Source organism: Pleurodeles waltl, chromosome 4_1, assembly GCF_031143425.1.
Source record: "Pleurodeles waltl isolate 20211129_DDA chromosome 4_1, aPleWal1.hap1.20221129, whole genome shotgun sequence".
Classification (NCBI taxonomy): Eukaryota; Metazoa; Chordata; class Amphibia; order Caudata; family Salamandridae; genus Pleurodeles; species Pleurodeles waltl.
In genome coordinates this window covers 105,681,676-105,753,764 of record NC_090442.1, presented here as the reverse complement: position 1 = coordinate 105,753,764, position 72,089 = coordinate 105,681,676, and the positions used below count along the sequence as shown (strand labels likewise).

Sequence of the window (72,089 nt, the reverse complement as noted above, 5' to 3'; positions counted from 1 at the left end):
CACAACGGCCAAACCTCCAAAAATCCGACCTCCACTGCAGGCCGCCACATCAGCGGGCAGCGATAAACTGGAGATGACCAAACCTCCACCGTCACGCCAACAGAAATACGCCCATGCCATTACGACCCACGAATCCACGCGGCGGTCATTCAAACGCGGTATTCCATTGGCGCTACACACCGCCGCGGTCAGAATACACACACAGCACCAAAACACAGCCACATTGGACAATTCGAAATACACACACCTGATACACATACACACACCACACCCACACAATCAACCAACTATAAAACACACACCCACATCACCCACAAACCCCTACGACCATAATTACTGAGAGAAGGAGAGAGAGACACAGCAGACAATCCATAGCAAGACACACTGAGGCACACTAGACCATCACACACACCACATAGTAGCACAAAGCACCACACCCCAACATACTTATCATCACATACACCACCCCACACCTCACCCACACCACCCCATGGCACCCCAAAGGCACCCACGGTTTTCGGACCAAGAACTCCGGGTCATGGTGGAGGAAATCCTAAGAGTGGAACCCCAGCTCTTCGGCTCGCAGGTGCAGCACACCAGTATAGCTAGGAAGGCGGAGCTATGGCAGCGGATCGTGGACAGGGTCAACGCGGTGGGACAGCATCCCAGGAATAGGGAGGACATACGCAAAAGATGGAACGACCTACGGGGGAAGGTCCGATCGATGGTCTCCAGGCACAACATCGCGGTCCAGAAGACTGGCGGCGGACCCCCACCCACCCCTCCCGAATTTACATCGTGGGAGCAAGACGTCTTGAACATCCTGCATCCTCAGGGCCTCGCTGGAGTAGCCGGAGGAATGGACTCTGGTAAGTCCAATCTCAACTACTATATCCCCCCCCACCCCACCAGCATGCCAACCCACACCCCCACCCTCACCCCCAACCCCCCAGCACACATCCTCCCTGACAATGTCTCACCAGCACAACCCACCCATCCCAACACCAACTCCTGCATGTCAACACAAATCATGGGCACCCATCACCTAAGCATGACCACTGCACTAACCCCCCCCCCCCCACTAACTACCCTCACAACACCTCCCTCAAGGGAATGCCTGTACTGGGGGACAAGGGCACCCATAACACGCACGCTATTGCACACACAGAAACAATAACCAAACTCTCTTACCCCATGCAGGACCCGAACGCCAACACACCAGCCAGGAGGGTCCAGAAATGTCCATCCCACCACCGGAACAGGCCCACACTGAGGATAGCAGCTCTGTTGACAGTGAACCTGATGACCAGCCCGGACCATCGGGGACCTCTGGGCAGTCGGTTCCCCTCAGGCAGCCACAGGCCACACCAGACCCGACCCCCTCTGCCAACACCAGCACAGCTCCCACCCAGCGGGCCCATGCCTCTGTCTCTAGGACAGCTCAATCAGCGGTGTGTCTGCCACTACAGGGCACCCAGGCTAACCCAACACCCCAACAACAACAGGGACGTGGGGGCAGTGGTAGCGGGCACACCGTCCAGGGGACAGAGGCCGGGGGAAACCGGGCAGCTCGGAGGGCTGCTGTGCGACAGGGGGGGGGAGGAGAGGCCCAGGGAACCCACTCTCCAAGAGGCCCTCACCACCCTCATGGGGGCCTACCACCACTCCCAAGAAACGATGGCGACGGTACTGGCCAGGTTCACTGAGATCCAGGCACAGCAGGAGGAACGCTACATGGGGTTCAGGGAGGAGCTGAGAATCATCGGGACCGCAATGGGGACCATCGTCCTGGCCCTCAACAGGATAGAAGACGCGTTGCGGGACCCTGGTGCACCACACAGGGCCCCTGTCACTAGCCCGGACCAGGAACAGCCTACCACCTCCGCCGGCGCTAGTGGACAGGAGGCCCCAACACCACGACAGCTCACCAGAACCCCACCTCCTGCTGAAGAACAACCACCCCGTAAGAGGAGCCTGAGATCCAAAAAACAGACAGAGTAGGATGTCAAGACCCCCGCCAGCAGGACATACCCCCTCAAGTCTTCCCACTGTCCCACATTGCCACCCTGTCCAACCATGAACTGCCTCTGCTCCATCCTTCCACAGGCAAAAGGACAATGCACCTGTGAGACTGAGAACTGGACTCTGCCATGGATATTCCTCCACCCCCACCCATCACCCTTAGAAACACATGTACCGATATCTAGCACTGTAAATAAATCACATTTTGCACACAAATCAGTTTTGAGTCATGCTGTATTATTAACAAATGTATTACATATTACTGTTAAATATCTGTTCTGTCATGACAACATACCAATGTCAATACGCTGTAGTTCATGGGCAAACCAAGCAGAAGTCAGGCACTGAGTCATACAGCACTGAGAAGGGAAGGGAAAGGGAAAAATTAATGAAAAATATCTGGGGGGAACCACAGAAAGTACAGATGCAGGAGGCGATAAGCAATAGTGAAATGGCGTGGGTGATTCTTACCTGTGTGTTACTGGAAATACTGTAGTATCACTCTGTCCCTATTGTCTGTGTCGTCCTCTGAGTCTTCCTCCTCTTCACTCTCCACAGGCCCCACGGCTTCTACAACACCACCATCTGGGCCATCCTCCTGCAGGAAAGGCACCTGGCGTCGCAAAGCCAGGTTGTGAAGCATGCAGCACGCCACGATGATATGGCACACCTTCTTTGGTGAGTACATTAGGGATCCACCAGTCATATGCCGGCACCTAAATCTGGCCTTCAGGAGCCCAAAGGTTCGCTCAATCACCCTCCTAGTACGCCCATGGGCCTCATTGTACCGTTCCTCTGCCCTGGTCCTGGGATTCCTCACTGGGGTCAGTAGCCACGGCAGGTTGGGGTAACCAGAGTCACCAATTAGCCACACACGTTGTCTCTGTAGCTGTTCCATCACATAGGGAATGCTGCTATTTCGCATAACATACGCGTCATGCACTGACCCAGGGAACTTGGCATTTACATGGGAGATGTACTGGTCAGCCAAACAGACCACCTGGATATTCATAGAATGGTAATTCTTCCTGTTCCTGTACACCTGTTCATCGTCATTTGGGGGGACTAAAGCCACATGGGTCCCATCAATTGCACCAATGATGTTGGGGATGTGTCCAAGGGCATAGAAATCAGCTTTCACTGTAGGCAAATCACCCTCCTCTGGGAAAATGATGTAGCTCCGCATGAGTTTCATCAGGGCAGACAACACTCTGGATAAGATCTTGGAAAACATAGGCTGAGACATCCCAGATGACATGGCCACTGTTGTCTGGAATGAGCCAGTTGCAAAGAAATGGAGGACAGACAGAACCTGCACTAGAGGGGGAATTCCTGTGGGTTGGCGGATGGGGGACATCAGGGCTGGCTCCAGCTGGGCACACAGTTCATGGATGGTGGCTCGGTCAAGTCGGTATCGTAGTATTATATGGCGTTCTTCCATTGTCGACAGGTCCACCAGCGGCCGGTACACGTGAGGATTCCTCCTTCTCATCGCTAGTCCCAGCGGACGGTGCCTAGGAAGGACAATATGGAGTACAGAGTCAATCCACTCACAGGTACGTACGACACAGCTTGCACAGTACAGGTAAATGTATGGTTTGATATGTTTGAATGTGTGCCATAGCAAGGCCTAGGCCTGTGTGACGCATTAGAAATTAAGCCATGTGGGCCCTTGAAATGGCGGATGCCTGACCTGTGAAGTGGGACAATGGGATGTAAGGTCACTGCGCTGGCGGTGCACACCGTGGCGGTAGGCGGTCGAAGACCGCTGTGCGAAGACGCATTGGTTAACATTGAAGCCTATGGGTTTCAGGAGCCAATGACGATGTGCGCCGGCGGTCGCGGGACGCACCGCCGCGGTACGCACCGCCGCGGGCGTGACCGCCATTTTCTATCTGCTTAATCACTCGAGACCTGATCATCCACAGGAGAGGACCTATACTGCAAGTGCTGCTGTGAACTCGGTCTGGAAGTGACAATGGCTGCTGCTACTGGTGAAAGGGCCCCCGCCTTCAGTTCAGAAGAGTTGGAGAAGCTCGTGGACGGGGTCCTCCCCCAGTATGCGCTACTCTACGGTCCTCCAGACCAACAGGTGAGTACACTGAGTGCACATTGAATGGGTTATGCCTGTGTGGAGTGGGGGGGATGTAAGTTGGTGGGGTGTGGAGGGAATGAGGAGTGCAACGCACGACAGATGAGAGAATGGGAACCATGGCAAGGTTGGGGAGGGGGGGGCATGTACTCCAAACATGCAGATATGTGACGTTTTCTCTTTCCCACCCTGTACATGTCAAACAGGTGAGCGCCCATCAGAAAATCGATATTTGGCGTGCCATCGCCAAGGAAGTCCGGAACTTGGGGGTCTACAACAGACGGGGCACCCACTGCCGCAAGAGGTGGGAGGACATCTGCCGCGGAACGAGGAAGACCGCAGAAACACTGCTGGGGATGGCCTGCCGACCTAGGAGGGGTGCCAGTCGCACCATGACCCCCCTGATGTCCCGGATCCTGGCGGTGGCCTACCCTAATTTGGATGGGCGCTTGAGGACAGCACAGCAGACACAAGGGGGTGAGTATCTGCACATTCTCCTATCTGTATGCGCATTGGAGGCGTCTGGGTGGGGGAGGAGGGCTGTGGGTGACATTAGGCCAGGGCGCTCTCTGTAGTGTAGTCCTCTCCCTTAGGCATGGCCCTGTGCCCCCGCCCCCCACCTCTGTAGGGTGCCAAGTGCAGCTACCCATGCTCCAGCATCACACATGTGCGCGTCTGTTGTCCCTAGACCTGTTTGCCTAGTCAGAAGTACTGAGTAGTGTACCCCAAGTTCACGACTTAGTGCACGAGGCACCTGTGTCTGTCCTCTCCGCAAAGGGTAATGATAAGGCATGCACTCAACTTTGTTTAATTTCTCCCCCCACCCTAAATCTTTGTCTTCTTGTGTTTTAGCATCATCAGGCGAAGGAGATTTGGCGTCGGAGCAGGAGGGAGCTGCAGGTCACCAGTCCCCGGTGGGCACTGACACAGACACCGAGGGCACCAGTGATCCGGAGGGCGAGGGGAGCACCACAACGGGGGCCGGTGGAGACACCAGCGACACGGACACGTCCTCGTTTGGGAGCTCCCCAACATCTGTGCCCCCCGCAACAACAGGTACAGCCGCCACCCAGCGCACCAGCACCGCCCTCCCAGCAGCCCCTCAGTCTTCGCTCCGTAGCCGCTCGGCCAGGAAGGCGCGCGTCTCCTTCGCCCCAGGCACCTCAGCCCCTGCCTCTGTTACCCCTGCTGCCCTCAGTGCGGAGCTCATTGACCTGGTGAGGACGGTCATTGTTGGGCAGACTACCCTTCTGAATGCCATCCAGGGGGTGGAAAGGGAGGTGCATCGGAGCAATGCCTACCTGGAGGGCATTCATTCGGGTCAGGCTGCCCATCAACGAGCGTTCACTTCTCTGGCCTCAGCACTGACGGCAGCCATTGTCCCTGTCTCCAGTCTCCCTCTTCTATCTGCCTCCACCCTTTCTCTGTCTCCTGTACCTCAACCTATCCCATCCACACCATCAGACCAGCCTGCACACACCTCAACACCCAAGGCCAGCTCATCCAAACATAAGCACCACAGAAAACACAAGCATTCACCCAAGCAACAGCCAGATGCAGACATACCAACAGTCACTACCACCTCTGTGTCCCCGTCCTCCTCGTCTCCCTCCTCCCTCCCTGTGACGTCTCCACTCACACCTGCATGCACACCACCATCAGCCAGTTCTTCCATCACCAGCACACCCTCCACTACAGTCCGCACACCTGCAGTCACCACCCCCACTGGCATTTACACGTCCCCTGTGTCCTCTCCCACTGTGTCTGTCACCCCCTCTTCCAAGACACATAAACGCAGGCAGACACCCAAACAACAGCCAACCACCTCACGACAGCCTACGTCCCAGTCACCTGCACCCAAGGACAGCACACCTGACTCTCATACAACCACATCCTCTTCCTCCACTTCTCTCACCACTACTCCTACCCCTTACCTTGGTCCCAAGAAATATTACCTCTCCAATTTTGACCTCTTTCCCTCCCCCGACCCACCCCCTCCAACTGGGAAAAGTCCCAAGGGCACCTCAGCCACCACCAGCCCAGCTTCTAAAGTGCAAGTGGTGCATGGCACGTGGAGTCCACCCTTTGGCGGCAGTGACACTTCAGTGAGCAGCAAGGGGACAGCCAGCCCCCCCCCAGGCAAGAGGACCCGGAAATTTAAGGGCTGCCGTGAGCGGACAGAGACGGCTGCCCCCAAGGAGGTGACTCCGGCCACTTCACCGGCCACAGCAGCCAGGGGAGGCAAGGGCCCGAGAGCCCCATCTAAGGAGCGGAAGGACAGCAGGGCGGAGAGGACAACCACCAGGAGCGCGGAGCAGGAGGGCCCCACAAGCCCCATCCCGGCTGCAAGGGACGACACCAAAGGGCCCAGGACTCCGTCCCCGAAGGGGCCTGACACTGCACGTTCGGAGGGCGAGTGAGCAGGGTGTCCAGGCCAGGTCTGACTCCCTTGACATACTGCAAGAGCACCGCTGAACAGGGCCCGCCGTGAAGACAGGCACCGCTGAACAGGGCCCCGCCGTGAAGACAGGTACCGCTGAACAGGGCCCGCCGTGCAGAAGAGCACCGCTGAACAGGGCCCCGCCGTGCAGAAGAGCACCGCTGAACAGGGCCCCGCCGTGAAGACAGGTACCGCTGAACAGGGCCCGCCGTGCAGAAGAGCACCGCTGAACAGGGCCCCGCCGTGCAGAAGAGCACCGCTGAACAGGGCCCGCCGTGAAGACAGGTACCGCTGAACAGGGCCCCGCCGTGCAGAAGAGCACCGCTGAACAGGGCCCCGCCGTGAAGACAGGCACCGCTGAACAGGGCCCCGCCGTGAAGACAGGTACCGCTGAACAGGGCCCCGCCGTGAAGACAGGTACCGCTGAACAGGGCCCGCCGTGCAGAAGAGCACCGCTGAACAGGGCCCCGCCGTGCAGAAGAGCACCGCTGAACAAGGCCCCGCCGTGAAGACAGGTACCGCTGAACAGGGCCCCGCCGTGCAGAAGAGCACCGCTGAACAGGGCCCCGCCGTGCAGAAGAGCACCGCTGAACAGGGCCCCGCCGTGAAGACAGGCACCGCTGAACAGGGCCCCGCCGTGAAGACAGGTACCGCTGAACAGGGCCCGCCGTGCAGAAGAGCACCGCTGAACAGGGCCCCGCCGCGCAGAAGAGCACCGCTGAACAGGGCCCCGCCGTGAAGACAGGCACCGCTGAACAGGGCCCCGCCGTGAAGACAGGTACCGCTGAACAGGGCCCCGCTGTGAAGACAGGTACCGCTGAACAGGGCCCCGCCGTGTCAAGCACCGCTCCGCTGGGACCTTCATCTCAAGCACCGCTCCGCTGGGCCCTTCATCTCAAGCACCGCTCCGCTGGGCCCTTCATCTCAAGCACCACTCCGCTGGGCCCTTCCTCTCAAGCACCGCTCCGCTGGGCCCTTCCTCTCAAGCACCGCTCCGCTGGGACCTTCATCTCAAGCACTGCTCCGCTGGGCCCTTCATCTCAAGCACCGCTCCGCTGGGCCCTTCCTGCAAGCACCGCTCCGCTGGGCCCTTCATCTCAAGCACCGCTCCGCTGGGCCCTTCATCTCAAGCACCGCTCCGCTGGGCCCTTCCTCTCAAGCACCGCTCCGCTGGGCCCTTCATCTCAAGCACCGCTCCGCTGGGCCCTTCATCTCAAGCACCGCTCCGCTGGGCCCTTCCTCTCAAGCACCGCTCTGCTGGGCCCTTCATCTCAAGTACCGCTCCGCTGGGCCCTTCCTCTCAAGCACCGCTCCGCTGGGCCCTTCCTGTAAAGCACCGCTCCGCTGGGCCCTTCATCTCAAGCACCGCTCCGCTGGGCCCTTCCTGTCAAGTGCCGCTCCGCTGGGCCCTTCCTGTCAAGCACCGCTCCGCTGGGCCCTTCATCTCAAGCACCGCTCCGCTGGGCCCTTCCTCTCAAGCACCGCTCCGCTGGGCCCTTCCTCTCAAGCACCGCTCCGCTGGGCCCTTCATCTCAAGCACCGCTCCGCTGGGCCCTTCCTGTCAAGCACCGCTCCGCTGGGCCCTTCATCTCAAGCACCGCTCCGCTGGGCCCTTCCTGCAAGCACCGCTCCGCTGGACATCGCCATGTCATGCACCGCTGCGCTGGGTACCGCCGTCTCAGGCACTGTTTATGGTTCACTGTGCCCACCATGCCTCCTCCTTGACCAGTGGAGACTGTCATCCACCGGATGGACTGTGCCCACTGTAGAGACATTGAGAGACTGTGGCTTTGCACTCCCCAGGATGGTACAGTGGGCAATCCGCCCACTGTAGAGACATTGAGAGACTGTGGCTTTGCACTCCCCAGGATGGTACAGTGGGCAGCTCACCCACTGTAGAGACATTGAGAGACTGTGGCTTTGCACTCCCCAGGATGGTCCAGTGGGCACCCCACCCACTGTAGAAACATTGAGAGACTGTGGCTTTGCACTCCCCAGGATGGTGCAGTGGGCATGGTGGCTCCTCGTGGATCTGGCGTCGTGTACTCATGTGGCTGTGATAGCCCACCCTTCCCTTCCCCCTGAGGTGCCTGTAGTTTTAACATCAGATGCCCCTGCAGTGTTCTCTCCAAAGGACTCAGGTCTCGTGTGTGGGCTTTGCCCTTGTTTCGCAGAACATTGGCCCACGGACATGTTAGATTCGTAGGATGTGCAGGACTTGTTACTTCAGTGATACACTGATGTGTATATATTTTTTATTTTTGTAAATATTTATCACGGTTGCTCAATAATTTCCAGGTGCTTTTTTTGTACATAAATATTTATTCCAAATTTGGTTGTGTCATTGTATTTTTAACGGGTGTTTGGGTGGTGTCACTGTGACTTGTTGCTCTGCATTGGTGTGTACATATTGGGGGGGTCGCATATGTGTGTGCCCGTAACCTTTCGTCCTCCCCCCTCCCGTGTGTCGTAGGTGCAGTACTCACCGTTGACGTCTGCGCCGGAGTTCGTACTCGTGGTAGATGAGCAGGTAGACGAGAGCAGGTATGATGTTCAATTCGGGTTCCATGCTGTCCTCCTTCCGCGTGGAGTGTCTCGAGGTGAGCGTTTTCCATTGAAAATGTCTGTTTCCGCCGTGTTTTTATCGGCGGGGCTCCCGCCCCGGAAAAGGTGGCGGATTGGTGGGTCGTGATAGGGTGGGCGGTACATTGTCTGCCGCCTGTCTGTTGGCGGTGACCGCTGCGCTGTTTGTTTGTTCCGCCGTGGTGGTCGGAGTGTTAATGCGGCGGCCTGTGTTGGCGGTTCCCGCCAGGGTCAGAATTTCATTTTTTGGACCGCCGGCCTGTTGGCGGGTTGGCCGCCGCTTTATCACCGACCGCCAGGGTTTTATCAGCCCCTAAGTCTCTCAATTCGGAGTATAGTGAAAGTAGTCACATGATACAGAAATATGCCAACTTCAGCCCTGCAGTGTTTTTGCCGCTTTGCTCTGATTGGCCAGCCTCTGGCAGCCTGGCCAGGCTGCCTTGATGAGGTGTGAAGTGGTCTGGCCCAACACGAAGAGATGTGCCTGGGGGAGGAGATCTTCCCTCGGCAGATGGAGAGGCAGGAAGGGGGAGGGCTGCCAAACTGGTCTTCAAAGGCAGGGAAGGACATTTGGAGCAACCCAGTGCCTCCCTCACGTCCTGCAGACCCAGACAATTAGGTGCCCCCCTGGTTTGATTAGGAGAGGGCAGGAGAAGGGTGTGTTTAAGATTTTTAGCCACACCAGTGGGTGGGCTCAGCCAGATGTAACCTCCAAAAATCACTTTCAGCTATGCTGGATTTTTGAAATATGTTTCTCCCTGGGATTGATTTTTGCCATACTTCCCAGGAAGTGGTCATCACAGGGGGAAGGACCCTGCACCTGATTGGAGAACTAGGACCCCCCTCTTTTTCACCAGGAGAAAGGATCAAACTGGCAGACCTGCACCCACACCTCAGTTCCCTACCAGATCCCCACCAGGAAGAACTACAGAAGAAGAAGGACTGCCCTGCTGGACCCCTGACCTGCACCTGGACACTGCTCTCTGGAGGACTGCACCAGCTGCACACTTGGGCTTCACCATAAGAAGGACTTTGCCTGGCTTCAACTGGTTCAAGAAGGGACTCCCTGTTTGTTACAGGTGAAAGCTTGCTAACCAGAGTCTCCTGCACCAACTCCTGAGGAAACTGACCACTGTCCAGTGGCTAAAAAGGAATTTGCGCCAGGTGCATTCTGGGAGCTGTAGTCCGCACCTTCAAGGAGCATCTCAGAGTTTCTGGGACCTTGGGGTGAGCTGTGGACATCAAAAGAACCTTAAAGGAACATTTGGAAGAAGATCCAGAAGTTTGGAGAAGTTTGGAGAACTTTTGGAAAAAAGCTCCATAAAGGGACTGACCTGCTGTGGCATTCTAACCGAATTACCTCAACTGTGACCCAGCCTGACTTGCAGGTTCGTCCCTGTGAAGACAATCTCTGAAAAAGTGACTAAGTCAGAACGTAAAATGTTGACCGGGGCCTCCCAGGCAGTGTATCCAAAGAGGGCTCAAGGGACATCGGATCAAGATTCAGGTTTGCCCAGGTCAAAAGATTTTCATCTAAAAAAACGACTAATCCCGAAGGTAAAAATCTCCACCGAGGGCTACCGCAATGCGTATCAGAGGAAGAGTTTCAGGAGGTCGGATTGGACTGGCGACTTGGTCCCGCTGAAGAAAATATCCAGAAAAAACGGCTAGGTCCGAAGGTAAACTTTTGACGAGGCATCCCACGAGCTGTAGCCAAGCAGGGTTCCATTGCGGTGGGCCTCAAACTTTGACTTTGACCCGATCGAGGTGCAACCAGATGACCAGGTATCGCTATTAGTTTCTAAGTGCTAAAAAGCATTAATTCTTTAAAAATGTATATCTCCGGTTCACCTTATCTGACTTTATTCGTTTTGGTGTCATTTTAAAGATAAAAATATAAGTTATGTGTATTAATTGGTGTTTTGGACTTTTATTGGGTTTTGTGTTTTACTTTACACATAAGTCTCCTAAGTTAAGCCTTGTCGCTCATTGCCAAGCTACCAAGGGTTGAGTTGGGGTTAATTTATTGAGACCAAACTGGACCTAAGTGGTGGTCAGTTGCCGATCGCTAAGTGTAGGTACTTACCTGCCCTTACCAATAACCCATTTTCTAACACTTAACATAACACCGACAATGCCAGTAATGAGCCAATGAAGCCCAAGAATATTCGAGAGTCACCATTGTGTCAATGCTGAACATTATAATTTCCAGAATGTCCAGAAATCAAATAGCCATTTTTAAGAATAACTGCCCCCCAACATCTCCAGGATAGATAGAAATAGCACAATCATGCTCCTGATATGTTGATGTTGGCTAGCAGGAATTCACAACCAGACCATCAATGCCCCAAATATGTGAAAGCCAGCATTATACCACTATTATGTGAGAAATGGCCACAATAGTGTACGAGATTTCCCCCTTATATTGAAGGGCAGACTATACTTTTGATTGCCCTTCACACCACGTATAACTTACAGGAAGATACACAATTCCAGCAACATGGACATGTGAAAAAAGTGCATAAATATATATATATATATATATATATATATATATATATATATATATATATATATATATATTTCGAAACTATAACATCCCTGTACCCTTTGTTTTTTCAGTGAAAATATCTATTATATATATTTTCATTGAAAAAATCAAAGGGTACAGCGATTTTATAGTTACATAGTTAGGACTCATGACATCTATATATATATATATATATATATAAATATTTATATATATATATATATATATATATATATATATATAGTTAGGTAATAGATTTTTTTTTAAACAGAAATTCACTGAAAAAACTCAAAGGTTAGAGGGACGTTATAGTTAGGCTCACATTTCAGGTGTACAAAACCATAGCATTTCAACAGTTATAGTTAGAGTTGCCTCGGCCGACCGCCAAACTCTTAATAAGGCCCTCAGTCTATGGAAGGGTGTAACTAGAAGGCTAGTATTTTTAATATGAACTGTAACACTGATCTTTATTGGCTCAATTTTTCAGGAGTTCATGTTTGATTTCCTATTTTTATGCACTATTATTTATGTCTATTTTCAGCATTTGTGTATAGCTTGTGGATGTATATTTTACCCTTTCCTCCCTTTTTAACTCAGCAAGGTTTTACAATTTTATTGGTCAGGTGAGATTTATCCACGTGAGATATAAAATGTCTGTGATAAAGAAATGTACATACTTCGCATCCCCTTGTCTATAACACAATAAGACTACTCTACAAAACAAACTACACTCTTCATGTCTCTCTCAGCCACCAAGTCCACCACCAACATACACAGACCCAACAAAATGCCTCCTGAGCCTGCTTGAAAAACAGGACTATTGTGACCCTCACACAGTTATCACAACTAACAACATACCTGCTATAAGCTCAAAATATACTGCTCACACTTCTCCAAAACAAAACAACAGCACCATAAACTCACATTTTCTAAACTGTTGTCTCATAAATGCTTGATCACTCTAAAAAAACAAGCACCACATCTACGACCTGCTCACGGACACACTATTTGTAACAGAATCATGGTTGGGAGATGACATGGCCCCAGTGTTCCATGAAGCCGTTCCTCCGGGCTATCAAACCATCACAAAAAAATGTATAGGCAAGAGAGGAGGTGGTCTAGCTATTATATTCAAACAAGCAATAAATCTAAGTAAAACAACATTTCCATACAAGATTGTGAGGCCTTCCTCGCCAGATGCAACCCTACACCAACTTCCTCCTGTAACTTTCTCCTCCTTTGCAGACCTCTAGCTAACAACTCAACATTCCTAGATACTTTTCTAGATACAGCCTCAAAGCTTATGACATTATACTAAAACCTTTACATTTTTGGGGAGCTAAACATTTGGTTTGACAAACCCAATATGCCCCATCCAAAAGCTATCACCACTGACCTAGTCACATTGAACCTACATCAGATTGTACACAATCTCACCCACATTTCTGGACACATCCTAGTTGTCAGTTTTGCAAACCCTGAACTAGTTACCATTCAAAGCATCACACCAAACACATGGTCAGACCACCATTTGATAGCCTTCCAACATAAAACACCACAAACTTACATACATGCATCTATCAACCATGGAGCAAACTCAATTTTGAAGACTTAGAAACACAACTAACAGCCAACACACATCTAGATACAATTAATTCTGTTCCAAAACTTTATGAGCGGCTACAGGAAGTGTTTGATATCCTAATACCACTCAGAAAAACTAAACAGGACAAAAGAAAACCAACACCTTGGAGAGACACAGAACTTAAAAAGATAAAGCAGTAAATCAGAAAGTTGTAGCGGACCTGGCTCAAAACAAACAACAGTCAAGACAAACTTCAGCTACACAAACATAACAGAATATGCAAATCATCAATCAAAAAAGCTATAAAAGGTGCTACTCAGACAGCATTCTAAATGCTAAATCTGCAACTTAAGAATGTTATAAAATTCTAACAAATTTTGAAAACTTAAATGCATGAAAGGAAGTCATCACACTACTCAAGACTTCACAAACAAACTAGCACCTCATTGCACAACCAATGCAGACACAAGGGACTCCTATTTGAAACAGAAGAAAACCATCAGCACCAACCCCTTTCCTAAAGTCCCGTCCAAGAATAAACCAACCCAGCCTCGGCACTACTTCAAACAAGTATCACAAGTGAATTTATTGATTTAGTCAAAGTAAGCAGGCCTTTTGGTTGCCCTTCTGACCCTTGTCTACCACACAGCTTCAACAACATTCTTTTATCTCCTTCTGCTGCCACACCTGTAAGAAGGATCATCAATAACTCTTTAACTACAGGAACTTTTCCTGAAGACCTGAAAAAGGAATACATACGTCTGTTATTAGAGAAAACAAACCTAGACCCGCAGGACCCCAACAACTACAGACCAAATAGACCTTTCCTGGGCAAACTGATAGAAAGAGCAGCATTCACCCATATGTCACAATTCATTGAAGACAATTCCATACTTTCACTGGATTCCACCCAGGAAGAGGCACTGGATCGGCTATCATAGCAATCTGGGATGATCTTAAAAACACAGTCGACCGCAATGGAGTCGCTGTACTACTTCTCTTGGACCTCTCAGCTAGCTGCCTTTGATACTGTTGACCATGACACCCTAATCCAAAGACTCCACGAAGCCGGCATAGAAGGGACCGCTCTAGACTGGATTACATCCTATCTTCAAAACAGAACTAATATTATCTATTCTCTCCACTTCTCATCCAAACCCTACCTCACAAAAGCAGGGGTCCCCCAAGGATCAATCATCTCACCTTTGCATTTCAACGTCTACATGATATCATTACCAGAACTGATCAATGATTTTCAACTCACATGCTACAACTATGCAGATGACACACAAATACTACCTAAATTGGAATGCCCCAAAGATATTGAAAACTCATCTTCAGTTGCCTCAGAGCCCTTGATCAGTGGATGGCTTGGAGCCATCTCAAATTGAATGCTTCCAAAACGGAAATACTCACATGTGGCGACTGGAAAAATTATGACCCAAAGTACTCCTGGCCTGACGATCCCGGACCACCTCCTCAAGTATTCAAGGAAGTCAAAAACCTTGGAATTACCATGGACTCCAAGTTAACAATGAATGCCCAAGTACACAAATTCGCATGATCAAGCTTTATCACCTTGAAGACTCTGCAACACATCTTCCCCCACCTTGGAATTCCACACACGGTGCAGGCTACTATTTCTCTTGTACTATCCAACCTGGATTTTGCCAATGGCCTCCACCAAGAATCATCTTTAGCTATCACCAGAGTAGGGTTCCCCAAAGAGGTAATATCCAGCAAAAGCACAAACTTCCTGTATGCGTACTTGAAGGTTATGGGATGGGTAGGATGAGTGTGGGGTAACCTAAAATCTCACAATTCCTTATCACCCACAAACAAATGGTCTTGTAGAGACATTCAAAAAAACTTTGAAAGACATGATTATTGGTTGTCTGAGAAATTCAATAGGAAGTACAATGTCCTTTTCCCAGGCCATTTCTTTCAATATGGAGGTACCACAAAAGGGAGTGTGCTTCAGTCCCCTTGAGCTTTTGTATGAGCACCCTGTTAGAGGTCCTTTCAGTACTGATCTTCAGCAGACACACCTCCCTTTGGAACAACCATCGGAACTTAGACCCATTACCACTCCAAAAGACCATACCCGCAACCTCACATCATCTTAGACTGTGAACTCTTCATGAAATGCTAGATCAACACGGTTCCTTCATCCTGCTTCCACACCCTCAACTTGCACTGCAAAGTCTTTGAGTGGCTCCAATTCGACACCAGGAAAACAGTGATGCAAGCTCTCATCACCAACAGACTGTACCACGGTAATGCACTCTATGCTGGCACTACCACCGAACTCATGAGAAGACCGAAAATGTTCCAGAACACAGCAGCCATACTTATCCTCAACTGCCAAAGAGGACACATCTTGTGAAAGACCTCCACTGCCTCCACATCCAAAAAAGATGTAAATTCAAGCTCCTGATTCACACCTACAAAGCACTCCACAACCAAAGATCCACCTACATAAACCACCGCCTGAGCTTCCACCTACCTCTCAGGAACCTTCGCTCTGCCCACCAAGCTCTTGCTCAGATACCACGTGTCAGAAATTGGGTCTGGCAGAGGTATACACCCTTGTCCAAGTAGGGACCACAATCCTAGTCAGGGTAACTCCCTCTGGCAGCTTGGCACAGAGCCGGCAGGCTTAACTTAAAAGGCAATGTGGAAATTAGTTGTGCAATAACTCATAGAGGAACACAATGAAAACACCACAAAAAGTATTCCACACCAGTTTAGGAAAATAGATAATATGTATCTGAATAAAATAAGACCAAAACAAAACAAATCCTATATGCACAAGTCAAGATATCACTTTAAAAGTTTATAGGAGTGTCAATTCTTAAGAATCAGTGGTTGTATCCTTTTACCACACAGTTCTGGGAAGCTACAAAAATAATTTCACAAACGGGCCGCAGGGCAGAAGATGCATTGAAAAGTAAGGCGATGTGTGGTATTTTCTGGAGCAGTAAAGACGATGCATCATTGCTTTTCATGTTACAAGGTCTTGCATCGATTTCCAGGAGTGCAGCCTTGGTTCCTCACTGTGATATGGTGATATTTTGATGCCCAGGGTCGATATGTTGAAAATCTAGGATACACTGGCAGGAAGGAGCCGATGCTGTATCGATCCGGTAGGCGATGGTGCAATTTATCAGCCGTGAGGCAGGTGCTGCGTTGATTTTTACGGGTGTTGCCTCAATCCAGTAGATGAGGCAGCGATTATCCAGCTGTGAGGCAGGTGCTGCATTGATTTCTTCAGGTGTTGCGTTGATTTTTAGACGCACAGGGATTGGTTTCTTGTTGGTGAGTTTTTTGCAGTACTGAGATTTCAGAACAGGAGGTAAGCTCAATCCAAGCCCTAGAAAATCACTTGTAGAGGAAGGCAGAGCCCTTCCAGAATGGTCAGGGGCCAGCAGGTAGCAAGGCAACAAGCAAGGGAGCAGTCCATTCCGCAAAGCAGTCCAGACAGATTCCAGTTGCAGGTTCAGGAGTGTCTGATTTGGTGGGGTCACCGACCCAGTTTAAAAACCCCAAAGTGCATTTGAAATAGAGGAAACTTCAAAGAGTGGTTTTGAAGTTTACAAGTTCCCCTTTCAACCCAGCCACATCTGCCAAGAGTCCTGTGGGAGGTTATCAGTCATTTGTGTGACGGCAGGCCACTGGCTTTTCAAGTAAGAGAGAGATCCCTTCTTCCCTTCCTGCCCAGAGAAACCCATCTGTATGCAGATGCAGCTGAGTGTCCTGTGTTTATGGCTGTCTGGGTGGAATGCACAAGGAGAGCTGTCAACCATCGCCAACCAGACGTGAATTGGAGACAGCATGTAAGGCACAGATGGAAGTCAGTACAGGAAAATGTCTACTCTCTAAAGGTGGCATTTCTGAAATAGTAATGTGAAAACCAACTTTACCAGTAAGTAGGATTTCTTACTACCATTACAACCATACCACATATGACAAGTCTATTCCTCTCAGATCAGAATATACCACTTAAAAGCATATAATGGGATCTCTAATTCTGGTCTATGAGAGGAGTAGGCTTCACAGTAGTGAAAAATGGCTTTGGGAGTTTTTCACTATCAGGACATGTAAAACTGAGACATGCATGTTCTGCCTTTTACTTACATAGCACCCTGGCCCATGGTTGGCTTAGCAAGTAGTTTTGAATGCCAAGTCGAAATGGCAGTGAAACTGCACACACAGGTCTAGCAATGGCAGACCTGAGACATGGTTAGGGGGCTACTTATGTTGGTGACACAATCAATGTTCCAGGCCCACTAGTAGCAGTTAAATTAAAAGCCCTGGGCACATCTAGAGTACTTTGCAAGGTAAATCAAATATGCCATTTGAGTATGAGCCAATGTTACCATGTTTAGGGGAGAGAACACAGGCATTTTAGCACTGGTCAGCAGTGATGAAGTATGCAGAGCCCTAAAACCAGCACAAATGAGATCAGAAAATTGGAGGGAGGCAGGCAAAAAGTTGGGAGAAGACCACCCTAAGGCTGTCAGGTCTAACACCATCAGATGTTGCAGCACCGAAAGTCGCTCCTTCTCCTACGTTGCCTCTAAGCCCTGGAAGGCCCTCCACCTCCGCACCTCACCCTCGTTGACCCACTTCAGGAAGAGGCTCAAAACATGTTTTTTTACTGACACTGCAGCACAGCTCCTGGATACCCACTCGAGTGGGAAGCGGTGCTATACAAATATGGATTGATTGATTAACCAGATTGGCAGATGAACCCTCCCATAAGACCATATAAATTGTACATTCAACTTGAGAATGAAATAATGAACACCATTAAAGTGATTTTATATCAACATACAGTTATGAGATTCTTCTGGTTGAGGTAGATTGGTTGGTTGCCTGAGTTTGTTAGGAAAGCTCCACAAGGAGAAGATGTACTAATACCTTCCTTCTCATTTATTGCTCCTGAGGCAATTAAACACACGTATGCTGAAGACTGAGCAATTGCACAAGCTCTGGCACTATACCACAATATTGAAGGTTGGGATAAGGGTTCCCACCTACCATAAAATTCCCATATGCTCAAGTCCACAAGTGCAAGCTCAATACCCTATTAAACATGATGCAAAATCTTAAGTGAGGGACATGCTCTCACAACTTGAATATCAGGGAATAATTGAACCCTGTGTCTCTCCTATGAATGATTCTCTTTTTCCTGTCAGGAACACCCTGTACCAAGCGACATTTTGCCTCTTGAACTCTATGATTTCATAATCTATTATGATGGTCCAGGAGCAAAAAGTGATTGGCTCTAAGTAACAATACTCGGCTGCTTATGCAGCAGTATGTGCTGACATGAAAAATTCCAGCCAGTAAAAATAGTCCCTGGGGGATTGAACAGCCCATTGGGCTGAATTAAAAGCACTGATTCTGGCTCTAGAAATTATCGATCCTGAGGGCCAGATGTATCAAGCTCCCGGTTTGCATTTCTTAAATAGCGAATTGTAAGAAATCGCTTTTTTAGAAATGCAAAATGGGATGTATGAAAATTGTGAGTCGGTAATAGCGATTTCTTAAAATTCGCAATCGCTATTTGCGAGTTGCAAATACCGAATCGCAAAAAATAGTGAATCAGTATTTGCAAATCGCAAATTGCGAAAATGACAACCCGGAAAAGCCTGATGACATCACAACCAGGAAGTGAGTCAGCTCATGCTGTTTCCAGAGACCCCACCCACAGGAGCAGGCAGAGAGACACAGCCAAGCACCAAAGAGGCAGCCTTGAGAGCCAGCCAGGACCAAACAGGATTATGTCTACTGATGGGAATGTGAAGGAGAAAGGAAGTGCAAGCTCAAATTCAGTGAGCAGGAATTGGAGGTGCTCACCAAGGAGGTGTTCAGGAACCACGACAAACTCTTTGGGAAAAACTCACTACAGGTACCTGAAAGTGTGAAGAGGAAACTGTGGTCAGACATCCAGACCAAAATATGCCCAGTGGGTGTTGCACAGCGCTCTGTCGAGGAGATACACAAGCGCTGGTATGACTTGCGTTCACATGCCAAAGAGAGGGTAGCCAGCAGGCGAAAGGAGGCAAGAAGCACCGGAGGAGGACCACCCACCCACACACTGTTCACACCAATGGAGGACATGGTAGAGTCTACACTGCCTCCTGAAGCTGTCAGTGGTATCACTGACATTGACACCTCAGGCACACCCAGCACCAGCAAAGGTAAGGGAGGTAATGATGTGTTTCCACATATGTGCATGTACAAATGCCCCTCAGAAAATAGCTATTGGCACTATGCAGTGTGATAAGTAGTCTATGCCACATCGTGCATACAACACAACAACGCCTTATGGGAGTATTAGTCCACACCCCTAAAGTGCAAATACCACATAAATATCAGGATAGTGTTAAACCAAATAGAGAAACAACACAAAAGACTCTCAATGATACTATGCCAGTGTACATTTAATACTATTACACAACTATTTGAGTACTAATCAAAAATGACATGCTGCACATTGTTGTTGCAGAGGTTCCGGGCCCTGACGCAGCAGAAGGTGGAAATGTGGGGGATAGTGAAACTCAGCCACAGTCTGACTCAAACACCAGTGAGTCCTTTATACATGCACCAACTGGACACAGGGCAGAAGTGCTACCTCTCCCTGAGTATAACCTGGACTCTGATGAAAAGGCCAGATGAAGTACCCACACCACACCCGGAGGCTAGAAGCACTGACAGACAGCAGTTCCTGCCCCAGTGTCAGTCCACTCCCCTCAGGAGGCGTTGTGAAGCAGGCAGACAGTGCACAGAGGAAGGTGAGGGCCCATCACTCTTTGGCAGCCTTGAGGCTTCCATGCTGAAAGTGCAGCACCTACAATGTAAACACATGAGATCAATGCACAGGCAGTTGGTGTCAATCGATCATAACATGGGCGCAATGCACAGACACTTTGGGTCTCACAGTGACAACCTGGGATCAATGCACAAGCAGTTCGAGTCTCTCAATGAAAAGATGGGATTAATGCACAAGCAGTTTGAGTCTCTCAGTGAAAACATTGGATCAATGTACAAGCAGTTTGAGTCTCTTAATGAAAACATGTGCAAGCTGCATGAGGGACAGCAAACAGCAGCAGAAAATGCAAAGGAAATGACAAACGCCATTAGGGAACTCTGCACTGTGATGCAGCAGGAGCATGTCAGCCACCGTAGGCGCCATTACCAATTGATGGGCTGGTAAGATGGGTTCTGCAGATCTGCCAATTGGCTCACTACCACAACTGCCTTGGTATCACGACGTGCTGCCGGCATACAAGTGGAGATGGCACATTGCAGTCAGGACGTTGCACAAGGATTGGTGCAAATAACCAATGTTTTGGAGACAATGCAGACAGCTGGAGTACTACAAACAGCAAGCTTGGTGGTGGAGATGGTGAGGAGCTCTCTAGCTTCAGCAGTCTCACAGCCCCTGTGATGGATCCTAGGCGTCAGAATACCAGACACAGTACTGTCTTTGAACCCACTACGAGAGGTGCCACTGAGGCCACTGAGCACTGAAGTGGAGTGCATGGACGTAGGAAGTAATGTTGAGGGGTACAGGGGACTTGCATTAAATGTAGCAAAGCAGTTACACTATGATGCTAATAGTGTGACACTGTTACTCACACCTGTTTGTGTATAGTGCATAGCTATATCTTAATCACACATATGTTACCTGAAGTCAAGGCAATAGAGATGCTACCTACAGCAATACGTGAAATAGATGTGGTATTGTCATTACATACATCATAAATAGTTGCGCGTGATCTCAGCACGTCTTTGTCTGCCCTCTGCTGCATGCTTCTGTCTGCTGGGTGAAGGGGTGGCAAGGGATCATCATCCTCTTCTGAGTCCAGCTCAGTGGGTCCCACAGGTATGCCCCTCGTTGCTGCAATGTTGTGCAACATGGCACAAGTAGCCACGATTTTGCATGTTGTTTCAAGGATGTATAGTAGTGCAGCAGCACTCTTGTGTAGGCATCTGAAGCAGCTCTTCAGCAGGCCAAAGGTCCTCTCAACAACGCTGTGGGCTGTCCTGTGAGCAGCATTATACCTCCTTTCTGCTGACGTTGCAGGATGCAGATAGGGCATCAGTAGGAATGACCGTACGGAATAGGCACCGTCTTCTAGAATGACAGGAGAGTAAAATGAGCAATTGTTATCCATGACATCACATATACATCAAGGCAACATTGTGAACTATAACATTACCAAGTAGGTATCCTTCGCCAAACTCCCCAGCAAGTAGTCTTGTGTATATTCCACTGTGCTGAAAGATGTAGGAGTCATGTGTGCTACCTGGGTATCTGGCCACGCGATCCGTTATAATGTTGGAGGCATTCCTAATTACTTGTATGTTCATGGAATGTGTACTTTTACGGTTCCGATGAACATACTCTGTGGCCGATGGTGGAAAGATAGCTACATGTGTCCCATCGATGGCGCCTAATACATGTGGGAATTGGGCAATATGGTAGAAATCGAATTTTGTCTGTAGTAATTCCTGTGGGGTGTTGGGGAATGTTACGTTCTGTTGAATTTTGCTCAGCATGGCATCGAGAAATGCATTGAAAAATCGTGAGAGAGCTCTCTGCGAGACCCCTCTAGCTGCTGCTATGACCCCTTGATAGCTCCCATAATACCTGCACATGGGTGGGTATGTTATTGGTCCTGTATGTGTTTCTATGCTGTAGGGGTTGTAGATTAGCTATCAGGTCAAGTATCATGGCTGATCTTAACCTGTACTTATCATATAGCTCCTCCTCTGGTCAAAATGGGTAATGCGCACTCTAAAATTGCGCTCCTGTCTCCTTCTCCCTCTCCTCAAACCTGCCAGGATCCTCATCCTCCTCGCCATCACGTAGAGTGCAGCCATTGCGGAAAAGAGGCTGAGTTATTATGGGCCTCTTCATATAGGTTGCACCTGTTCACCACCTGATTTCACTTTGTGGTAAATTGCACGTGCAAAAGGACATTCTGCGAATATTCACTATTTGTGATTTGTTGATGCATTGCATTATGAGACGGAATTCGCGATTTGCATTCTGCGATTCGCAAATTCAATACGCAATTTGCGATTCACAGAATGCAATTCGCAAATTCAGAACGCAATTTGCGATTCGCAAATTCATGTTGCAGTTGCAAGGAATTGCTATTTTAGTAATTCCTTATATTTGCTCTGTGAATGCCTTTCATACATCGTGAAAGGCAATTTTGCATTTGCAAATGGTGAGATTTACCGATTCGCACCGTTTGCGAATGCAAAATCATTTGATACATCTGGCCCCGAATTCCTCATGCTGATACTGTGCGATTCGTATTACTGTGTTCAGTCTCACAATGAAAACTTGCACCTGGCATCCCCACATGGCAACACACTTGAAGACACACACCCCCACTTGCCCACACACATGCTGACAAACACCCCCACTTGCCCACACACTTGCAAACACACACCCCTACTTGCCCAGACACTTCTTGACACCCCCCCCACTCGACTGCATGCATACATCCAAACACCCCCACTAGACCGCATGCATACATCCAACCACCCCCACTTGGCCATGCGTAATCATCCTATCACCTCCACTCGACCTCATACATCCAAACACCCCCACTCAACCGCACGCATACATCCAAACACCCCACCTAACTGCATGCATACATCTAAACACCCCCACCCAACCGGACGCATACATCCAGACATTGCCCCACAACTGCATGCATACAGCCAAACACACCCACTAGATCGCACACAGACACGCACCCTCACTTGTTCACACAGAAACAGACACGCACCCGCACTCACTCGCAAGCATACACCCCCTGCGCATCCATGCACACATACACCCCTACCCTCTGCATATATTCACCCCCCCCACCCTATGCATTCACACACACACACCCCACCCTCCGCATTCATACACACACCACCCCCACCCTCTGCGTTCATACACACACACCCACCCTCTGCATACATTCACCCACCCACCACCACGCAGCATAAATTCACACCCCCACCACCACGCACGTATACAGTCACACACGCGCACTCACACCCATTCCAACAAACATCCGCTTGCACACATACACGCACACACCACACACATGTAGCTACCACACACACACCATGCTCACCCTTTCCGATCAGTCCACCTATCTGTCTGGGCCGCACAGCAGCCCACACCAAGGAGATCATCCAGGAGGGGGTGGGTTTCGGCGGTTCCACTGCCAATGCAGCACCACCGTGCAAGGACTTCTGTGCCATATTGCTGCTTGTAAGATGGCGGGCGGAGTCCTTCCGGTGTGACAGTGCTGGTAGTGGAACCTCCTCTCACCCACCGTCTGTCAGGCTGACGGTGGCGGAAATCCGTAGGTGCCTTGTAATACGGCGGTCTTTTGGTGCCTCACTTTGACAGCAGTCTTCGCAAAAGACCGACAAATTCGGAAAGGGGCCTGAGTCACCAGTGTAGGAATTCAAGTTGTAGGAAATTCACTGGCTGATGAAGCTACAAAAGCAGCCGTTTGGACTGATGTAGTACCTGCGATTACTCATTATCACACAAGGGTGGATGGCTGCAGTCACCGTTTCATGCAGTAGCACCCCATTACCTAAAATATCCAGCAACATATTTCTATCTGTTTAGTTGACATGGTCTGTGCAAGCAGATGAAACAATGTGTCGTCAGCTGTGACATTGGCCAACAAATTAAAAGTTCCACCAGTGTACCCCAACACAGACACCTCTCAAACAAACCGCTCCAATGTGTTTATTCAGAATATTACTGACCTATGATTTCTGACGGTGCGTTTAAATACATTCTACTTGTTGTAGAATCATGTTCTATATTCCTATGGGTGTGGTCACAGAGATTGGCGGATTATCAAACTGTTATTAAAGATTTGGACATTTTTGTGTGGATATATGAAGTAGCAACATTCCAATTGGACCATGGAGTTATGTTTGCCTCTAAGGGGAACAGCTAGAATATTAGGTTTGGGTCGTGGTTGGATCCATCACTCGCATGGAGTCCACAGAGCTTCAAATAATCTGCAGAGAAGACCTATGGCAGGCCAGACTCCCTATGAGGTATTTATCAGAATCCAGATGTACTTTCCAGATCATGATAATCCTGGCACAGTGGCAGCAGACACACCTTTTTGACATAAATGAATGTTTTGTTATCCTACAGGAGTTATGAGCCGTCAATTGAAAATACCAAACATTTTTCCACTGATGAAGAAGGAACCAGCATCTTCCAGCTAGATTCCCAAGGTTGGGAATTAGTTCAAGAGGAGATTGTCAACATGAAAAAGTTGACCTATCATACCGAGTACAAGTACCAGTTCCAGGAATTCAAGGTACAAGAACTGTGATTTTGCCTCTGCTTGCTAGTAGTAAAACTAAATCACGTTTTATCAATAGATCTGATAAAGCTACACCATTTGGCCAGTCCTACACAGTAGGCCACAAGGGCTTCTGAGTGGTTACCTGCCTTTCCTCACTACTTTTTTGATATCCCTTTACAAGAATTAAATAAAACAAGTAATGCTGCTCCCGGCAGGAGAATACAAATGCTTAAATTTACATAAGTTCCTGTTGCTACTGCCAGTACCGGTATTGCTCCAGATGTGAGTTAACAATCTTTGCAGGGAATGCGTGCCTTTCTTGCCTGGCTAATAAAGACTTATATGATTCCTCTGTGGTCCTACATTTGGATTGCCATTTGACTGTTTTCCCTCTTCATTTGGACTAGATTTATCATAGTTTTCCTCTTGATTTTAAGTGGATATTATCTTCCAGAATGTACGGCACCAGGTCTGGTAGCCGAGGTGTTAAAGTCTCATTGTTCCCCACATAGGATGAAAAGACACCTGCCCCTGCCCCTTGTGAACATTTCTGTATTTCCTGTCTCTGCCTGAATTGTCTGGGATGAGGTCCTGTTTGATATTTTTTATATTTTTGGTCCTACAGAAACCCTGCAGATACCATGGGCCAGATGTACGAAAGCTTTTTCCCATAGACACAGAATGGGTAAAAAGCTTTCGTACATATGGCCCCATATGTCTTCAAGATATCTATGGACAATATAATTGCCCTGCGTGCTATCTCCGATAAATGGGATGTGACCACAGTGAGAAGTATGCTTTCTGAATTGGAAAGCTGCTCTGTATTTGAAACTGATGATTTGTATTTGAATTCTGCTAATGATGGTGAAATGTTTTGTTATCTTCGTTATGGTCATCACTATTTACACACAAGTAGTTCTCCCCGTGCAATTGTTAGTCACACACAATGGGAACTTTGCTGACACCACCAATAGATAGTTCTAAAACATACATGAGAAAGTTTGCATATTTCTCAATACCAACACCTTAAACCTGACTTCCTATTATAGCAAAGAAAAACATGCTTACACAAACCACATTTGTTTAGTCATATTCATTAACATCTGAACTGATCAAGCAGGGTTGAGCATAGTGGAAAAATTACATTGATTTAAAGTCAATTTGGGGTACATACTATTGGCAAGTACAGGGTACAGATATCTTAGCTTGATTATTATGGCAAGTGATTTTCCTCTACCTACAGTGCAACAAACGCAAATCTGGCTAAAATTAAAGATCTGAATAAACCTAGCATTCCTTCTATTGCATGTTTTGAAAATTGGCAACATTTAGCAAACTACACAAAAGAGCAATTACATGACTTGATACAGAATGTCACATATATATCTTCAATTTCAGGTTCAGGTGGGTGGTTAGTGTGGCCAGTAGATACTAATGGCTGTGGTGCAGCGCAAGTTTGCCTATCCTTTTTTCATCACAAATACATCACAAATGAGTACCCAGTGTCTGAGATCAATGTGCACTTAGCACACCTTTCTTGTGTGGTTTAACAAATGAATGTAAGTGTTGCACTTGACCTCATTATTAATGAGTACTTTCACTGTAGGATTAGATAATTCACTCATACAATGTGGTTTACCTTAACCAATTGAAATACCAACTGAAGTTTAAATGAATAAGAACCATCCTCATTTGGTAGATAATCTAGATACAATAAAGGTGAAATTCGACTGCCATAATGTGTTTCTTAATACATTAAACAACACTTACTGTTTGGATAACTGGATAAAGATCATTTGTGTATATGTAGAATGTGATTTCACTTGAAACAATAACCAATTTTTGAAGTGTGCCTTACTAATTCATATACTTGATCTAATTGTAATTCTAATTCATAAGGACACATGATTATTTCACAGATTTACTGAATATTATGTGTAATACAAATCTAATGCAATGTATTGGATACTTGTATTCATTTGTGTTCAAATGTGCACACACATACTAGATGTACATCTTCAAATGAAAATCTTAACTTCTCCTGAAAATATTGCCCTGCAATTCTCTTTGCTGCCTAAATGTTGTTTTTCCATTTCTGCTAATGTGATATTTCTTGCAGGGATTTTCACATGAAATGTTAGTTTGGAGAGTCTGAGAAAGAAACTTTGAAAGGTACACTGAAACACAGAGAGAAGCCTGATTCATACATGTTGCAAATGATGTTCAGGACACCATGCACAGCAACAGCAACGTTCTCCTACCCTGCAACCCAATGCTGATGCTGAAAGTTACACTGTGGGGTGGGGGAAAGTGAAGGTGGAAGTGTTGTGATCTAAAGAGGCATTTTCCAACAGATTTATGACTTTAACTAAGGTTTTCACTGATCAATAGTAGGGCAAATTTCTTGGACTTCGAGAGGTACAGAGCCCTGACTTTCCCTCTTGTCCCTTTTCATCATTGAGTGTGGCTTAGGTTTGCAGCTAACTCTCTAGGAAGAGTCTAGACCGAACTTCTGTAATGCTGACACCTTCCCTTTTCGCATCTCCTTTTGATTTTTGAAATAATTGTTGCCTTGTTTCTGTTCCTTTTGTAGTTATGTCTTTTTGTTAGAATCTCATTTTTTGATAGTTTAGGCTCTCTCCACGTCATGCACACGGTACTGGCACGCGGACAATGGTGGCCAGTGAGGCATTGAACGTCTCCAAAGAAGCCGGGTTAGTCTGATATCGCAATGTCACTGCTGCAGTCGCCGTTGAATTTTCTGTTGGGTCCTGTGACTCTGGGAGCCTCTAGCCGAGACCAAAATGATTTTGAGCACAGCAAATCCTAAATAGAGGTCCGACAGACAGAGGGAAGAGAATCCCAACCCGGCAGCGGGAGGCGACAGATATGGCACCTCACGATTAACCGACCGAAACCGGATGCTGAAACCTACAATGAGAAACATTCCTCCAGCAACTCCCCAAGCCTCCACCCCCCCCAAAACAAGAAGGGCTCAATGAGGTACTAGAGCGCTGCAAGAGACTAGAGCACACAGGCCAGGGGAGGGAAAACCCTTGACCCTGGGAGCAGCGAGTGCAGCATGAGTCCCTCTGCCTTACAGGGCCTGAGTCGGTGTTGAGTCTGCCCCTGTGCTCCGGCAGGCTTCAGGTCGCTGCTGCCACCTAGTCAGGCAAATTTTATCATAGTTTGTGTGGATTGCTCAGCTCTTTCACTCTGGCTGGGGCACAGACGAACAAAGGACTTCCCCAGCGGTGAGAAATCCCCGAGCTGCTGCGGAGCCCAATCCGATGAGCAGATCGCCCCGTCGGCCCGCGCAGTGCCACCTCTGGTGCTGGTTTGACAGAGCTTTCCCTTTTCATTTATTGGACTGTGATAGTTGTTATTCCCAAGCACTAGGGATCTTGAGGAGGAGAAACTCATGTGACCCCGGCCTGGAGCTTGGATAACGCAGGCCTTCCTGTCTTTGAAATAGACTTCTAAGATGGGACGACAGGGACAAGGACTTTAGGCCACACACTGGATTGTGGCATTTCAGCAGAAACACTTGTTGTCTTCGAGCATGCCAGCCGGCACATAAATCTGGGACACTTTCTGCGCAGTGTGGTACGGGCCCTTCATACACTGGCAGAGGCTGGGCTAGGCCACCCCCCTTGGCGTCACATTTTTCTTCTCAAATTGGTCAAAGTAGGTTTATATTTTTATATTTGGGGGTACTCCGGGGTTTAGATCAAGGTCAAGCCCCAACAGAAGACAACTCCAGGCAAAGATCCCACTACTAATTACTCCAAACAAGGAACCTCCGTGGACCCCTTCTTAACACGGGCTGTTGGTGTTGTATCGAAGAGTGAACTGGCAGAAAGACGTCTGTCACTCGAGATGGGGGATAATATTAATGTAGTTATTCCATGCTAAACCTCACCAGCAGTTGAGACAGCTAATAACCCTGTGGTGGATACATTAATTATGCAATTTTTGCCATTTGCGACTCGCTAAACGTTTCCTACATCTGGCCCATGGTTCTTAAGAGGGCAGTGGATGGACTATCACTTGGTAAAGGGAGAGGAGTAATGAAGTTTCCCAAGAAGGAAACTAGTACCTACTAATGGATCTAGGGGAACCTGAAAATAAGGATGGTCCCAATTATTTAAATGCAGCTCAAACCCCTTTTCTGCCCCCCTCAGGTTGTTTGTTTATCAACTTTGGACGGTATGATCAGACTACATTTAGAAGCCCTACAAATCCTTTGTTGGAATGTGGCAGGACTTAGATCCAAAGTGACGAAACAGGAATGGTTGAGTTTTATTGCCTCATTTGACATTGTATGTTGCCAAGAGACATGATTGCTTGATTGTTCTTTTATTAATGGGTATAGATCTTTCTGTTCCCCTGCAGTACCATCTGTGGCTCTAAGACACATTTTAAAATCCTGAAGTTACCTTATCCTGTGGCTCACAATATTCTTCTTATTCATTTTTATTATAATTTTTTGGGGCACCAACCGGTGGGTATTGTTCAAGAGCTGGGAACTTTGCTTAAAGAAATAGTCAAAGAAGAACCCAATGCTACTCTGCTATGGGTAAGAGACTTTAATATAGCCAAAAGTTGTCATAATGGGAGTAGGGTTTGAGAGATTTCAAATGGGCAGGGGGACCATATGAGCCATTTCCAGCACAGAGTGTATGGGGAAGCAATAACTAAAACAGTGATGGTTAATCATTTGTATTATGCATCAGATCACAGAGATGTAAATTTGCCGTTTGAACCAATCTTTGTAGAAAACGGCAAGGGGAGTGTAATAGATCATATTCTTTTGTTGGAAGACCTATACTATTGGATTGGGAAGTATGAACGGTGTCCATCCCCTTAGAGTGATCACTGCCCAATTATGATTGAGTTAACTAATGTACTCAGAGCCCCTCCAATTCAAGGGAAAAAGCCTTCATTAACCTTTGCCACAAACAAAGGGGTATGTAGAAAATGGCAAAATGCTGATGCTAACAAAATAATGATAGAAGCAGTTCGAAGCAACATGAGGGGTGAACTGTTGCCTAATGGATGATCCTGAAACAGACATTGTTTGTTTAAATTTTATAAAAATGTGTATGTTTGAGACTCCTTGTTGATAGAGAATCCTCACAAGGAAAACCTTCCCATGCCTGGTTTGATTCAGAATGCACATATGCGGTGAAAGTTTTAAAACAAGCCACCAATATTTCCCTGTGAGACCCAGTTGTAGTACGTGCAGCCAGAAGATATTATAGAGCAGCTATTAATAACAGAAAGAGAAATATTAGACTAAACGCCTGGGAGAAAATGGACCGAGCAGCTACTCTGAAAGACAGCAGATTATTCTGGGAGGTTGTTTTACTTTGTGGGCCCCATTATTGACCAATGTATTCAGATCCCTGATGATTGGGGGGAACTTGTAATTATGGAACAGTCAATTATAGTCCTATTTATAAGAAAGGAGAAAAAAAACATTCCCTCTAATTATCACCCTATCTCCTTGCTTGATTCTTCTATAAAGAACTTTGGCTGGTATATTTTAGGGAGATTGTAAATTTGGGCAGAAGATAAACTGTTTTTTACAGATGTTCAATATGGGTTTCACCCAGGTAAGGGACTGAAAAAGCTTTAAACCTATGCCTGATACGAGGTAAATATGTTAAAGCCTTGAGAGGCTTAAAAAAGTTGAATTTTACCTGCAATATTGTACAGGTTTGCCTTAAACAAAGCAAACATTTGGCTTTCCAATGGATTTCTTATGTGAAGAGAGTACTGCAGGATATAGGTTTGAACCATCTTTTTGAACCCCCTGAGAATATAAGCCCTAATACTTAGTTCCATGTTAAGGAATTGTGTTTGCCTCATATGGATGGATTGAGAATGATAAACGTGTCTGACATGTCTATCAGTGCAATCTTATATACCAATTTCTACTGCTGTTGGCATGGAGCACTATCTAGTATGGTTAAAGAGGTTAAAAACAAAGCTTTTATCTAACATGGTTCCAAACTAACATAATTCATGTTAGGGCGCTTTTCCAGTTATGGGGCCATGGTACCGGTCTCTGCCTTCTTGTTCACGCGGTATGGATTTCTAGGCAGCACACCATGCACTTCATACTGTTTTGCACACTATCTTCTGCTTTTAGTAAGCTGTTTGTATGCCCTATTTTTTAGAAAGACATGCCCTATAACCTATTGGGGTGATTTTATGATTGCACAACATCTAGAATCCCCTAAAATATGATTTGCAGTCCTGGATTGAATTATGCAGGCCCTGAGAGCAAGGAAGACGTATGCTATATGATTTAGCATTGAGGGATTGGTGGTTTTACTGTCACATTTATTATACAAAGTTTTATGTTTTTAGTTGCTTTCAAAACATTGTGCTTTTATGGTCATCTTCGTGACCGAATAAAGTTTGATGATGAGGATGATAGTTTAGGCTAAAATAACTTATGGAAACTACCCATAGCTTGATGGTTTACTTGCACTCATGTGTAAGAGATTTAGTCAACAGCCATTGAACATCAGATATTAGTATTCCTCTTTTATATTGCAGAGTTACTGGCTTGCATCATCTTCTTTAGGAGGTTGGGACTACCAGTGGTTATTCTGTATCTTTACAGCATTTTTTAAAGAGCTGTGTTTTTGAACTTGATCATGAGCTTGTAATAAATCATTTTAACCCATAGTTACAGATTCCTGATCCTCACTGTGTAGCCAAATGGGTTGTTCTGTTGATTAAGTTTGACTCCCCTTACCTCTTAGTCAGACTATACGGTTCATGGGAGGACTATTGTTAAAAGGGAGCAAAAAGAAAACAAAAAGAATAGTTAGATTCATAAAACATACCATCAGCTGTCATGCATGTTTCCTAAACTCCACTGTGGGTTTTAAGGCTAGCAGACCACACCCCCAGCCCTTGCAGTCACAACATACAGAGTAGTGACCACTTAAAGTGTGGGGAAATAGTACCAACAATTGTTACAACATTTCACATTAGCTGAAGTAAAAGAACACCTATCTTCCCTTTCTGGTTACATTGATTTACAAGATTTCTTGTTAGGTTCCCAAACACCACATCAAAAACGCTTCCTATCTGCCATATATAATGAGATTTGGAAAACTTCGCAGTAAGATGCCACTGAATGATTGAGACAGACTGATAGAGAAAATTTAAAAAAGCTTTGTTTGTCGTGGACAATAATATGATAATGCTATCAACACAGAACCAGCTGAGATCGATTATGCAACTGAGTTGGACATTGCAGGTTTTGAAATCAAACTGTGTACCATAGAAATACTGAACACAACAGATTTGTTTTTGCCCTTTATTTTAATTTAACACATATACATAGATTAATGGCTGCAAAGATGTACAGAAGTAATGTATGGCCTTCCATTCCTGTTTTAGTGTGAACTTAGATAAGCTAAGCTGAGTAAAACCTTTTTGTTTCAGAAGAACGCTGCTTTAACATCTGCTTCAGAGATCTTTGATCTCCAAGTTGCAAGGTCTTCTGCTGAAGTTCAATCACTATTATGTACTAATTCACCCCAGCATTTTAGTGATCTTATTCACTAGATATTTGAAGCATCGGGTACCATTGAAGTGGTACAATTTTTCAAATTGATTGAGGCTGGTTTTGTAAGCACATTCCAGACTGTATTTGGATTGATCCCGTGCTTTCTGTACTCTTTGTTTCCCAGTGTTTTTTGTAGGTATACTGATTGTATTACTCCTACTCATCGTTATTTTGTTTTTATTTTTCCTGCTCTGCAATGGATGTTCTACCATCACCTAGGCCAAATAGTGATAAATCTGCCATACATCCTGCTGTGTCATGAATGCATGATTCAGTTCCTTGTGTGTGTCCCTGCTCCAGGAAGTAAACATGAACTAGTCTTTGTTATTTAGACTGCATGGTTACAATGTGTGCAGCCTGGGTTCTGCTGTCCATTGTGCCCTCTAGAGTGTGCACTGAACTTGTGTCTGGCTATGCAATTGGATTAATCTGCACATGGGGTCATTGAGAATCCTAACTTATGTGTTGCCCCATGAGGCTAACATTGCTGCTGTATGCATATTATGAGCCATCTCTTCCTGTTGATATGGATGCTTCAGCTCCTGATTTCCTGGGATCTGGCTTTTACCAAGGGGTTACACCTTTGGCTGTCTGGCCTTCAGCATCAACTGAAGTGACTGGATCCAATCATATCTGTTCATTGGAGGTTGTATCTCAGGCCTCGGTGGATCTGTTGTCTAGGATTGCGGGTTCCTCCCTGGATACCATTAACTTTCAGCATCGTTATGTTGGGAACCTCGTAGACTTTGGTTTTGCCCATTTTTGTTTATAATAACATTGTTTTATTGATAATGATAGCTTTTAATTGGCATTTTTAAGACATATGGCTTTCATTTGCTTTTGTTGTTGAATTGCATTCCATATTTTATACATATATCGTTTTAGATATACAATATAGGCTAGTCTTATATTCTTATTTTAGATTACGCTTGCCTCTCACGGCCAAGAGGGGAGGTATGGTAAGGCACGTTAGGGCCCACTTACAGTCTCCAATTTTAAATGCACATTTTAGTTTAACATTTCATTTGTGCTGGTAACCTTTATCATTCATGCAATAGTGTACTTCAAAATCACAATGCATGTTGCTAGTTTCTTGTGAGCATTCATGCTATCTAGCCCGTATACTCTATCCAGAGCTGAGCACACTGAATGCAATGCTCTAGATATTCTGATTGCCCGTAGAGACAACTCTGTGATTGCAGATAAATCATAGCATCAGGCCTGCACCTCTGACACACGTACCAAGAATGGTGCTGGTGTTATAAAAACTGCCTCTGCACCATATTCAGCAGTGGAGCACTTCTACTGGGATTATTATAGAATGCAGCACACAGTGCTCCATATGCACCTCAGCTGACTCTGATGCTGATCCTGATTCTGACCTCTACCTTGCACAGAACAAATACCATGCACTAAACTAGGCCAGCCTCCTGTCTTCCTGGTATATCCTACCCAGGTTTGGGGGGTGGGCAGTCCCAATAGATCTGGCAGAGGGTATTCCCCTATGCTGCCAAAGGATAGTATAGGTAGTTGCTGATAGGAGTGCACCAACACAATAACATAACTATGGCTGAAACTGTTTATCTTTTTCATCATTTTTGTTATGATTATTTATATGCTTTGTCTCATTTGCCTAATCACTGCAGCTCATGTTTTTTATGCAAGAGTATGATTGCTGCAATAAATGCTTTACACAACATTTTCATATCTTGTGTCTCATCTAGGGTATTCTGAGTGATATGTTTTCATGATTTCCATGGGAATTTAAGTAGTTATGTACGAGGTTGAGAAACCCATCTGGTACCCTGGTGTATTTAGGGGTACAGACAGGACACTTTGAGCTAGCTAGGAATCTTGCCAACCCTTCCTGATGGTATTGGTGGACTGATTCCCTATACTCTGACATTTATGTTCACCAGATACACAGTCCTTCTTGATTCACAGGAACTGTATTATAACAGGCAGACCTGACTGTCAAGGCCAAAAAGTACTGATATGGCAGGGATTTGTGGTGTACGTGGGCAACTTTATTAGTGGAGGTCATGTACATGTACAGCCTCTCTAACCCAGGATCTAATCTATCATGGTTTGTGAGACTCTTAAAACACAGACTCAGGTCAGAGCCTTCCTGGGACTGACTAAGTACTATAGGAGGTTTGTGAAAGTGTATGGTAACATTGTTGCTCCCGTGACAGAACTCACCTCAAAGAAACAGGCCAAGAAAGTAATATGGACTAAAGGGAATTTGACACCCTGAAAAAGTCTCTTCACACAGCAGCTGAATTCAAAGTACCTGACTTTACCATACATCTTTTGGTCCAAGCAGATGCTTCAGACCATAGGAAAGGGGCAGCATTATCAGAGCTGAATGATTAGGGCCAAGATAAACAAATTGCCTTTATTAGAAGGTGACTGCTTCACAGAGAACAATACTGGAATGCCTTTGAGAGGTAATTATTTGCTGTGGTTTGGTCTGTGAAGAAGCTAGGACCCTACCTGTTTGGGACTCACTTCCAGGTTCCAACTGACCACCGGCCCCTCAGATGGCTAATGAAGATGAGAGGGGAAAACCCCAAACTTTTGAGATGGCCCTATCCCAATAGGCAATGGACTTCCCAGTGGAACATAGACTTGTGAACAACCATTCCAATGCAGATAGCATTTCTATGTTCTTCCTCTCAGTTTATATTAACTACCAAATGAATAGTTTAGTTGCTTCCCACCATTTACCCATCATCTGAAGGAGGGCCTTGTACGAAAATTGTCATTTTTTTCATGAACAACCAACTGTGCATGGCGGGGAGCAAGTTATATTTACATTGGGACATGAATACACTCCCTTCTCGTCAAGTATGAACTCCATATAGGCATACCCAACCACAATCTTTCTCTAACAGCAATGGATCCTCATCATTATTGTTGATTTACCACCTTCCTCAAGCTTGTAGTACTTCTCTATAACTCCTCTATGCATTATCTATTCATTGAGTATGAGGGTTAAAGTGCATACACATCACACAAATTCTCTCTATTGGACACAACATCATCATCTTTGTTACTACCACCTCAAATCACTCGAAAAATAACTTTTCTCACTCTTCATATGAACCATCTGGGTCTCACAGACACAATCACCCAACATGTCTTCCCTTGGGATTTTGTTTCTAGGGTACCCAAAGCAAATCCTACTTATGTTGTGCAGGCATTGTTTTTAATACACTAGTGTAGCCATCTGCCCACCACTAAAAAAAGGTATAATTCTAAAGTGCCTGTTGCTCCTCTGTGGTCATCATTCATAAGGGAAATGGCCTTATCTATGCAGCCAGATCCATGCAGGCCGTAACCATGCAAGCGTTACCACGTTTGCCTGAACCACACATGTACCTGAACCATGCAAATGCGTGGTTAAGGCACCATGCATATGCATGGTTCAGGCACACAGAGAACAGCCAGGAGAGGAACGCGGTGGACAAGTAAGTGGGGAATATCGGTAGGGGGTCATTTAGGGCAGGGCGAGTTATGCTTTAGGGTTCAGGGTGGGGGTGGGGTGTCAGGGTAGTTTTTATGATAGGGTGGGGTAGGTTTTAGGATTCAGGGCAGCGACGGAGGTTGGGGTAGTTTTTAGGCCACAATGTGGTAGGTTTTAGGATTCAGGACAGGGTAGTTTTTAAGACAGGACTCGTCCGACCGCAAAGGTTGTAAAGAGGGCCATAGTCTTAATTCATAATATATTGCTCATAAACAGTTCTGCATACAACAGAGATAATTTTACTGGATACAAACAGTTTGGCTCTTAAAGGTCCCTTATATCATCTCACACAAGTTCATTGACAATCATTGTGTTAACTTTCAAAATAAAGTGTATCATCCAAATTCATAGTGTATTGCACATAATACAGCAAAGAGAGGTTCTCAAAAGAGATGCACAATTCACAAAAGGAAAGAAGCTTCTAGACACACCACCCATGGACTTCTTCATAGTTATTACATGCTCAACCCCACTGTGTAAGGAGCAAATGCATCAAAGATTACCGTAAAAATACATGCAGTTCAGCATCTAAGTTTAAACCCTCATGGTGCTTCCGTCCCCATGAGAATAATCCATCTGGACTCTGATTTCCTCGAGGTGAGTTCCCAGTCACATCTTCTTGGTGCCCTTATCATATGATGGATCCCATAGTACCATTGACCTGTTTAACCACCTCCATGATCCTACTGTATGTGTTTAGTCATGGCATATATCAAATCCTTCTTCTGAATTGCTCAGAAATGTTGTACGATACAAGTTACAGCGGTGTTATAGTTAGGAAATAGTGTTTAAAAAAATGGAAATTCACTGAAAAAACAAAGGTTACAGGGACGTTAGAGTTAGGTTCTGAATTGACTTGCACAAAACCTTAGAAATTCAGCAGTTAGAGTTATTTCATCCCATGTCCTAAAGTAACTAGAACTCGCGCCCAGTCTCGCACTGCATTATACCTGACAGCCTTAGGGTGGTCATCCCCCAAACTTTTGCCTTCATCCCTCAACTTTTCTGCCACTGTTTTTGCTGGTTTTAGGACTCTGCACATTTCACCACTGCTAACCAGTGCTAAAGTGCATATGCTCTCTACCTTAAACATCGCAACATTGGTACTTTCCCAATTTGCATATTTGATTTACTTGTAAGTCCCTAGTAAAGTGCACAACATGTGCTGAGGGCCTGTAAAATTGAATGCTACTAGTGGGCCTGCAGCATTGGTTGTGCCACCCGACTGAGTAGCCCCTTAACCATGTCTCAGGCCTGCCATTGCAAGGCCTGTGTGTGCATTGTCACTGCCTCTTCGACTTGGCATTTAAAAGTACTTGCCATGCCTTAATCTCTCCTTTATCTACATATAAGTCACCCCTAAGATAAGCCCTAGGTAACCCATAGGACAGGGTGCTATGTAGGTAAAAGGCAGGACATGTACATGTGTGTTTTATATGTCCTGGTAGTGACAAACGTCTAAATTCATTTTCCACTACTGTGAGGCCTGCTCCTTTAATAGGATAGCATTAGGACTACTGTCATATACTGTTTGAGTGGTATATTCTGACCAGAAAGGGGTAACCAGATCATATTTAGTATGGGCAGAATGATAATAGAAAATCCTGCTTATTGGTGAGGTTGGATTATATATTACTGATTTAGAAATGGCACTTTTAGAAAGTGAGCATTTCTCTGCACTTAAAATCCATCCGTGCCTAACAGCCTGTCTCCAGTCAATGTCTGGGCTGGCCTGGTTGACAGTTTATTTGTGCATTTCACCCAGACAACCACAGACACAGGATACTCAGTCACACCTGCACTCATCTGCATACTGAATGCGCCTTTCTGGGCTGAAAGGGTAGAGGTCCTAACACTTACATTTCAAAGGCTAGTGGCCTCCCTCACACAATGGACTACCAAACCCGCTACTGGGACCCTGGCAGACACTGAAAGGGGAACTTGTGCATTTCAAAATCACTCTTTGAAGTCTACCCCACTTCAAAGGCATTTTTGGGTATATAAACTGGGTCCCTGACCCAACCAAATCAGACACTTCTGGACCTGAACCTACAACCTGTCAAGAGGAACTGCCTGGCTGCCCAAAGGACTCATCTGGACTGCTCTGCTGAGAAGGACTTCTGCCCTGCTGTTGCCCTGCTGCCCTGATGCCCTCTGACTTTGCTGAGAAGTACTCTCCAATGGCTTGGATTGAGCTTGCCTCATGTTTTCTGACGTCTCAGGGCCAAAAAGACTTCACCTCTTCAGGAAACTCCTTGTGCACCAAAAAGTGATGCACAGCCTGGTAGAAAAGACGCACAGCCGTGGTGCGTATGAGAAATTGTCACACACCCGAGGAAGAACGACACAGCCCAACTTCCCAAGTGAAGAATCAATGCAGCGCCTGCCGTGTGACCGAATATTTGATGCATTGCCATACCAGACCAACGCAACACCTGTGCCTTCTTCCCACACACCCAGGATTTCCCCGCATCATGTCTGGGCATCAAAAAGATCCCCACATCGCAGTGAGGAACCAAGACTGCACGCTGGAAATTGACACAAAGCCCCTTGCAGCACGGAAAGAAATGAAACATCATCTGTGCTGCGTCGGAAAATCTGACACACACCCTATTTTTCCACGCATCTCCTCCTCTGTGGTCCCTGTGTGTGTTATTTTTTACACAAACCAGATACTTTGTGGAAACAAGAGTCAACTGTTGACTCTTAAGATTTAAGATTTTTTTTATCTTGTAAAAGTGATATCTCAACTTGTGCTTACTAAATCTTTATAGTTTTGAGCTTAATTTAACCAGATAAATATCATAAATTTTTCTAAACCTGCATGGTGTATTTTTGTGGTTTTTTCACTGTGTTACCGTGTGATTTATTGCACAAATACTTTACACATTGCCTTTAAAGCTAAGCTGGACTGCTCTGTGCCATGCTACCAGAGGATGGGCAGAGGATTTACCATGACAAGGGTTGTGGTCCCTATTTGGACAGGGGGGTATACTCTGCCAACTAGAGACCCCATTTCTAACACACTGCTAGTTACCCCAGATATTACAGCACTCATGACAACTTCTATAATGTTATTAAAATATAAATGAAGCATTAGCAGACAAATTAAAGAAGACAAAGCTGTGAATGGCGGGTGTACGAGTTATAGTTACCTTAGGGTACAAGGTATAGTTACTTGAATAACTATAACTGCTGAATTTCTAAGGTTTTGTAGAAGTTAGTTCATAACCTAACTATAATGTCCCTGTAACCTGTTGCTGCTGGAACCATGCGTGTGTTCTTGATGCAATTTGACATTTACATTATACTGCATGAGTCTGCGTTTCACTTGTACCACTGTATTGACCATGCAATGGTTTTGGATTGGAACATCCTACTTGCATATATTAAAATGTTTTAATGTAAGATTGAACTTGTATGACTCATGGGGTGAGAAGTAATTCAAAACGAACAGTGTACCACTTTGTAAACATGACTTGGCAAACGTTGCTGAATTGAACAACGCATGCACAATGCAAAAGCTTTGTAAATTTGGGCATGAAAATCCAGTTATTCCCAATAATGGCTCCCGATGAAACCCATGCATAATAAATCAATATACCACAGTTACACAACTCCAATTGCTCTAAGTATAAAATCCAAAAATATTTCTTAATACTTCAAACTTTTTTAAAACATCTGCTAACTAACGAAAGGCTCTGAAGTAGTGTTTTAGTTGCTAGCCCAGATGTATACTTTGCTAGATAATAATGTTTTCGTACACACTCTAAATTTACATCCACAACAATCTGTTGGGTAAGTGATGACTTTGGTGTAGCTCTACAAGGTGTGTTTTCCCACCTATGGTTGACATAGGTGAACTCATTTTAATGCACCAGCAATGAATGTAGCTCTACAAAACACTATTCAATGTGTGACTAATATAGAAGTATTTGCTTTTACGTTATTAACAATCCCATAAAGGAAACATGGGCACCGTGGCAACTGAAACCTTATTTTTTCATTCACAGTATCAAACACACACACACACAAACACACACACACAATGTACTAAGAAGAATGAACACTCTCAAGTCAAAGTATTTATTACTACAGGAACAATCTGTTTCTCAAACCACTACTACAACAAGAGTAAGAAGGCGTGTTATAAATAACTAGAATAAAATGAAGATTTTTAGCATTGTTTAACATGTCATTAAAATGTCATTCACAATCTAACACCCTAATATCTACTTCTATGTGATACACTGTGGGAGCATGGAAGGCAGAGCAACTTGCAGTCTACAGTTTCTTTGGTGGAGAAAATGCACTGCATAACCTTGTTCACAGCAATTGCTGTCTTTATCAGTGGAGGCGTGAAGGCTGTGTTTCCTGCGAAGGGCAAACACACACTGCAGCAGCAGTCAGTCAGTCATCCTCTGAGATTCAGCTTTATCAGCTTCAGACGAGATGTAGCATCTGCAAAGTGCGAAATGTGCCCGGAATAGGTGAATCAGTCACTGTCAGGATTTCAGGTGATAATCTGGGCAAATAACCTCTCCTGGCCAGTGGTCATCTTTATATTCTAAACCTTATCAAAGATTATCATTTCTGACACAAGTTTAAGACTGTCTACCATAGATTATGTGCATCAATTCAGGCTACACTACTTTGGTTATTGGTCGGTATACGTTGTTAATCAACCTTGACCCAGACAAATGTCACCTTGTTGGTTGTATCAGTGTCATCGGTCAAAAAGATTGACGCTTTCACAGTTCTTAGAAAGATAAGGTCAGACAACATCTTCGTCTAATAGCAGACATGACAATGATCCTGCATAAATTGTGAAACATTGCATCTGCTATTGTTTGAAAGAAGGAAAATGTTGGCCTCCATTATTCAAGATGGAATCTAGGCCTACACAAGATGGAGTTGGACCTTAGGGACTTTACATCAAAACATAGGAGACATTGGTGGTTTGATTAAAATATGAGAAGGTACACTTATGAAACTCCAGATCTTGATTCCCTAGCTACAGTGCACGTTTTACCTCTGCTTATTACTATTTTAGAACTAAAAAGAGTAGTTTATCACAAATACTGAATTAAGATTCAAGGATACCAGCTCCATCTTCTTTCAGCAGCCTCAAAATCTGAAATTATAAAATTTCATATCACAGATTTTCATTCATACTTCCTCACTGTATCCTATTCACAGATGTTCTTTCTGGGAAGAGACAACACTATTTGCATCCCTCTGGTCTCCTAAATGCAGGGAAACCTATAGGTTTTCTATGAGATTGGAGAGACTGCAAACATAGGAGTAGACAGATTCCAGGCCTGACATGAAACTGAAATAACATTGAACGGTTTGATTAAGTATTCTACTTTAGGGGTCTATACTCAACCTATGACAATAGAGTACACTTGTGGGACATATGTTGTCAAACTCTGCATAACCTAGGGAACCGTATCTGCTCCTAATTGAGGAACTGGGTTTCTACACAATATTCCTGTACTAAAATCCAACTATTGCATATTTTTGCCACAGAATGGGGAGGAACAACAAAGAATGTGTCCTGATCTAGCATCTTTGCTATAACACAGACCTTTAAAGTTCTATCCCGTGGGATACCAGCTTAATTTTGACAACTGAATATATTGGGATGTAAGGTGCTAACAAGAATTTGCTATTGACACTTTTGCTAGCAACTTGCAAACTTTGTTCCTCTTCATGTTTAACTGAAGCATTAAAGCATAAGCAGGTCATTTAAAAACAGTGAAAGCAATTTCAGAACAATAGGATGGACCCTGTGTAGAGAAAATAGGCAGATCTCTTTCTCTTTAAACAGTTGTGCATTTCTTGCAAGTACAAGCAACTGCCATTCCAGAACTTTTTTTGATGATATCAACTCAGGTTTTGTTTGTATAATGAATTCATTCACCAGATGGCCCATTTAAGAAAACTATGAAAAAGGGACATCGGAGGGATATCTGATTCATATGGATGCCTTCAATGGCAGCCTGAACCATCCATAAATCCCACTGTATTAACTCGTGAAACTATCACCTTCAGTGAAAGATGACATTCATAGGTGAATGACACATCATATTTAAAGGTCGGTGTTACAAGGGGTTGACTGCACATATCCAGATACACCACTACCCATTTAACTGGAAACGCTGGGATATTGTTTCATAAATCCTTCTACAAAACATCTATGGTCATTTACTTACACTTACCTTTGACCATAAAAATGGATTACAATTGGACAACCAAATAGATAGTCAAGATGACAGACCGAATAACAGGTAGAAAGGGCTTTAAGGCAGGCAGCTAAAGTTAGATAAACAGCCCGAAGACACAGCCACTCATTTGGGAAATGTGTCGTTAAGAGATAAAAGGCAATTCAAGACACCGACAGACATTCAAAGCTGAACACGCAAACAGAAATATAGAGAAATATGTACACAGGGTGCAAAAGAAATCAAGTGAAAGAAGATTTACTCCACACATGAACCTATCCGATGCTTCATTTTAAGACACATGTATTTCTTAAGTGATGCAACATAGTCTTCTTAACTTGGTGGTTCCTCAGGCTGTAGATTAAAGGGTTCAACATGGGAATGATCACAGTATAACATAATGAAGCCACTCTGTCCTGATCCAGAGCATACTTTGAACTTGGCCTAAAATACATAAAGAGAACTGTTCCAAAGAATAAAGTTACACAGATAAAGTGCGAGGAGCAGGTGGAAAAGGTTCGACGTCTTCCTTCCGAGGAGCGTATCATGAGGATAGTTACAATTATCCTAACATAAGACACAAGGATCAGTGTCAGACATCCAAAGACCATGGCACCAGCCACAATAAACAGGGCGACCTCGTTGGGAGTGGTGTCAGAACAGGAGAGATTTAGCAGTGGAGGAATATCACACAAAAAATGAGAGATCTGGTTAGGCCCACAAAAGGTTGACATAAAAGTAAAAGTAGTTTGTACCACAGAATTCCCTAAGCCTCCTAGATATGACCCAACTACAAGATAAATGCATACTCTGTTAGTGATTATCGATGAATAATGCAAAGGATGACAAATAGCAGCATAGCGGTCATAGGCCATCACGGCCAAAAGAAAGTCCTCTGTACTTCCAAGCATAACAAATATGAACATCTGTGCTGCACACCCAGACAAAGAAATAATCTGCCTCTTGGAGAGGAAATTTGCAAGCATATTAGGTGTTATGACGCAGCAGTAGCACAAGTCTAACACTGACAGGTTACCGAGGAGGATGTACATGGGTGTGTGAAGATGAGGGGAGAACCATACCAAAGCAATGATGCTTAAGTTGCCCAAAAGAGTTATTATGAAAACCACAAGGAACAGCCAGAAGAGTGGAGTCTTCAGTTCTGGAATATCAGTGAGTCCTAGAAGGATGAACTCTTTCACTCTGGTCAGGTTCCCTTGTTCCATGTAGGGTCTTGCTGAGATGGTACCTGCAGAGAAAGGATTAATGATTAAATAGATTGGAGGTATAGTCTTTCTGGTGTATGCCATAGGATCATTATTGCAAAAACAACAAGGTGATGTCACCAGCAATCACTCGGGCTGCATCCCAATCCATAGTTTTTTTGCCTACCATGCCACCTCAGTTTGGACCCAGCCATATGCAAATCAGTTTTGACCTTACTCCCCTTGGGATCAATCCATTCTGAACTGCCAGTCCAACTCCTCCCTGTACCAAAAACAAGCATCCTGGGACTGGTATAGAGTATCACACCTCTTCAGCCAGGCTAGATTAAATCCATTGGCACAATGAGCCTAGGACCCACGTATGGGCAGACCCAGCACATTTTGGGCGGCAAATGCAAAAACAAGGTGATAGCTGAAATGTTTGAATTTATTCCTGCAACTGGCAATAGCTCGGGCCGCATGTGAACTGATCATTTAAATGCCCACCATGCCACCCCAGTTTGAACCCGGTCATATACAAATCAGTCTTGACCCTGCTCCCCTTGGTAACAGTCCAGCCCTAACTGCTGGGCCAGGTGCTCCCTGAACTGAAAACAAGCACTCTGGGACTGGTAACATGGTATCACCCCTCATCAGCCAGGCTAACTTCAATCAAGTGGCACAGTGAGCCCGGAACCCATGTCTGGGCGTACCTGGCACACTTAGGGCAGAAAATGCAAAAACAACAAGGATGATGGCTGAAATGCTTAGATTAATCTCTGCCACTGGCAATCATTCAGACTACATCTCAATTCCATGTGATTTTGCCCATCAAGCCACCCCAGTTTGGATGCAGCCATATGCAAATCAGTCTTAACCCTACTCTCCATGGGAGCAGTCCAGCCCAAACTGGCAGGCACGGTCCGCCCCGGACCTAAAACAAGCATCCTTGGACCGGTTTCATGGAATCACTCCCATCAGCCAGGCTAGCTTGAATCTAGTGGCACAGTGAGCCCAGGACCTATGCATTTGCATACCCGGCACTCTAAGGCAACAAATGCAAAAATAACAAAGTGATGGCTGAAATACTTCAATTAATCTGTGCCCCTGGCAATTGCTTGGGCAGCATTCCAATCCAGGTTTTGTTTGCCCACCATATCACCCCAGTATGGACCCAGCCATATGCAAATCTGTCTTGACCCTGCTCCCCAGGGTAAAAGTCCAGCCAAACTGCTATCCCAGGTCCTTCCCAGACTGGAAACAAGCATCCTGGGACCAGTTTCAGGGTTTCACCCATAATCAGCCAGGCTAGTACCCCAGTGAGTCAGGGGCCAAATGCAAAAACAAGGTGATGGCTGAGATTCTTGAAATTATCTATGTCACTGGCAATCACTTGGGCACTATCCCAATCCATAATTGTTTTGCCCACCATGCCAACCAAGTATGGACCCAGCTGTACACAAATTTGTCTTGACCCTGCTCCTCATGGGAACAGCCCAGCCCAAAATGCCAAGCAAGGTCCTCCCAGGACTGGAGACAAGCATATTGAGACTGGTTTTGGGGTATCACCCTTCATCAGCCATGTTATATTGTATCCTGTGGCACATTGAGCCCGAGTCACACATCTGGGCATACCCGGTGCACTTTAGGCGGCAAATGCAAAAAACAATAAAGTGTTTCTTCGATTATCTATCCATGCAACAGACAGACAGGAGTGAGTCACCTTATTATTAATAATATTTATTTTGATTGCTTACTATTTGCATTGAATCACATATATTTGATTCTATATTTGGGATGTGGGTGTTCCCTGTGATGCTGACCTGACTTATAAGCATCCTTTGTGTAAGTGAGTAGTGGAAGCCCTTGTTATCCTTCTTTACATACCCTTACAGCTGTCCAAGTGATTATTCCCTTTTAGGGATCCCTGAAATTGCAACTCCTTGTGTTACTATATCACCTTCTAACATTTGGGTTTAAGTACACTCACTTCACTTTTATGATAACATATGGGCCGGCCTGAGGTTGGGAGGAGCTCTTTTACTTTGGAGATATAGCAAGAGTGAGTGTCATCTAAAGTGTTACCATATGAGGTAGATATAACTAAATTAGGTTCCACGTTTAACTCTCACCTTCTGGCTCGTTTGTGACACTTGGTGAAATTGAAGCAGCACACCCTTTGCACACTTAGCCCACTTGGGCATTATTAGAAGCATGAATATCACTGCTGGAGGGTACTGATTTATGTTGTTTCAAGGCCATGTGTGGCAGGGGTTAGATTAACATAAAGTAATTAAAATTACTTTATTTTTTTTAAAACATAGAAATTCACTTTAAAAATCATAGGTTACAGGGACGTTATAATTAGGATCATATTTCAAACTTACAAAACCACTGAAATTCAGCCATTATAGTTGTGTCAAGTATCTACAATTTGTGCCCTAAGGTAACTACAACTCGTGCCCTCGCCATGCACTGCTGATTACCCTACATATTACAACACTCATAACATCATAGATAACATTATTGATAATATCAGTGTAATATTGCAATAAAAGTATTGATGATATAACTGTTCATGGCAGGGTTGCATGTTAAGGTTATCCTAGGAAATGAGTTACTTGAAATAACTCTAACTAGAACAGCTGAATTTCTATGGTTTTGTATGTTTGAAGTGGAACTATAATGTCCCTCTAACCTTAGTTTTTAAAGTGAATACATATCTATATATATATATAGGACACTGTTTCTTTGTGAAACATACATACTATACATAGTATTTTAATGTTTTTACACTTTATTTCCGTGTTTTGCACTTAATTAGCACTCCTAGGGGTACATTTAGCAGTCTCCTCATATATACTTACATGTCCTTGGATCAAATTTATTTTTCGTTCCAATTTTTGCATTGGCCAAGATCCCTTGTTTTTATCATGAATAGAATATTTTTCTGAATTGATATAATATCTATTTCTATATAATCGTAACCCTTTGACAAATTATTTAATTATTTATTTATATATGAATTCAGCATTATTATTAAGACGAATTGAGATATTTAAACGTTTACATCAATTATGATCAAATTTTCTTGGGTTATTGATATATATTAACTCAATAATTGTCTCTTTTAGAATCATCTTTTCTATCATCTTCTCTTATATTTATAGGTTAGCTAATTTATTTATCAATTAAATTATGTACAGCTTGAATATCTTAATGATATTTATTAATTGAAGATGTTTAGATTATAATGCATATCATTTATTCATATAATAGGCTTTTGAAATAAATAATTAAGTTAAAATTGTCAGTGTATTTAAGTAAAATAATTTTGATATGTGGTTATTTTCTCTTATAGAATTCAATCAATAATTGAAAATGCATTTATTATTTATTGGTGAAAATGTTACAATAAGATTTTAGGGAACAATATAATATATAATCTGCCTATGTTTGGAACTTTGACTTTTATCCAAGTACGTGAGCATATTAACTGACATGAAAAAATGTAGATTTTGAATCTAAGATTGTTACGTTACAAAATGGCTGCCCCTTTTGCACATTTCTTCTTAGCTATGATGTGAAAAGCAAAGAAGGACTATAGGATATAAATAGTCGGGTGTAAAAATGTCTCCCAATGTCCAGTTGAAGGCTGTTGCCGAAACGCGTCGACATTTGGCTGGGACAGCGTGTGTTTGTCTTGTTCGTTGTAGGCACTTTTAAGATTTTTTGTATTGAGGAACCTTTTTTTAAAGTTCTCATCATTTATTCATTCACTATGTTTTTCATAATTTTTTGCCTTTATATGAACCTATTCAATAAAATGAAGCCGACGATTTTGTACATATGAGTGATTTTTAACCTCAACTTCACTCTCTACATTCCACGAGTTTTGGATATTGTGCAGCCTTTCGGTGACCGATCCAGTTGCACAACTTTTTGGTCAATTTTATATATATATATATATATATATATATATATATATATATATATGTATATATATATATGTATATATAGATATAGATATATATGTATTTATATATGTAGTCACTTAAAAACAAAGGTTACAGGGATGTTATAGTTAGGTAGTTAGGTTCAGGTTTTACATGCACATAACCAAAGAAATTCAGCTGTTAGAGTAATTTCAAGTAACTATAGCTCGTGCCCTAAGGTAACTGTAACTTGCATCCTGGTCAACCTTACTCAGCAATAATTTTACTGCACATGCTACAGTGATATTATCAATGATGACATAGAAGATGTCATGAGTGATGTAATATCTGGGGTATAATTAGCAGTGTATGGTGAGGGTGCACGTTATAGTTAAGGTCTCCTGTCTGAATTGGGTCTATTGGCATGTATAGTTGAACTGCCACTGCCTCTTCCTCCTTGCCTTAATGGTCTGTTACATTGCCACAGCCTCACTTGCCTGTTCTGCATGATTGTTTTGTTGCCCCTGTCCCCCTTCATTGGCCCTCCATGGTCCCTTGTCCTGCCACTGTCCCATCCGGATGCCCTGTGTGGTTAACTTGTTGCCTCTGCACCCTCCTCCCTGCAATCAATTATCTGAGTCTGTGCCCCTAACATCTGCCTTCGCACAGTATTCTAAAGAACAACTAGATTGCTAACATTCTTTATTTAGTTCAAAACTGTGGCACGCCTGACATCACAATGATGTAAGCATTTCCTTTAGAAATTATAAAAATGAGAGGGTCTTATTCAGATAGAGATTATGGTTAGTGGCCCAAAAAACTAAAATGACACATTTTCTGAGTTGTCAAATGGCGACAAAGCACTTTTAAATTATTATCTATCTTGATTTTGTTATCCAGTTGATCACTTGATTACAGGTTGCACTCAGGGGAGAATGTAGTGATACAGTCAGAGCTGCAGATTGTGCAGCTGGCGAACCAGGTTCAAGTTTTAGTGTCAGCTCAAAATTCTGTGATTCTGGACAAATCGCTTAATTTCTCCATGCCTAACTCCCAAAAGGAATGTGTTCTTGTGTAATGTAACTGATGCCAATGTAAAGCACTCCAATACTTTTGTGTCAAGTCTGCGCTATTTAACATTTTTAAAAAAACAAAAAATTAATGGGCATATTAAAGAGCCCCTCACACCACTGGAGCGTCACTGTACGTGATACTTCAGTGGCACTAATCTCTGCTCTATATTTACAAGGAGCTGTAATGCCACTTTTTGTGGCGTTACATCTCCTTGTAAATATGGGCTCCTCCGACGCAGTTTTCTGTATCAGAGGGGTGCTCAATGGGTGTTGCTGTGGGTGTGCCACAGCAAAACCCATTGCATTTTGGTGCTGCCTCAGATTTATAAGATTTTGTAAATGTAAGGCAGTGTCAAAATCTACCTTCACCCCAGGGATGTTGTTAGCAATGTGCAACGAGGAGGAATACTTCCTCCTTGTTTTTTGCTGTTTCTATGCGTGCTGCACTCTGCAGCATGCACAGAAAGAGCAAAATTGCGGACATGATTGTTTATGTGTGAGAAGGTGTCCCTTCCTGCACATAAAAAATCATTTCAAAATGACGCTTTGGCACTTCTGAGTGTGCTGAATTTTATAGAACACACAGAAGTGCCAAATCACCATTAATGATTGTTTATGTGCAGGAAGAGACACCTTCCCACAGATAAACACTCAAACCCCTCAACACAAACATCCTTGCACGATGGTGCAAGGATGCCACTTTGGTGCAGGCAGCTTAATTTAGTGCCATTGCAGGGGACAACATAGAGGTGTGTTGTATGCAGTTAAATATGTCACATCCCTGCATTGTGAAAATGATAGAGCGTGGCTCTGCCAATTTTGGCGCTGCGTTGCTCTCCGTCATTTTCTTTTAAATATGGGCCCCAGAATCTTATTTATAAGCCCCTTGTGCTGCTGGTCCGTCACTTTTCCCCATATAGAAAGTGACACACAGGTGGAGCAAGGGCTTGTTAATAAGACCCTAAGGAGGTCATTACAACCCTGGCGGTCGGTGTTAAAGCGGCGGTAAGACCGCCAACAGGCCGGCGGTAAAAAATCTGCAATTACGACCTTGGCGGAAACCGCCAACAAAGACAGCCACTTTAACACTCCGACCGCCACGGCGGTACAAACAAACAGCGTGGCGGTCACCGCCAACAGACAGGCGGGAGATAATGTACCGTCCACCCTATTATGACAGGCCAACCCGCCACCTTTTCTGGGGCGGATTCACCGCAGATAAAAACACGGCGGAAACAGGAATCCCGAAGGGAAAATGCTCACCTCTACACACCCCACGAGGAACGAGGACGCCATGGACCCGGAACTCCAAATTCTACCTGCAATAGTCTTCCTGCTCCTCTACCAGGAGCACGAACGCCGGCGGCAAAGACCACAGTGAGTACTGCACCTATGACACAGTGGAGGGGGGAGGCAAAAAACAAGGACATACACATGCAGCACCCCCACCCTCACCCACTACAACACACACACTAATGCATATCAATACATCACAGTTACACCCCCAAACCCCCCGGAAGAATGCAAAGACAATAGAAAATGAGTGTAACCATTGTAATATATTAAAAGCAAGTAGGCAAAAATATATATATATACACCATATACAAAATATATACCAAGCATAGATAATAAAGTCCGTGGAACGCTGGGGCCACACGGTATGGGCGAGGCCCACACAAGATCCCCGACCATGACGGAGAGAACACTGCAGGGGCATCAGAGAGCAACTAAACAGGCACCTCAGGGGGAAGGAAAGGGGGGGCACCTCAGCCGCTTCAGTGCACGACGCCAAATCCACAAGGGGGCCACATGCCCACTGTTCCATCCTGGGGAGTGCAAAGCCACCCACTGCCATATCCTGGGGAGTGCAAAGCCACAGTCTCTCAAGTCTCTACAGTGGGTGGGTTGCCCACTGTTCAATCCTGGGGAGTGCAAAGCCACAATCTCTCAAGTCTCTACAGTGGGTGGTTTGCCCACTGTTCAATCCTGGGGAGTGCAAAGCCACAGTCTCTCAAGTCTCCCAAGTGGGCGGTTTGCCCACTGTTCAATCCTGGGGAGTGCAAAGCCACAGCCTCTCAAGTCTCTACAGTGGGTGGTTTGCCCACTGCCATATCCTGGGGAGTGCAAAGCCACAGTCTCACAAGTGGATAACAGTCTCCACTGGTTCTGGAGGGAGCATGATGCCCAGAGTGCTTAATCCTGCTAAGGACAGAAGTAGTGGATGACAGTCTCCACTGGTTCTGGAGGGGGCATGGTGCCCAGAGTGCTTCATCCTGCCAAGGACAGAGGTAGTGGATGACAGTCTCCACTGGTTCTGGAGGGGGCATGGTGCCCAGAGTGCTTCATCCTGCTAAGGACAGAGGTAGTGGATGACAGTCTCCGCTGGTTCTGGAGGGGGCATGGTGCCCAGAGTGCATCATTCACCCCGTCACGGACTCAGTTGCGTCAGTGCCCTTGCCGCTCATGGACCAGCGGTGCTTGAGATGGCGGTGTCCAGTTCAGCGGTGCTTGAGACGGCGGTGCCCTGTTCAGCAGTGCTTGAGATAGCGGTGCCCTGTGCAGCGGTGCTTGAGACGGCGGTGCCCTGTACAGCGGTGCTTGAGAAGGTGGTGCCCTGTGCAGCGGTGCTTGAGACGGCGGTGCCCTGTTCAGCGGTGCTTGAGACGGCGGTGCCCTGTGCAGCGGTGCTTGAGACGGCGGTGCCCTGTTCAACGGTGCTTGAGACGCCGGTGCCCTGTGCAGCGGTGCTTGAGACGCCGGTGCCCTGTACAGCGGTGCTTGAGACGCTGGTGCCCTGTTCAGCGGTGCTTGAGACGCCGGTGCCCTGTGCAGCGGTGCTTGAGACGGCGGTGCCCTGTTCAGCGGTGCTTGAGACGCCGGTGCCCTGTTCAGCGGTGCGTGAGACGGCGGTGCCCTGTGCAGCGGTGCTTGAGATGGCGGTGCCCTGTTCAGCGGTGCTTGAGTTGGCGGTCCCCTGTTCATCGGTGCTTGAGATGGCGGTCTCCATTGCAGGGTCTTAGCCGCTGGTGGTCCTTCATGGCCCAGCGGGGCTTGTGCTGGCGGTCTTTCATGGCCCAGCGGTGCTTTTGCTGGCGGTCTTTCATGGCTCAGCGGGGCTTTTGCTGGCGGTCCTTCATGGCCCAGCAGGGGCTTTTGCTGGCGGTCCTTCATGGCCCAGCGGGGCTAGTGCTGGCAGTGGCCTCCTGGGCAGATGGGCTGGTGCTGGCGGTGGCCTCATGGGCAGGTGGGCTGGTGCTGGCGGTGGCCTCCTGGGCAGGTGGGCGAGTGCTGGCGGTCCTGTCCTGGGCAGCTGGGCTTGTGCTGGAGGTGGCCTCCTGGGCATCGGGGATGATGGCGGTCTTCTCCGCCGTGCTGCTCTTCCCAGACTTGCCAGGTTTCTTGTGGCCGTTCCCCACCTTGGAAGGTGTCACAGCTGACTCCACACTCCCACTGGGACCCCTGGGAGTGGCTTTGGTGGCTGGAGTCTTCCCCCTCTCCCGCCGGGCACTGGCCAACTTCTGATGCTTCACAGGTGGGGGACTGTCTGTGCTGTGGCTCTGTGCCACACTGGCTGCCCTGGTGGCCGGTACACTCCACAGTCCGGTGACTACAGGCACCGCTGGTCCCGGAGATGTTGTGGCTGAGGTGTTAGTTCGTGACCTAGGAGACGGATGGGGTGGGGGAGGTGTGGGAAAGAGGTCAAGGGTGGACAGGAAAAATGTTGTGGACACACTGGGACGGGTAGCTGGAGGGGTTTGGGAGTGGAGGAAGAGGTGGTGGTTGTAGGAGCTGTACGTTTGGTGACTTTAGGTGAAGGTGCATGGGCTGGAGGCTGTCGTGAGGTGGATGGCTGTTGGGTGGGTGTGTGCCTGCATTTGTGCATCTTGGGAGAGGGCATCACAGACACAATGGGAGAGGACACAGGGGACGTGTGAATGGTAGTGGGGGTGGTGACTGCACGTGAGCGGGGTGTGGTTGTGGGTGTGCTGGAGAGGGACGTAGTGGCTGTAGAGGTAGTGCATGCAGGTGTGAGTGTAGACGAGACTGGGAGGGAGGAGGGAGACGAGGAGGAGGGGGACACAGTGGAGGCAGGGGATGTTGATGTGTTTGCATGTGTGTGATGCTTGCGTGAGTGCCTGTGGGATGTGTGGTGCTTATGTTTGCCAGAGCTTCCCTTGTGTGTTGATGTGTGTGCATGCTGGTCTGTAGGTGTGCTTGGGATAGGCTGAGGTACAGGGGATTGGGTCTGGGTGGAGGAAGTTGGAGGGGGGAGGCTAGAGACGGGGACAATGGCTGCCATCAGTGCTGAGGCCAGAGTCTGAAAAGCTCAGTGAAGGGCCGCCTGACCAGAATGAATGCCCTCCAGGAATGCATTTGTTTGTTGCAACTGCCTCTCTCCACCCTGGATGGCATTCAAAATGGTAGACTGCCCAACATTGAGGGACTTGAGGAGGTCAATGGCCTCCTCACTGAGGGCAGCAGGGGTGACTGGGGCAGGGCCTGAGGTGCCTGGGGCGAAGGTGATGCCCACCCTCCTGGGTGAGCGGGCACGGGGCAAAGGCTGAGGGGCTGCTGGGAGGGCGGTGCTGGTAGGGGGGGTGGCGCTGTACCTGTAGATGCGGGGGGCACAGATGTTGCCGCCACCACCAGGGAACTCCCATCAGAGGACGAGTCTGTGTCGCTGGTGTCAGCTCCTGTCCCCGCCGTGGAGCTCCCCTCGCCCTCCGTCCCACTGGTGAACAAAGGAGGGGGGGGCGACAGAAGAAAGACATGTTGAGTGCATGCATTACCGCTACAGTTGGCGGACACGACAGACACAGAAGCCCCCTGCACTATGCCGCGCTCTTGGGGTCCACTATTCAATTCATGGGAAATGGCCTACAAGGCTATGGACAACATCTGCACATATAGATGACACAGGGGCATGACTAGGTATACTTGACACTCTACAGAGATGGGATGCCACATGGCCTGCCTCAAGGAGGGGCCTTGCCTACGGAACTCGCCATGGCCTAGGGAAACCCACAGCCCACCTCCCCCACCCTGACACCTCCCCCACCCAGACACCTCCACTGTGCGCAAAGTCAGCTGAATTAGAGTGTACTCACACCCTTGTGGCTGCTGTGAGGCCCTCAAGCGCCCATCCAACTCTAGGTAGGCCACCGCCAGGATCCTGAACATCAGGTGAGTCATGGTGCGACGGGCACCCCTCCCACGTTGTGAGGCCATCCCCAGCTGAGCCTCTGCCGTCTTCTTGCTCCAGCGGCGAATGTCCTCCCATCTTTTCCGGCAGTGGGTGCTCCGTCTGTGGTAGACCCCCAGGGTCCGGACGTCCTTGGCGATGGCATGCCAAATATCTTTTTTCTGGTGGGCGCTGACCTACATGACATGTACAGGGGAAAAAGAGAAGTTATTACCAACTGCACCGTCAAACTGATTGGCCCCCATCCCTACCCTTGCCATGCGGCACATGCATTCACCGTCTTTCATGCACGCAGCACTCTCCCCCCTTCCTTCTTACATCCAGTCCTCTCCACACAGGCATAGCCCATACAACATGCTCCCTGTGTACTAACCTGTTTGTCTCGGGGACCGTAGAGTAGCGTGTACTTGGGGAGGACCCCATCCACGAGCTTCTCCAACTCCTCCGATGTGAAGGCAGGGGCCCTTTCCCCAGATGCACGAGCCATTGTCTCTTCCAGACCGAGGTCACAGCAGCACTTGCAGTATAGGTCCTCTCCTGTCGAAGATCAGGTATCGACTGATTGAACAGATAGAAAATGGCGGTCACGTCAGCGGTGGTGCGTATCGTCACCGCCGGCGTACATCGTCATTGGCTCCTGGGACCCATAGGGTCCAATGTTAACCAATGCAGCATTACGCCGCGGTCTTCGACCGCCTACTGTGACGGAGTACAACGCCAGCGCAGTTACCTCACATCCCATTGTCCCACTTTACAGGTCAGGCAGCCGCCATTTCAGGGGCCCACATGGCTTCATTTTCAACTGCGTCACACATACCTAGGCCTACACTCTACACACATACAAGCCATCTTTTGTGTATGAATGGTGTTCTGTGTAAACTGTGGGTACGTACCTCTGAGTTGTTTGACTCTGTGCTCACTGTTGTCCTTGATAGGCACCGTCCGTTGGGGCATGTGAGGAGATGGCGGCATCCTCCGCTGTACCGACTGTTAGTGGACCTGTCGACAATGGAGGAGCGACATGTGATTATCACATACAGGCTTGACCGTGCCAAAATCCAGGAACTGTGTACCCAGTTGGAGCCAGACCTGTTGTCAGCAATCTGCCATCCCACAGGAATCCCCCCCTCAAGTGCAGGTGTTGTCAGTGCTCCATTTCCTTGCAAGTGGGTCTTTGCAAATAACAGTGGCCATAGCATCAGGGATGCCCCAGCCTATGTTTTCCAACGTATTGTCCAGAGTGTTGTCTGCCCTTCTGAAACACATGCAGAGCTACATTGTTTTTCCTCAGGTGGAGGATTTGCCTACAGTGAAAGGTGATTTCTATGCCCTGGGACACATCCCCAACATCATAGGTGCCATTGATGGGACCCATGTGGCTTTTGTTCCCCCCCACAGAAGTGAACAGGTGTACAGAAACCGGAAGAGTTATCATTCGATGAATGTACAGATGGTATGTTTGGCAGACCAGTACATCTCCCTTGTGAATGCCATGTTCCCCGGCTCAGTACATGACGCCTACATCCTGCGGAATAGCAGCATCTCTTATGTGATGGGTCAACTCCAGAGGCACTGTGTGTGGCTATTAGGTGAGCACTTGGAAGCAAGTCAGTGGGAATGGTTGTCTGGGGATATCCCTCCAGGTTAGTGCATGTCTAACAGTTGTCCTTCACCATTTGCAGGTGACTTTGGTTTCCCCAACCTGTCATGGCTACTGACCCCAGTGAGGAATCCCAGGACAAGGGCAGAGGAACGCTACAATGAGGCCCGTGGGTGAACTAGGAGGGTGATCGAGCGGACCTTCGGCCTCCTGAAGGCCAGGTTCAGTGCCTCCATATGACAGGTGGACCCCTATTCTAATCACCAAAGAAGGTGTGCCAGATCATCATGGCCTGCTGTATGCTTCACAACTTGGTGTTGCGACGACAGGTGCCTTTTCTGCAAGAGGATGGTCCAGATGGCGGTGTTGTGGCAGCTGTGGAGCCTGTGGACAGTGAAGACGAGGAAGCAGAGGAAGAAGACATGAACAACAGGGACTCAGTGATCCAGCAATATTTCCAGTGAGACACAGGTAAGAGTAAAGACCTGCCTACTTCATGTACTTTAACACTACTGCCTCTCTACTGTCTGTCGTTTTCACCCAGTGTATGGTCACTGAGTAGTCACTTTCCCTTACGATTTCACAGATGTGGGTCCCACTGTGTGACATCTGCTTAGATTCCTCATGGACTAGAGCTGTGTGACATAGGTATGTTGATATTACAATTGAAAGAGCATTTTGTCACTGTAATTGCTAATACACTATTTCAAAATCACAGACAGACTTCAGATTGTTTTGTGCTTTACCTGTGTTTATTTAAGTGCTCAATATTGGAGGGGGTAGTGAAATGGTGAGGGGTGATGGCGGAGGAATGTCCATGGCAGATTCTAGTCTATTATTCTCACAGGTGCATTGCCCATATGGGCATAGGAAGTGGAGGTTGGGCAGTTTAAGTATGGACAGGGTGACAAAGTGGGACAGTAGGATGACAATCAGGGTGGTCTCATTTCTTGGCGGGGGTCTTGGCATCGTGCTCTGTCTTTGTCCTGGATCTCAGGGACCGTTTGCGGTGTGGTTCTCCCTCTGCAGGGGGTGGGGTGCTGGTGTGGTGGTCCTGTGGCGGGGCGTCCTGTCCACTAGTGCCGGCGGAGGTGGTGGGCAGTTCATCGTCCATGCTAGTGTCAGGGGCCCCTTGTAGTGCCACAGTGTCCCTCCTGGTGTTGAGTATTTCCTTCAGCACCCCTACGATGGTGCCCAGGGTGGAGCTGATGGTTCTGAGTTCCTCCCTGAAGCCCATATACTGTTCCTCCTGCAGGCGCTGGGTCTCCTGAAACTTGCCCAGTACCGTTGCCATCATCTCCTGGGAGTGGTGGTAGGTCCGATGATGGAGGAGAGGGCCTCGTCGAAAGTGGGTTCCCTTGGCCTGTCTGCCCCCTGTCGCACAGCAACCCTCCCAGTTTCCCTGTGTTCCTGGGCCTCCGTCCCCTGGACCGTGTGCCCACTGCTACTGCCCCCAGGTCCCTGTTGTTGTTGGGGCGGTGGGTTAGCCTGGGTTCCCTGTAGTGGTGGACACACAGCTGATTGACGTGTCCTGGGGACGGAGGTATGGGCCCGCTGGGTGGGTGCTGTGCTGGTGTTTCCAGAGGGGAGAAGGTCTGTGGTGGCCTGTGACTGGGTGAGGGGAACCGACTGTCCCGAGGTCCCCAATGAGCCGGGCTGGTCATCTAGATCCAGTTGGACAGAGTTGCTGTCATCACTGTGGGCCTCTTCTGTTGGTGGTGTGGACATGTGTGGACCCTCCTGTCCGGTGATGTTGTGTAGGGCTCCTGCAGGGGTATAAAAGGATGGTTATTACATCTGTGTGTGTCATGGTGTGCAATGGGTGGTTGACCGTGTACCCTAGTGCTTGCATTCCTGTGTGGGACCTTGTGTGATGATGGTTTAGGGGGTTGTATGGGTATGTGCAGTGGGCATGCTTTAGTGATGGGTGTCCATGCTTTGTTGTTGCATGCAGGGCTTGGTGTTGGGATGGGTGGTTTGTGATGTTGGGACATATGTGAGGAGTTGGGGTGCTGGGGGTGAGGGTGAGGGTGGGGGTATGTGCTGGCATGCAGGTAGGGTGGGGGATGTAATAATTAAGATTTTTCTTACCAGAGTCCATTCCTCCACCTACTCCTGCGAGGCCATCAGGATGCAGAATCGCCAAAACCTGCTCCTCCCATGTTGTTAGTTGTGGGGGAGGAGGTGGGGGTCTGCCGCCAGTCCGCTGAACCTCCAGGTGGTGTCTTGAGACCACGGAACGCACCTTCCCCCGTAGGTCGTTCCACCTCTTCCTGATGTCCTCCCGATTTCTTGGGTGCTGTCCCACTGCGTTGACCCTGTCCACTATTCTTCACCATAGCTCCATCTTCCTTGCTATTGAGGTGTGCTGCACCTGTGATCCGAATAGCTGTGGCTCTACCCAGACGATTTCCTCCACCATGACCCTGAGCTCCTCCTCCGAGAACCTGGGGTGTCTTTGCCATGCCATGGGGTGGTGTAGGTGATGTGTCGGGTGGAGTGTGTGGTGATAAGTGTGCTGATATGTAGTGGTGTGTTGTGTGAGGTGCGTGGAAGTTCTGTGGGTGATGGTGTTGTGTGCCTGTGGATGCTGTTGTTCTTGCTGGTGCTGTCTCTCTCTGGCCTTCTTTCTGAATTTTTTGTCGTAGGGGTTTGTGGGTAATGTGGGTGTGTGTTTTATATTGTAATGGGTGTGTGGGAGTGGTGTGTGTATGTGTATCAGGTGTGTTTATTTGGAATTGTCCAATGTGGCTGTGTTTTGTAATAGTGTGTGTATTTTGAGCGCAGCGGTATGTAAAGACCGCCGCGTGGATCCGTGTGTCGTGATAGTGTGGGCGTTTTTCTGTTGGCGTGACGGTGAAGGTTTTGTTTTCGCCAGTTTATCACTGACCTTTGGTGTGGCGGACTTGTGTGGATGTCTGAATTTTGGCGGATTCCGAAATGTGGGTCATAATAGCTGTGGCGGAATTCTGTGGCCGCAGCGGTGTGTTGGCGGTCTTCTGCATGGCGGTAAGCGGCTTTTACCACCAATGTTGTAATGAGGGCCTAAGTGTTTTTCACACTCCTGTCATTGGACTGTACTTTGGTTACATTTGGGTGATATTTGTGCTAAATTTGGGCTCTTTTTTCTCTGGTGGATGTCTTGGGAGTCTCCTTGGTTATGAAGTTCCCTATCTCCTCATTTACAGCAGTATCCTTAGTAGAACATGCTTTCAGTTTTTCGCTTCGATTCCGTCAAGATGGTGGTCAGATGTGCCACACTTTTGGTATAAATTCAGAATGTACATGTTTCAGACTACATGTCAGAATGTTTTAATGAAATTTAAGAGGAAAATTTGTCTCACTTGGAAAGTGTCCTAATTTTTCTTTCTACAGCACTAACGATAATTGCTATGATGAATAATCCCCCTCATTTTGTTGCTTTCAATAATGTTTGACGTTTTACTTGTTTGATTCAATCAAGATGGCTACAGGGGTGCCATACTTTGTCATAAGTACAACTGTTAACACTCTAGTTGTTTTTTAGAACACTGTGGAAGGCTGCGGTCGAATACAAGGAAATTAACTGACAGGATTCTCCTATTAAATTCCAAAAGGGAGATATTTGAGAAATCAGTTACAGCTTGTCCTAATTTTTCTTTCTACAGCACTAACCATAATTTCTACAACAAAATGAACCCTATCATTTTCTTCCTTTCTAAATTAAATGTTTTAAGTTTTACCAGTTTGATTCAATCAAGATGGCTTCAGATGTGCCACATTTTTGTTACAGGTAAGACTGCTAGCACTCTAGTTGTTCTTTAGAACACTCTGGGTGACTGCAGTAGAACATAAGGGGATCAACCAACAGGGTGCTCCTGTTGGAAGTACATGTTTTCCTGAGAATGTCAGACTTCATTGGCATATGGCTGAGAAAGACAGCATGAATTTTTAGAAAATATGCTCTCATTTTAGCTTATGGAGCACCTTCCATAACCTCAATGGGAAAATCATGAGAAAACAGTTTTCTCTCAAACACTATTCATGCCAGCAGAAAACCTTTTTTACCTTAGCAATGCATGATTTATATTGTAATTAAAATCTATTATCACCCTTTATATGTTCTCCTTTTTGTGACCCTCAAAACCTGCTATTCACCTCACTGCATTTCAATAGGTGGTATCATGTATATTGGTCCCAAGTTCTTTGCCATCACTTTCTGGTTGAAGTGCCGACAGCCAATCAGATGGCACCATGAGATCTGTGCTTAGGCTCTGGCCAGATATGAAAATGTGGATTTACTTTCATATCTCAAAAACTACTTAACAGATTTACACCAAATGAAAAAAGGTGATCTGCAGACTAAAAGCTACATTTGTGTCATATTTGGTATAATTACGTCCAGTGGTTTGGGCTGCAGGAGAGAATTGACTCTACTTAAGTTATGTATTGGAGTGCTCTGCAGGGCAATAATAACCTGTCTTTCACATACAACCATTGGTGCATTAAAGTTCACTTCTGTCACCCGTGGGCGTGAAAAGAAACCTTGCAGTGCTAAGCCAAACTCTTAGTAGCACCAAAACACCAAAGCACAAGGAGACCTAGTGAACAATTCTTTCATCAAAATACTTTTAAATGTTGTTGAAAAGTACATTAATCAATCATTCCACATTCATAGAAACTCACACACAAATCGGGGCACAAGCACATAGGTTAGAAGGTGGATGAGAACAAGGAAAACTTGTAAATACATGGGTTTGGCCTACTAAAGTCACTTCAAGGTAGGTACAATAGGAAAATGCAGAAAAAAAATAAAACTAAATTTGACCCTACAATAATCAAATCTATCCCTAGCACAACAGCAGAGAAAATCTGAAAAATACATTAAAAATGCCTTGAAGACCTACAGCAGACTGGATAAAACACTCAGTGGGTCATTCCAACCCTGGCGGTCATCGACCGCCAGGGTGGATGGCCACGGAAGCACCGCCAACAGGCTGGCGGTGCTTCCATTGGGATTCCAACCGCTGCTTTAAAGCCGCGGTGGCCCAGCCGGGTCCGGCGGTTTCCCGCCGGATTTCCCCCGGCTGGGAGAATCCTCCATGGCGGCGCTGCAAGCAGCGCCGCCATGGGGATTCCGACCCCCTTCCCGCCAGCCTGTTTCTGGCGGTTTTCACCGCCAGAAACTGGATGGCGGGAACGGGTGTCCTGGGGCCCCTGGGGGCCCCTGCACTGCCCATGCCACTGGCATGGGCAGTGCAGGGGCCCCCTAACAGGGCCCCAGCAGGATTTTCTCTGTCTGCATAGCAGACAGTGAAAATCGCGACGGGTGCAACTGCACCCGTCGCACCCCTGCAACACCGCTGGCTCCATTCGGAGCCGGCTTCTATGTTGCAGGGCCTTTCCCGCTGGGCCGGCAGGCGCTCCCTTGGCGGGCGCCCGCCGGCCCGGCGGGAAAGTAAGAATGGCCTCCGCGGTCTTCTGACCGCGGAGCAGTCATTTGACGGGGTTAGTTTGGCGGGCGGCAACCGCCGCCCGCCAAACTTGGAATGACCCCCTCAGTGTTATGAGAATTTGAGACAACATGGAAAAACAAAAGGCAAAGGGGGTAATATAAATATCTCTAGTACTCCTCTATTTAAAAATAGCCAGTTCTCTTACATGTTAATTTCATAATCCCACTGGGTTTGTCTATACCCTACCCCAAACATCAGACCACCCATAAACAAACAAAAGTAATTCTCCAGAATCCGAATCTAAAATGAACAATGTCTGAGCAAAGAAAAGTCTTTGGGACAGACAAGAATAGAACCCCGCTATTGTATGCAGAGTTGCCTTACAGCTTTTGTAGCACTTCCCATGTAAACAAATATCTAATACCAAAAAAAAGGTTATGTCAGCATAAAAAAACATTTCACCCCAGCTTTCATTTAAGCTAGAAATGGAAAATTGACTTTATATTTGCTAATTATGTAGGAGATTATGCAGAAAATGAAGCTTTTTGCAAATGTCCCCTCAGTTTTTTGTCACGATTTTTGACTGATACTGGTGTTTTCTAACTCTGATTGTGCCCTGGGCTCAGCTAACCAGGCCCATGACCAATGCTCTGTTTAAAAAGGTATATCATAATTTGGCATAATTACAAAAGGTACTGACAACCTTACTATAAAACCCTAGTATATGGTAAGGCATGTGGATTTAGAGGCCCAGTAGACTTAGGGGGTCATTCTGACCCTGGCGGTTGGTGTTAATGCGGTGGCCAACCCGCCAACAGGCTGGCGGTCCAAAAAATGGAATTCCGACCCTGGCGGAAACCGCCAACAGAGCCCGCCACTTTAACACTCCAACCGCCACGGCGAGACAAACAAACAGCGCGGCGGTCACCGCCAACAGGCAGGCGGTAGACAATGTACCGCCCACACTATCACGACCCACCAATCCGCCACCTTTTCCGATAAAAACACGGCGGAAACAGACTTTTCGAACGGAAAACGCTCACCTCCACACACTCCACGAGGAATCTGGACAGCATGGAACCGGAACTACACATCCTCCCAGCCATTGTCTTCCTGCTCCTCTACCAGGAGCACAAACGCCGGCGCAGACGACAACAGTGAGTACTGCACCTACGACACAGGGGAGGGGGAGGGAAAAAATTACGGGCACACACATACGCGACACACCCACCCCCACCGTCACCCACTACAACACACACATCAATGCAGAGCAACAACTCAGAGTGACACCCCCCAAACCCCCCGGAAGAATGCAAAGACAAAATAAAATGATCATAAAAATTGAAGTATATTATAGCATATCTGAAGTGAAGTGAAATATGAGGTATATTAAAAAATATATTACATCATGAACAATATATACATAGGTCAAAAGTCCGGGCCATATTGACTATCAGCCATTGTTCGTGGGCCAATGGCCCTAAACACATGGGCAAAGCCCACACACAAGACCCGATTCCATTGGAGAGAACACTGCAGGGGCATCAGATATTAAAACTACAGGCACCTCAGGGGGAAGGGAAGAGGGGGGCACCTCAGCCAGATGAGTCCACGACGCCAGATCCACGAGGGGCCTCCATGGCCACTGTTCAATCCTGGGGAGTGCAAAGCCACAGTCTCACAAGTCACTGCAGTGGGTGGATTGCCCACTGTACCATCCTGGGGAGTGCAAAGCCACAGTCTCACAAGTCTCTACAGTGGGTGGATTGCCCAGTGTACCATCCTGGGGAGTGCAAAGCCACAGTCTCACAAGTCACTACAGTGGGTGGATTGCCCACTGTACCATCCTGGGGAGTGCCAAGCCACAGTCTATCAAGTGGATTACAGACTCCACTGGTTCAGGAGGAGGCATGGTGCCCAGAGTGCTTCATGAAGCCCTGCCCGACACAGATCCGGCCCTGCCCCTCCTGCCAATGGGCCAGCGGTGCTTGAGATGAAGGGCCCAGCGTAGCGGTGCTTGAGATGAAGGGCCCAGCGGAGCGGTGCTTGAGAGGAAGGGCCCAGCGTAGCGGTGCTTGAGATGAAGGGCCCAGCGGAGCGGTGCTTGAGAGGAAGGGCCCAGCATAGCGGTGCTTGAGAGGAAGGGCCCAGCGGAGCGGTGCAGAGACGGCGGTGCCCATCAGAGCGGTGCTTGAGAGGAAGGGCCCAGCGGAGCGGTGCTTGAGAGGAAGGGCCCAGCGGAGCGGTGCATAGACGGCGGTGCCCAGCGGAGCGGTGCTTGAGATGAAGGGCCCAGCGGAGCGGTGCTTGAGATGAAGGGCCCAGCGTAGCGGTGCTTGAGAGGAAGGGCCCAGCGGAGCGGTGCTTGAGATGAACGGCCCAGCGGAGCGGTGCTTGAGATGACGGGCCCAGCGGAGCGGTTCAGAGACGGCGGTGCCCAGCGGAGCGGTGCTTGAGAGGAAGGGCCCAGCGTGACGGTGCTTGTCTTGAAGGGCCCTGTTCAGCGGTGCTTGACACGGCGGTGCCCTGTTCAGCGGTGCTTGACACGGCGGGCCCTGTTCAGCGGTGCTTGTCTTGAAGGGCCCTGTTCAGCGGTGCTTGACACGGCAGGGCCCTGTTCAGCGGTGCTTCACACAGCGGGGCCCTGTTCAGCGGTGCTTGACACGGCGGGGCCCTGTTCAGCGGTGCTTGTCTTGAAGGGCCCTGTTCAGCGGTGCTTGACATGGCGGGGCCCTGTTCAGCGGTGCTTGACATATGTCCCCAGGGCACCAGATCCGGCCTATATTTTCCGCTCACTCGCCATCCGACTTTTCGCTTGCGGGGCCCTCCTGTGCTGGAGTCCTGGGCCCGTGGGTGTCCTCCTTCACACCCGGAATGGGACTGGTGGGGCCGTCCTGGCCAGCTCGCCTGCTGCCGGACTTGTCGGCCGTGCTGCCCTTGCCATCCTTCGGCGAATCTCTGGGGCCCTTGCCTCCCTTTGTGGATGTGCCGGGTGACACCACACTCCATGACGGTGCCAGGGTAGTGCCTTTGGGGGCTGCCGTCTCTGGCCTCTCGCGCCGGGCCTTGCCTTTTTTAGTTTTTTTCCCAGGGGGTGGGCTGGCTGTCCATTTGCTGCTGGCCGATGTTGCTGCCCTTGAAGGTGGTGGACTCCAATACCCCTGGACTATGGTCCTTGTAGGTCCAGGGGTTGTGGTGGCTGAGGTGCTGATTGGACTCTTACGAGATGGAGGGGGTGGGTCAGGTGATGGGAAGAGGTTAATTTTGGAGAGGAAAAACTTTTTAGGAGCAGTGGGAAGGGTAGGTGCAGTAGGTATGGGAGTGGAGGAAGAGGATGTGGTTGTAGGAGAGTCAAGTGTGCTGTCTTTGGGTGCAGGTGCTTGTGACGGAGGCTGTCGTGAGGTGGATGGCTGTTGGGTGGGTGGCTGCCTGCGTTTGTGTGTTTTGGAAGAGGGGGTGACAGACACACTGGGAGAGGACACAGGGGACGTGTAAATGGCAGTGGGGGTGGTGACTGCACGTGTGCAGAGTGTTCTGGTGGGTGTGCTGGTGATGGACGTACTGGCTGATGATGGTGTGCATGCAAGTGTGAGTGGAGACGTCACAGGGAGGGAGGAGGGAGGCGAGGAGAGGGACACAGAGGAGGCAGTCTGCATGTGGATGTTGCTTGTGTGAATGCTTGTGTGATCTGTGGTGCTTATGTCTGGATGAGCTGCCCTTGGGTGTTGAGGTGTGTGCAGGCTGGTCTGTAGGTGTGGCTGGGATAGGCAGAGGAACAGGGGAGTGGGACTGGGATGAGGATATTGGAGGGGGGAGGCAGGAGACAGGGACAATGGCTGCCGTCAGTGCTGAGGCCAGAGCGTTGAACGATCGCTGATGGGCAGCCTGACCCGAATGAATGCCCTCCAGGTATGCATTGCTCCGGTGCACCTCCTTTTCTACACCCTGGATGGCATTCAAAAGGGTAGACTGCCCAACAATGAGCGTCTGGAGGAGGTCAATTACCTCCTCACTGAGGGCAGCAGGGGTAACTGGGGCAGGGCCTGAGGTGCCTGGGGCGAAGGAGATGCCCGCCTTCCTGGCCGAGCGGGCACGGGGCGAACGCTGAGGGGCTGTTTGGAGGGCGGAGCTGGTGCGCTGGGTGGCGGCTGTACCTGTTGTAGCGGTGGGCACGGATGTTGCCGCCACCACAAGGGAGCTCCCTTCCGAGGACGTGTCTGTGTCGCTGATGTCTCCACGGATCCCCGTTGTGGAGCTCCCCTCGCCCTCCGTCTCACTGGTGAACTCGGAGTCAGTTGCATGGCCCTCCGGGGCCATGTGAGATGCAGCTCCCTCGTGCTCCGATGCCACTTCTCCTCCGCCTGCTGATGCTAATGCACACATGTACAGGAAGAGCAGCAAAAAAGGGGGGGGGGAAATAAAGACATGTTGAGTGCATGCATTGGCGACACCGTTGGCGGAGAGGACAGACACAGAAGCCCCCTGCACTACGCCGCGCACTCGGTGTACACTACTCAATTTTTGGGACTTGGCCTACAAGCCTATGGACTACAAATGCACACATAGGTGACCCAGGGCCATGGATAGCTGTACTTAGCACCCTACAGAGGTGGGGGGCGGGGGCACAGGGCCATGCCTTATGGAGGGGCCTAGCCTACAGAAATCGCCCTGGCCTAGAGATACCCACAGCCCTCCTCCCCCACCCGGGCACCTCCACTGTGCGCTAATATAGCAGAATGTGCTGGTACTCACCTCCTTGTGTCTGCTGTGATGTCCTCACGCGCCCATCCAAATCGGGGTAGGCCACCGCCAGGATCCGGGACATCAGGGGGGTCAATTGCCGTGTGGCACCCCTCCTACGTTGGGAGGCCATCCCCAGCAGAGCCTCCGCAGTCTTTCTGCTCCCGCGGCGGATGTCCTCCCACCTCTTGCGGCAGTGGGTGCCCGTCTGTTGTGGACCCCCAGGGTCCGGACGTCCTTGGCGATGGCACGCCAAATGTCGATCTTCTGATGGCCGCTGACCTATGTGACATGTACAGGGGGAGAAAATAAAATATCATCATTTTCTGCATGCTCGATGTGAGTGGCCCCCCCTCCCCACCCTTGCCATATGGCACATGCTCTCATCTGTCGTGTGATGCATGCCTCAATCGCTCCCCTCCACACCATCGTTCATCCACCCCACTCAACACAGGCATTGCCCACAAAGCATGCTCCCAGTGGACTTACCTGTTGGTCTGGAGGACCGTAGAGTAGCGCATACTGGGGGAGGACCCCATCCACGAGTGTCTCCAATTCTTCAGAAGTGAAGGCAGGTGCCCTTTCCCCAGTCGCTTGAGCCATTGTCTCTTCCAGACCGAGTTCACAGCAGCACTTGCAGTATAGGTCCTCTCCTGTGGATGATCAGGTATCGAGTGATTAAGCAGATAGGAAATGGCGGTCACGCCCGCGGCGGTGCTTACCGTGGCGGTGCGTACCGCGACCGCCGGCGCACATCTTCATTGGCTCCTGAGAACCATAGGGTTCTATGTTAACCAATGCTGCTTTGAGCCGCGGTCTTCGACCGCCTACCGCCACGGTGTGCCACGCCAGCGCAATGACCTCACATCCCACTGTCGCACTTCACAGGTCAGGCAGCCACCATTTCAAGGGCCCACATGGCTTAATTACTACTGCGTCACACATGCCTAGGCCTTGCATCGACACTCATACAAGCCATTCACTGCATAGAGAATCGTGTACTGTGCATGTTGTGGGAACGTACCTGTGGGTTGATTGACTCTGTGGTCGCAGTTGTCCTTCCTAGGCACCGTCCGCTGGGACTTGCGAGGAGACGGAGGAATGTTCCCGTGTACAGACCGCTGGTGGACCTGTCGACAATGGAAGAAAGACATGTCATACAGACATACAGGCTTGACCGAGCCACTATACGGGAATTGTGTGCCCAGCTGGAGCCAGACCTGATGTCACCCATCCGCCAACCCACAGGGATCCCCCTTCTAGTGCAGGTGCTGTCAGTGCTCCATTTTTTGGCAAATGGGTCATTTCAAACAACAGTGACCATTTCTTCTGGGATGTCTCAGCCTATGTTTTCCAAGGTGTTGTCCAGAGTGTTGTCTGCCCTGATGAAATACATGCGGAGCTACATCATTTTCCCTGAGGTGGGGGATTTGCCTACAGTGAAGGGTGATTTCTATGCCCTTGGACATATTCCCAACATCATTGGTGCCATTGATGGGACCCATGTGGCTTTGGTACGCCCCAGAGAAAGTGAACAGGTGTACAGGAACAGAAAAAGTTATCATTCCATGAGTGTCCAGGTGGTCTGTTTGGCTGACCAGTACATCTCCCAAGTAAATGCCAAGTTCCCAGGGTCAGTGCATGACGCGTACGTCATGCGAAATAGCAGCATCCCTTACGTGATGGAACAACTTCAGAGACACTGTGTGTGGCTAATTGGTGACTCTGGTTACCCCAACCTGCCGTGGCTACTGACCCCAGTGAGGAATCCCAGGACAAGGGCAGAGGAACGGTACAATGAGGCCCATGGGCGTACTAGGAGGGTGATCGAGCGTACCTTCGGCCTCCTGAAGGCCAGGTTTAGGTGCCTGCATATGACAGGTGGATCCCTAATGTACTCACCAAAGAAGGTGTGCCATATCATCGTGGCCTGCTGTATGCTTCACAACCTGGCTTTGCGACGCCAGGTGCCTTTCCTGAAGGAGGATGGTCCAGATGTTGGTGTTGTGGCAGCTGTGGAGCCTGCGGAGAGTGAAGAGGAGGAAGACGAAGAGGACGACACAGACAACAGGAACACAGTAATACTGCAGTATTTTCAGTAACACACAGGTAAGATTCAACACCGGCATTTTAAATTTACTTAAAAACTACTGGCTCTCTATTGTCTGACCTTTCCCCCCAGTGTATGGTAACTGAGTTTGACTTTCCCTTCCAATTTCAGAGATGTGGGCCCCACGGTGTGACCTCTGCTTTGTTTCCCCATGGAATACAGCTGTGTGACAGTGGTATGTTGGCATCACAATGTAACTGGACAATTTAGAACGGTTATGTCTAATACATTTGTTTAAAAAAACAGGCAGACTCCAGATGAATTTTGTGCAATAAGTGTATTTATTAAAGTGCTCAAAATGGGGAATTGTTCTAAAACGGTGATGGGTGATGGTGGAGGAATGTCCATGGCAGAGTCCAGATTCTCAGTCTCACAGGTGCATTGTCCATATGCCTGAGGAAGGTGGAGCAGTGGCAGTTTCAGGTTGTACAGGGTGAACATGTGGGACAGTGGGATGACATCAGGGGGTATCCTTTCCTGGCGGGGGTCTTGACATCCTACTCTGTCTGCTTACGAGGTCTCAGGCCCGCTTGCGGGGTGGTTCTCCTTCTGCAGGGGGTGGGGTTCGGGTGGCACGTTGTTGTTTTGTCGGGGCCTCCTGTCCACTAGCGCCGGCGGAGGTGGTTGGCTGTTCTTCGTCCATGCTAGTGACAGGGGCCCTTTGTGGTGCCACATGGTCCCGCAACGTGGTGACAATCTGGTTGAGTGCCACAACGATGGTACCCATTGTGGAACTAATGTTTCTGAGTTCTTCCCGAACCCCATGTACTGTTCCTCCTGCAGAACCTGGATCTCCTGGAACCTGGCCAGGACCGTCGCCATTGTCTCCTGGGAGTGGTGGTATGCTCCCATGACGGAGGTGAGGGCTTCGTGGAGAGTGGGTTCCCTGGGCCTGTCCTCCCTCTGTCGCACAGCAGCCCTCCCAGTTCCCCTGTTTCCCTGGGCCTCTGTCCCCTGGACCGTGTGCCCACTACCACTGCCCCCAGGTCCCTGTTGTTGTTGGGGTGGTGTGTTAACCTGGGTGCCCTGTAGTGGTGGACACACCGCTGATTGACCTGTCCTGGAAACAGAGGCATGGGCCCGCTGGGTGGGTTCTGTGCTGCTGTTCCCAGAGGGGGGTAGGTCTGCTGTGGCCTGTGGCTGTCTGAGGGGAACCGACTGTCCAGAGGTCCCCGATGGGCCGGGCTGGTCATCTGGGTCCAGGGAGACAGAGCTGCTGTCATCACTGGGGGCCTCTTCTGGGGGTGGGATGGACATTTCTGGACCCTCCTGGGCGGTGTGGTGGCGTTCGGGTCCTGCAGGGGTATAAGAGTATGGTTATTGCTTCTGTGTGTGCCATAGCGTGCAATGTGTGGGTGCCCTTGTACCCCAGTGCTGGCATTCCCTTGTGGGAGCAGTTGTGAGGGTGGTTTGTGGGGGGGAGGGGTATGTGCAGTGGGCATGCTTAGGTGATGGGTGTCCATGGTTTGTGGTGGCATGCAGGGCTTGGTGTTGGGATGGGTGGGTTGTGCTGGTGAGACATTAGCACGGGGGATGTGTGATGGGGGGTTGGGGGTGAGGGTATGAGTTGGCATGCTGGTAGGTGGGAGGGATGAAGTAGTTGAGATTAGATTTACCAGAGTCCATTCCTCCGCCTACTCCTGCGAGGCCCTCAGGATGCAGGATGTGCAAGACTTGTTCCTCCCATGCTGTAAATTCTGGGGGTTGAGGTGGGGGTCCGCCGCCAGTCTTCTGTACCGCGATGTTGCGTCGAGATACCATGGAACGCACCTTCCCCCGTAGGTCGTTCCACTGCTATCTGATGTCCCCCCTATTTCGTGGATGCTGTCCCACAGGGTTGACCCTGTCCACTATCCTTTGCCATAGCTCCATCTTCCTGGCAATGGTGGTGTGCTGCACCTGTGTCCCGAAGAGCTGTGACTCTACCCGCAGTATTTCCTCCACCATGACCCTGAGTTCATCGTCTGAGAACCTGGGGTGTCTTTGGGGTGCCATGGGGTGGTGTGGATGAGGTGTGGGGTGGTGTTTGTGGTGATGAGTGTGGTGAGTGTGGTGGTGTGTGGTGTTTTGTGCGTGTATGTAGTGTGGGTGATGATGTTGTGTTCCTCTGTGTGATGGGGTTATCAATCGCTGTGCTCTCTCTCTCGCCTTCTCTCAGAATTTCTGGTTGTAGGGGTTTGTGGGTGATGTGGGTGTGTGTTTTATATTGTATTGGATGTGTGGGTGTGGTGTGTGAATGTGTATCAGGTGTGCGTATTTCAAATTGTCCAATGTGGCTGTGTTTTGGAGCTGTGTGTGTATTTTGACCGCGGCGGTGTGTAACGCCAATGGAATACCGCTGTTGAATGACCGCCGCGTGGATTCGTGGGTCGGAATGGCATGGGTGTATTTCTGTTGGCGTGACGGTGGACGTTTGGTCATCGCCAGTTTTTCGCTGGCCGTTGGTGTGGCGGCCTTCTGTGGATGTCGAGTTTTTGGCGGTTTGCCTGTTGCGGGTCAGAATGACCGTGGCGGTTTACCGCGGCGGTGTTATGGCAGGCTTCTGACCGGCGGTAAGCGCCTTTTACCGCTGAGGTCAGAATGACCCCCTTAATGTACTGAAATATGCACTGCTGTGGTTCCTGCTTTCATATTAAAAGCCAGCCCTGCCGTGCATGGTGCTTCTAAAGTAAGACTAAAAATACTTACAAAAGTCCTAAATTATCTTATTTTACATATAGGTCACCCCTAAGGTCTACCCTGCAGTGCAATGTAATAATAAGCAGGAGCATTATGAAATAAGTTTTACAAGCTGTTGCGAGGGAAATGAGGGAAAAATTGCCAATTTAGTTTGTGCCGCTATGGTGCATTAGCTCTATAGGCTACCACTGGAAGACTTCATTTAACAATAATAAAGTTTATCTTGTGATAGGAGTGAGCTAAAGATAACATTAAAGGTGTCAAATTAATTGTTATAATAAATCCAACAACTTTACAGGGTTAGACTTATTATACCTATTACAGGAAAGTAGTTATAGAACTGCTTTCCTAAGGTCACCTAAAATTAGTCCTGTAGCAGCCTCTGCTGATTGGTGAGCTTTTCAGATTCTAAGCCATGCTGGCTTAATGAGGCCTGAAGTGGCCTAGGATGAGACAAAGGAGACATCTGGTGGGAGGAGATCTGCAGCAGCAGCAGATGTCAGACAGGAGGGGTTAGAGTAATCAAACAGGTCTTCAAAGGGAAAAAGACAGAGCATAAACCAGGCACACTCCAACTTTTTGCCCACCCCCTTAGCCAGATGGGAACCCCGGGAAACAAATTAGGAGAGGGACTGGAAGGAGAACATAGGGGAATGTTAGCCACAGCTGTGAGTGGGCTTAGCCAGACCTGAACCTCCAGGAAAGATTTTCTCCATTTTTTATTTATATAAAACAGTCCTTTCTGGACAAAAACAGGCTACACTTCTTAGAAAGTGGTTACTCAGAGCGTGGCACCCTGTACCCCAGTGGTCAGCGGTGCCCCCTGCATGCCAGCCCCAGGAACACTGATACATATGGGGGAGCTGCTAGCAACTCAGATCCCTGCCTGTGAATGTTAAGAAGAAGAATGACTGCCCTGATAATCAAGTGGTCTGCACTAAGAAGGACTGCACTCATAATGACTTCACCTGTTGCATACTCTGGGCTTTACAAAATGAGGACTTTGCTTTAAAGGATTCAGGAGAGGACTCCCTTTAAGCAACATGTATAAAGGAGCTACCAATAGCCACATGCATCAACCCCTGCCAGAAGAGCCCAGCTGAACAGCGTGCAGTGGACTTTTAAGAATTTGTCCAGATGCATTGTGGTAATTGTAGTCCAAAATCTCCAATGAGCAACTCAGAACTTCTGGAACCTTGAATGGTGTTCTGGATCCTTTAAAACTCCAGAAGAACCTTCTGTAAGAAGCTCCAGAAGTTTGGAAACATTTTTCCCCACTGGAGCTTTTCACCACCACTGCTGGGAATCAAGGCCTCCAGGATTTTACAGGAGACCTTGTGCTGAAGCAAACTACTGTTGTTGATCCACATTCTGGCCTTCAGAGGAGCCTCGCACGACGTTGACCACTCAGTATAAGCCTCAGTCAAGATTTTACCTTCAGATTTGGTCACTTTTTTTTCTCTGTTTGTATTTCAAACTCTCAGTGTAGACGACCTGCGCTCCATTGTGGTCAGCCTTAACTTTTGAGTTTGGCTCGGTCAGGTGGGACCAGATAGCCACAGTTTGCACTTTTCACTTTTTGGTATAGAAAGCATACTTTTGCATTTAATATTTAAAAATTAATCTCCGGTTGCCTGCATTACGTTTTTGTCATTGTTGTGTCATTTTAACGATGACAGTACTTCCTATTTGTATAAAGTGGTATTTGGATTTTGACGCATGTTGCGTCTTACTCATTTACTGTTTTGGAGATATTAAATGCTTTGCGCACCTGTCTCTTAGGTTAAGCCTGTCTACTCGCAGCCAAGCTACCAAGGGTTGAGCATGGATTCATTTTTTGGGATCTTGACTGTACCTTATTTGTGACTGGCTTTAATACTAAGTGTGGGTACCTACCTGCCCTTATTGAAAAAATACTTTGCAACATTATGTATTACGAGAAAAAAGTTGTGGCTGACCATGATTATTCAGTCACGCTGCATATGCCTTTCATCACAAGTGCCGTAAGCGGTCCAACATTTAAAAAAGTAAAACAGTGTTCTTGGTGTTTAAATGAAAGGTAAAGTATTTTTCTTGATACAGCATCACATAAACAAGACACATTTTCATAGACATAGCAAGAAAAAATGCTTTCA

General features: G+C 47.5%; 1 protein-coding gene across 1 annotated transcript; it reads right to left on the bottom strand.

Moving 5' to 3' along the window:
* Positions 1–42,261: 42,261 nt before the first annotated feature.
* Positions 42,262–43,200, bottom strand: LOC138287077 (olfactory receptor 5AR1-like). The gene has a single exon (XM_069227437.1). It carries the CDS (start codon positions 43,198–43,200, stop codon positions 42,262–42,264), a length of 939 nt encoding a protein of 312 aa, XP_069083538.1.
* Between the last annotated feature and the right edge of the window lie 28,889 nt (positions 43,201–72,089).

Bases quoted from the DNA above. Each gene is read 5' to 3' on its own strand.
- LOC138287077 (XM_069227437.1), bottom strand. From the start codon at position 43,200: ATGGAACAAGGGAACCTGACCAGAGTGAAAGAGTTCATCCTTCTAGGA.